The sequence below is a fragment of the Sceloporus occidentalis genome, unplaced genomic scaffold (genome assembly GCF_023333645.1).
Source record: "Sceloporus occidentalis isolate IW3139 unplaced genomic scaffold, rSceOcc1.0.p SCAF_76, whole genome shotgun sequence".
Classification (NCBI taxonomy): domain Eukaryota; kingdom Metazoa; phylum Chordata; class Lepidosauria; order Squamata; family Phrynosomatidae; genus Sceloporus; species Sceloporus occidentalis.
The window spans coordinates 1880472-1938513 of NW_028317056.1; the positions used below are offsets into that span (position 1 = coordinate 1880472).

The 58042-nt window shown below is 42.9% G+C and overlaps 2 protein-coding genes across 2 annotated transcripts; one reads left to right on the forward strand and one right to left on the reverse strand.

Moving 5' to 3' along the window:
• Positions 1-1525: 1525 nt before the first annotated feature.
• Positions 1526-11373, forward strand: LOC149285742 (post-GPI attachment to proteins factor 6-like). The gene is made up of 13 exons (XM_089494828.1): positions 1526-1601; positions 5418-5595; positions 5847-6054; positions 6391-6524; positions 6876-7144; positions 7311-7645; positions 7743-7836; positions 8451-8574; positions 8802-8938; positions 9640-9818; positions 10025-10171; positions 10438-10554; positions 11077-11373. The coding sequence occupies exons 1-13, from the start codon at positions 1526-1528 to the stop codon at positions 11371-11373; spliced, it is 2295 nt and encodes a 764-aa protein (XP_089350954.1).
• Positions 11374-15241: 3868 nt separating this feature from the next.
• On the reverse strand, positions 15242-53485 carry LOC149285743 (regulator of G protein signaling 11-like). Its single transcript, XM_089494830.1, has 20 exons — positions 53423-53485; positions 49938-50034; positions 46669-46719; positions 42326-42432; positions 39453-39504; positions 38748-38806; positions 36860-36936; positions 33960-34041; positions 32256-32324; positions 31972-32001; positions 31668-31729; positions 30961-31074; positions 30725-30840; positions 30505-30592; positions 29922-30060; positions 29698-29780; positions 29020-29146; positions 19009-19070; positions 18300-18680; positions 15242-15293 (listed from the first exon to the last, which is right to left on the reverse strand). Exons 1-20 carry the CDS (start codon positions 53483-53485, stop codon positions 15242-15244), a joined length of 1911 nt encoding a protein of 636 aa, XP_089350956.1.
• Positions 53486-58042: the final 4557 nt, after the last annotated feature.

Here is a 58042-nt window from a genome sequence, read left to right on the forward strand (position 1 = left end):
TGCGGCGTCACATCAGGTTAACGCGGTAACAGAACTTCTCCGGCGGTACCTGATCCATGAAAATACATAATAACCCCTCTTCTCGTGATTGAAGGCGGCACCAAACCCTGACTTAGCGGGTCACGTCTCTCTATAGCCCAAGATCCAATATGTCAGGGAAAGAGGGCTTGGTTCACAAGCTTACAATCTAGAGGAGGGCCGGGCCGGGCCGTCTGCGATTCTGTGGCCTGGGATGCCAAGGCTCAAGTACAATGCGGTCCACACTCCGGAGAGAGACGGGACCCCAGGTTTTAGGATAAGCAGAAGGGGGGGGGCCCTTCTGCTTATAAAGCAGCCTGTGAGACCCTCGTACCCAGCAAACATTCCAAGTTTGACCACAAACAGAGACTGTCCAAGTGTATGATAATCTCACCTTTGGCCCGTAATTAATTGCAGGTAATTAGCAGGCAGGATTATCACTCAGTAAAGTCTCGTTTGTAGTAATCGCCTGTTGTAAAGTTCCTGCTTTTCAGGAAATGCTGCCCCATCATGTCCCAACAGGCGGCCTGCAGGCCCCGTGGGTAAAAAAAGCAGGGCGGGAGGAGGGGGGCTCACAGCCCTGGCAGACCTTGGCGGCCAGAGCCCCCTCAGGGTGGGTGTGCGGTTGGTCCGATTAAGGGAAGTGAGTGAGGGGGGGGGGGCATAAGAGGGGCAGAATGTGTTTTTGTTGGGGGTTCAGTGAGTGAGAGAGAGGGGCAGAATGTGTTTCTGTGAGGAGTGTTAAAGCTGGGGGGGCGGGACAGAATGTGTGTTTGGGGGCGGGACTGTGTACCTGCGTGGGGATCAGGCTGATGGTGGGCGGGGCCGGGATGCTGGTTGTGGCCTGTGGTTTGAGTCCGTTTCCCGGTTTCTTGCCTGGGCCGACCGGAGAGAGGAGGTCTCCAGCTGCCCCTGACAGAGGCCTGAGCCCGGCGGGGGACAGCGGCAAGGGCCGTGTGACAGAGCGTGTGCTTTGTGGCTCTATAACTGCACTAGTGGAGTGACACAGCTGGTGAGTTATGTGACCGCTCTAAGGGAAAGAGGTCTGTGTGCTTATGCATTGGGGGTTACTGTGACGTCTGTCTGTCTGTCTGTCTGTCTGTCTGTCACTGCTGCTGGGGATTGTTGTCTCTGCTGTCTGTCAATCACTGCTGCTGGGGATTGTTGTCTCTGCTGTCTGTCTGTCTTGGACCTGCTGGGGATTGTTGTCTCTGCTGTCTGTCAATCACTGCTGCTGGGGATTGTTGTCTCTGCTGTCTGTCTGTCTTGGTGCTGCTGGGGATTATTGTCCCTTTTGTCTGTGTGTTGCCGTGCCCCTGGGTGGAGTGTTGTGACGGTGTAGGTGTCACCGTGTACGTACAGGTGTTGTGTGTCACTCTTTACCTGCCCAGTGACGGCGCATGCTGTGTTCTGTTCTGTGCCAGGCGGCCCGTGACATGCCAGGTGTGGCACCGAAGTGTGACCCCAGCCCCAGCTTTTCCTGACCCCCTCCTCAGGTCTACGCGACATGGATCACCCGGCTGTCCTGCTCGTCTTCCTGGGACTCCTCCGCGCCTCCCCGCCGGCTGCCGGCTCCTCTAAGGGTAAGCACACGGGGGAAGCAAGGGGTTAAACCGTTCCCACACTGGCTGCCTGGGTAATAATGTATTTAATGCCCCAAAATAGGGCTCCATTTAACCTGTTGATGACCACTCTCCAGGCAGTAACATTCCTCTCCGCCGGGTATTCTGGCTTTGGGGGGATTTCTGTGACCGGCTCGGTTTTTACATATTTTTATGTAACTTCCGCGTTCGCAGAAATAATGATTAGAATTTATAGATTATCGGACGTCTCGAGTCTCGTCGAGCTGGTGGTCTCGCAGCGATGTAAACGGGTGCATCAGCGTGACCTCCAAGGTTTTGTACCCCTCTGTGCTGTCTTTTTTTGGGCAAAGAATCCAAAAATTTGGATAAAATCAAAATTTTAATACTCCGAGAGACCACATTTTGATTTCACCACAATTTTTGGATCCTGCTCCCCACACACAAAAAAAACCCAGCAAATTCAAACCGCCAAAAACCTAAATACGGAACCTGCCGGCAGATCTGCCCTCACTGTATTACCCTCTACCACTTCTGCTGGGAGGCTGTTCCGCTTATCTACCACCCTCTCAGTAAAGTAAAACTTCCTTTATGTTTACTAATCATATGACGAATGGCAGCAATCGTGACGTAATCTTTATGGTCTTGCATCTGTTCAGTGAACCCAGACATTGTATCCCCCCTTAGAATGTTGCTGACCAACCACATCGCTGTTTTATCTCTCTGGCGATGAAACTGTTAAACGCAGGAGCTTGGTTGTTTATCAGTAAACAGGGTGATAAGAAGCGGGGAGATCGAGATCTGAGGGGATCAGCATTCCAGAAGTTTGTTTGTTCTAAGAATCTGATGAATGTGATACATTAAAAAAAAAATATGACCCCCCCCCCCACGCAAATAATAAAAAAAATAAAAAAACAGTAGGGGGAGGGTGAATTCCAAGGGGGTAATTGCTTCTGATGATGTCCTTTTAACCCCTTATTTGGTTTGTATTGCCCCCCTTCCCCGTGGTCACATTCTGGCTGGATGAGGATGCCGCTTTGTTAATGATTTGCATCACAAATAAATAGTTTACTCCGATACAGTTACACAACCGCTTCGTTATCATGGTGTGATGTCTTTGGTTTTGAAAGAAAAGCACATTTTGTCCTTTAAAATAACATGAAATGGATCAGAAATCCAGCGCAGACGGGGTTAATGCTGTAAATGACTATTGTAGCTGGAATCTCTTCATAGGCGTACAGAGGCCCTTTATCACTCCCATCACTCCTGTGTTCCAATGGCCCTTTATCACTCCCATCACTCCTGTGTTCCAATGGCCCTTTATCACTCCCATCACTCCTGTGTTCCAATGGCCCTTTATCACTCCCATCACTCCTGTGCTCCAATGGCCCTTTATCACTCCCATCACTCCTGTGCTCCAATGGCCCTTTATCACTCCCATCACTCCTGGGTTCCAATGGCCCTTTATCACTCCCATCACTCCTGTGTTCCAATGGCCCTTTATCACTCCCATCACTCCTGTGCTCCAATGGCCCTTTATCACTCCCATCACTCCTGGGTTCCAATGGCCCTTTATCGCTCCCATCACTCCTGTGCTCCAATGGCCCTTTATCGCTCCCATCACTCCTGTGTTCCAATGGCCCTTTATCACTCCCATCACTCCTGTGCTCCAATGGCACGTTGTGTTCGCTGATCCACGTTTAAGTTTAAAAGGATAATTGATGGTTAGAAACCCTTTTGCAAATTATGTTACAGCCGGAAATTTGCACGAAAACAGCTCAGTGACCCCAAACTTTTGAACAGTTGTGTATATTATTCCTGCTGTTGTGTTATTGTGCGTTGATATTGTTTCTTGTTGTGTTTGTCGTATATTTTCGTTGTCTGCATTGTGTGTGAAGTAAGTTTCTGTTCCTTGAGGCAGAAGAGCAGGAAACCCCCGTAAAGGTTTGCCGGGGTCTCCGTTTTCCGGTTACTTTTCCCTGCAGCTGATCGCGTTTCCCAGCCGGACGTCCGACTCGCGCCGTGTCGCCGATAAAGACCCGTTTTGCCGTTTTTGCACCGATGCGCGGCTTCCGTGTGGACGTTATGTGGCTATACACTGCACAGGGCTGTATTTATACACACGTGACGCAATCTGTGCCTCTTACCGACCCCCAAGAGCCTTCCAGATCCCAAATACTAGCCCCTCGCGCAGCAGGTACTTGGCTACTTGGTCAAACTCGGCCCTCATTCATAAATTCAGCTGGAGGCTCTTAACTGTCATGTGATGCCAAAGCAAGCAGCGATTGGTTGTTTCCTTCCAAAGATAATTATTTTAAAGTTTGTTTCTATGCTGTAACATTCAGAAAAAAAAGAATAAAGTGACAGATCCGCTAAACCAGAGGGTGAAAGCCGAGCGGCCCTTAATGGTGCCAGGAGATTGCTCCTTGAATACAGGTGTTTTTCCGTGCTGGCACATTCCATGAAGGTTGTTATTGAAGCTTCTTTATACAGGGTATAGGTGAAGGGTAGCCAGCGGCAGCGCATCCCGTGACGCTCGTCTTAATACAGGATTACAGCCTTTGGGTGGCCAACCCGTCCACCTGAAACAATGCAGGTAAGAATGTGAAGCAGGCGGGTTTGGCAGCGAGCCTCGGGCTTTTGACGTGCCTTTCAGCAAATCACGGGATCTACACGCATGTAATGTGTATATATATATATATAATATACCTTCACTGCAAGAATAATTACTGGGGCTGTCCCGGGGAAGATCGTCGACAAACAATGCCTGTTATGGTAACCGCGATGACCTACCTTTGGGAGAAGCTGCAGCTCCAGAGCTGCAGTGCACAGCCTCCTCCGCCGTCCGACATTTCAATCGGCAGCAGTGTTTTTCTCCTCGTGCTGAGTGATGGGAGTGATAAAGGGTCATTGGAACACAGGAGTGATGGGAGTGATAAAGGGCCGTTGGAACACAGGAGTGATGGGAGTGATAAAGGGCCGTTGGAACACAGGAGTGATGGGAGTGATAAAGGGCCGTTGGAACACAGGAGTGATGGGAGTGATAAAGGGCCGTTGGAACACAGGAGTGATTGCTTCTGTTGCTCAGGGAGCTGTTGTTGTCACCGCTTGGCGAAGCGAGCCGGCGGCACATAGTTGTGTGTTGTGATCTGTAGCGCGGCGCCAGCGGCTATAAAATACCGGCAAGTGTGATGACAAAACTGTATTTATATTAATTACCGTCTCTGACATCATCTGCAATTACACGGCTCAGAAATTCATCAGCTGGTTTCAGGAAACGGATGGAATCTTCTCCGGCGCAACCATCATTTATCTAGAACTAGAGGGTCAGAGCTTTAGATGGAATACAAGGAAGTTTTACATTACTGAGAGGTTGGTGGATAAGTGGAACAGCCTCCCAGCAGAGGTGGTAGAGGGTAATACAGTGAGGGGATTAAACATGCATGGGATAGGCATACGGCTCCTGAATCTAAGACGAGACCAACGACTGATTAAGGTTTGAGTCTTTACAGCAGGAGAGACGGGGGCCGGATGGGGCCGATCTGCCAGCAGGTTCTATGAACAACAGTTATACTCGTGGTGCGTTTAACCCCGAGGGAGCCGAGATCTGCAGCCAGGCTGGTATAACCAATAACTTTGATCCCTAAGTAACTAAAGCAACCAGAACCGTCTGTTTCTACCAAAAAGGGCCAGTAACATAATAGATGAGAGGTAATTTAATGGGGAGGAATAATCCTGTAGAACCTTTGCTTTGAGGACGTGTCAGGTTTTTTATTTTCTACAAATTAGTAATATTTGGCGTTTTTCCTCTTTTTACAGATCCGGTGACCGTGTCGGAGTTTTACTCGCAGATACCGCAGCGTCTTTCTTTCTATAACTGGTACGGGAACGCCCGCTTGTTCCGTTTCCGAGTCCCGTCGGACGCCGTCCTCCTCCGCTGGATCCTGCAGGCGTCCCGGGAGAATCGGCCCGAGTGCCAGCATGCCGAGATCACTGTGTAAGCCGAGCGACCCGGGGCGGGAACCTGCGCGGATCAGACAGTCCGCTAAAGTTAAAGGGAGCAGTCACCATGGAAACAGAATGTATTAAATGCACATTTTGACCCAAAACCCCAAGCTAGCATTTTTAATAAACGCTTCTGGTCTCCCTATTTCTTTATACATTTAAGATTCTAATTTGGTAAAAATGTATCAGGAAAGGGGAACAAACGACTCATTTTAATTTGATTTTTTTTTGTCGTTTTTTCAGGCACTTTCGGTATGGAGCACCGCCGGTGATTAACCCTTTGGGGTACAATTTTGCCCCAAATACAAGTGTCCCCTATTCCTTTAATAGGACGATGGTTTTTACAAAATCCTTGCAAAACAACACTTTCCTGAATATTTCTAATCCTGCTGCGGGGGATTGGTTTATCGCGGCCCACCTGCCCAAGGACCCGGAAAAGATCGAAATCCAGGTATTAAATGAAATAGGCATTTGTCAACCTCTGAGTCTTACCCAAACCGGTACATTATTAATAAAAATACTAATTTATTATTATTATTATTTTTACAAGTATTTTTATTATTATTTATTATTATTGTTATTATTATTTTTATTCTAAGTATTATTAGTATTTTTATTAGTATTTATTATTGTTATTATTATTTTTATTCTAAGTATTATTATTTTTAAAAGTATTTTTATTATTATTATTTATTATTATTATTGTTGTTATTATTATTGTTATTATTTATATTTTATTTGTTAATAATCATGAATGCTTAACATTTCTCTGTCCTCTTTACTGTAGGGTTTCACCAAGTCTTGTGCCTATATATTCCAACCGGAGCTGTTCGTACTTCGAGAGGTCAATATACCGATCTTACAGATGGACTCGCCCCTGCGGTACTCGCTAACACCCCCGAGGAACCTCGCACGATTCAAGTAATTCCGTCTATATATATATATCATGTGATCCGCGCTTTTCCAAACCAAAACATTTGGAGCAAAATAATTCTTGGCTTAAATCCATCCGGATATTATTCACGATAATTAAAAGTCCGTTAGAATTGAAGAAAACCTAAAAACGCATAAATATATATTACCCACCAGGCAGCTCTGTATCTGCTGGCTTGCATTAATAGGAGTAGGAGTCGATCTGGCTTTTCCGTAGTGACGATCGGTCTGCTCGCTGCGATGCGATACTCGTAGGTTTGCCGAGGATGCTTTTTAACTCTTTCATGCTTTGATCTTTTTCTTTCATCATTTCCTTCTTGTTTTTCCGCCCCGTTTTAGGATCTTCATCCCCGAGTATACCCAGGAGCTGGTGCTCCGCCTGGAGACGTGTACCTCGGACGAGTCCCCGACCTTGTGTCCCCTGAAGGTCGCCGTGGGCTCGGCCGAGCACCCGCAGTCGTTCCCGCGGACAGCGAACTGCTCTGGAAGCACAAACTGCAGCTTCTCGTTGCGCTCCCCGCCGTGGGAGAAGTGGCTGAGCGTCCTGGTGGAATCCCCGCCGTGGCTGAACTCCAGCGTGTCTTTCCAACTCAGCTACAGCGTCCCAGGTTAACCCCGTAAAGGCATCTCTCTGTCGCGTTTCTGATTGGTTCAGGGAGCCCTTTTGTGAGATTTGGGGTAAAGGGAAGCGAATAAATTGAGTAGACAATGCTGGCCCTGCCACGGGCTGCCTCCATTCCTTGCTTTTCTAAGCAGCGTCGGTGTGTTTTGCAGTCTGTACCCCGGGAACGATCGCGTCCAGATCCATCTTTACGTTCCTGAACGCGCTGAACATAACGGGCAACTCCACCCTGTCCAGGAACGGCCCGTTCGCCGCCGGGAACGTTTCCGCCGCGTGGGGAGCGCGCTCGGCCAACCTGAGCAGCGGCTCCTGCCTCCGCAGTTACCCCGTCATCCGAGAGGAGCTGGACCTGGTCTCGGTGCGCTTTCAGTCCGTCAACGGCCCGTTTGTCCCGGTGGTGGCGCCTTCGCCCACCGTGATGCTGCTGAGTCTGGATTCTGACATGGACAGCGGGGGGACCCTGGTGGTGAACCTGCGGCTGAATAAGGTACAGGCGGCTGTTACTATGTTACTGTGTAGAGAACGCTAGGTCGGTTGGTAAAACATTTATTTTTATTTATTTTTTTCTCCTCTCTCTCATTCAGACGACGCTGAACAATGTATCCGCGGCGGTAATGGCGTGTCTGAGCGCGGCCGCTCCCGTGCTGACGTTGAACTCCTCGCAGAATTGCACAACAGGTATTTCGCGCCTGGCGAGTCAATCATCTCGTCACTGGGGGCTATCTGATGTAACTCACATCACTCCAAGCCCGGCAACCCAAAGGAAGTGACGCTGCGTGTTCATGGGCGTGAAGAAATGGGTTGTGTTACCGGATTCTTTTCACTTCTTTTCCTCCTCTATTAATAAACTTGGAATCCTTTTAAAAACTTTTTTCCTCCACCCTAATTGATATCTTTGCCCCCCCCCATAGGGACTGCCACTTTAAAATAATTATTATTAATAGTATGATTATTGATTATTATTGTGATCATTAATATGATTATTATTAACATGAATAATATGCTTATTATTAACATTATTATTATGAATTAGTCTCGTACAGATTCACCCCTTCAGCGCTGCGGCAATATGCTTATCAGATAACACTACATGTCGCTTTAAAATGATTTGATAGTTATTAAAGCTCCGTGATTTTATAGAGCCTCTCTAGATGGTTTCCCGTTCTCTTTTCCTGGTTCAATTAATTAATCAATGAATCGATCAATAATTTATTATATATCAGAAAATACACTTTTTGCGCTGCGGGGCATATAATGATTTTTAAGCTGACTTCGTGTTTCTTTCCATGCAGCTTTTTTCGATGGCTACGCTTTCAAAATGAACGGCAGCCTAACCAGCGGCACGCGTTACGTCCCGTACCCCGAGGCCGACAAGTGGTATCTGTCCCTGCAGCTCCTGTGTCCGCGGGGCGACAGGTAGGGCCGCAGGGTCTCGTTCCTTGGGGGGGGGGGGGGGGGACTGAGCCTTTCGGAGTAACCAAAATCAAGCCTTAGGGGATTTCGGTCTGGGGCGAGGTGTCTGGGAGGGAAGGGCCGGGCCGGTTAGTTTCCCCAGGCTGTGACCGGTCTTGGGGCGTTGGAAATAACGGCAGACAATACATGTCCCGTGTCGTGTTGCTAACCGGCTCCGTTTCCCGCGGTAGTGAGTGCCAGCAGCTGACCGCCAGAGTGATGGTTTCGGCGTACCTGAGCCCCTGTCTGGACGACTGCGGGACCTACGGGGAGTGCCGGTTACTGCGGAGAAACGGCTACCTGTACACGGCCTGCAGCTGCAAAGCCGGTGAGACCCACGGGGCGATCTGCGTCATGCGGGCTTCGGACGGATATTTAGTTACTGATTTGCATTCAGAAATGGAGTTTAATTCATCGCTCTGGCGCTCGAAGGATAAGACGCCGTTAGACAGATGTTTATCTTGGTGAATACGATCTGCCCAGCGGAAAGCAGCCAGACTCCTCTTCATCGCGTCCCTTTTCACCCGCAGAAAACCTGATATTTAAATTCCCTGCTTTTAGTGTCATTGTAACATTCTATTTCCTGATGGGGTAAGAGCTCTGAGGGGCAATATACTTGCTGTGAACTGGAGATAGAAGACAGAAGAAAAAAAAAAAGTAGATATAAAAAAAAATCTATAAAATTATAAATATTAATTAATAAATATATATAAAAAAATCTATAAAATTTTATATCAAAAATATAAATTAATTAATAAATAAATATAAAAAAATCTATAAAATATATTTATATCAAAAATATAAATATATATATTAAAATCTATAAAATATATTTATATCAAAAATATAATTATTACAAGTATAAAATATATTTAAATACAAAATATAAATATTAAAAAAATCATATATATAAAATATAAAAAAAATATATAACTTGCTTATGTAATTTTTTTTGGGGGGAGGGGGTGAGATGAATTTTAAGCATAGCGTGTATTGTATAGACTGACCTCTCCCCTGTCCTCCCCGCAGGTTGGGCCGGATGGAGCTGCACGGATGATCGGAACGCAATCTCCACCGGGCAGCAGCTGCTGGCCACCCTCCTGCTCACCCTCAGTAACCTGATGTTTGTCCCCACCATCGCCGTCGCGCTCTCGCATTCGTTTTTCGTGGAGGCGGCGGTGTACGTTTACACCATGTTTTTCTCCACCGTACGTAAACCCGTTTTTGTTATTCCTCCCCCCAAAAAAAAGAGCAGAGTATCTGTAAAATAATAAAAAAATATATATTTTAATTATATCTTAAATTTAAGAGATTTCCCCCAGTGCTGCAGCCACCATATTTATTAACTGGTAGCTTTTTCGGTCCTGAACGGCTGTGATAACCATTTCTCTCCTCCCCCCCCCCCCCCCCCCAGTTCTATCACGCCTGCGATCAGCCTGGCGTGGCCGTCATGTGCATCATGGAATACGACACGCTCCAGTACTGCGACTTCTTCGGCTCCGTCGTCGCCATTTGGGTGACCATCCTATGCATGGCCAGGTTAAAAACCGTTCCGAAATACGTGAGTATCCAATCAGACGGGGGTTCGGCTCGATCTAGAGCTGGGCGAGATAGTCTGCGAAATCATTTATTTGAGAAATCAGCCTATATTCCATATCTGTGCGAATGACAGCGACCCGTCTAAAGGGAACATGGATAATTTAGAATTCTAATTGCCTGTAAGCCATTTTTTTTTAAGCTGCGTACGTTAAGATTTGGATTTTACAGCAAGCGCAGGTTGAGTATTTACGTTAAACCCCCCCCCCCCCCCCCCCGCGTGCGTTTCAGGTCCTGTTTATGTCGGGGACGCTGTTTATCGCAATGTCCATGCAGCTGGACCGAAGAGGCATTTGGAATATGATGGGACCCTGTCTTTTCGCAATAATTGTCCTGGTGATCGCGTGGGTAAGAAGAACCCTCTGTCTATGCGCAATAGTAACCACTGTCCGCTCTATTCACGTATATAGTAGTCTAATGCAAGGGTGTCCAACCCGCGGCCCTCCAGCTGCTGCAGGACTACATCTCCCATAATGCTCTTCCAGATAAGGGGCTGGCAGGGGAAGATGGGAGATGTAGTCCTGCAGCAGCTGGAGGGCTGCAGGTTGGACACCCTTGGTCTAGTCATTATTAATAAACATATCTTATATTTTTCTTCTCCACTGCATTTGATAGTCGCTTTTTTTTTTGAGGTAAATTGACTATTTTATTGAAATGCATGCTGATATTTTATTTTTATAAATATTTTTTCGAATTTTTTTACATTTTGTAGCATACATGCTTTATTTTTGGGGTGTTTTTTAGTATTTTTTATTTTTTGAGTTAGAATGCATGATTGACATTTCTATCTGTTTTTTTTATAATTTTTTTTTTTTTTTTTTTTTGAAAGTTGTATTAATTGCGACGTTCTTTTAATCCTCCTACTTTCAGACTTACCGCGGGGTCCGTCGCCGTCACTGCTACCCGCCAAGCTGGCAACGCTGGGTTTTCTTCCTCGTCCCCGGCGTGTCCCTGGCCGTGATCGCCATCGCCATCTACGTCTTTGCCGAGACGCAGAGTAACTACTATTACACGCACAGCCTCTGGCATATCTTGGTAGCGGGGAGCGTGGCCTTTCTGCTTCCCCCCCGGGAGAAAAAACAAAAATCCTGGGACTGGAGAAGCATGTTGGACTGCGGATATAAGATGTGCAAGGACGACCGGGAGGAATTGTACGTGGTCACGTGACCCCCGACTTACCGGTCACGGCTGCTGATGGAATCCATGGAGAGCCGCGGAGTTTATGGGCTATAATCACTATATCTCCGAGTAAATCGATAGATTCTGGTGCCGAGGAACTGCAGCAAGCTGAATATTCAGATCCCGAATCCAGGATCGGAAATATTATTATTTTTTTTTTTTGGTGACCTCCATGAGGGATAGAAGCCGCAAACTCAACCGGTGCTCTGGCGACTTTTCCGTGGTGCGTGCGGAGATGCTGCCATCTCGCGCTCAAAACTGCGCCGACGCAAACTATCGCAAAACTCTTTCCAGAACCATAAATTCCCGATTATTTTAAAGACGCTGCAGGTATCCGGGCCTTAAGAGGTGGATGAGTGGAAAGAAGCTCGACGTGAACGTCCGCGACGCTCTCCTGTTGAGCGGAGGGCGAATTACCACCAATGTAGAAATAGGGCATTGTATGAAAAACACGTGATTTATGTCCGAATTGGGTTTCCAAGGCAGGCTGCGCATTGGTGCTCATTTTCTGGGGTAAAAGCCTTTCAAAAAAAAAAAAGTTGAATTGAATGGGTAGGGCTTTAGGGATGAAGCGAAGAGATTTTCAGGTTAGATACATAGAAACTTTAGTATTAACCCTTTATGGACAATGGCCGGTTCCTAAACCCATTGAAAACAATGTATTTTACGGGCTTTGTCATTAAGGGGTTAATAAGATCCTGGGGGGTTTTTTGGCCATAATGGTGGAACGAGAGGTTTTTGTTTTTTAGATCGCTGCACTCACGCCAAGCCCTTAGTATGAGACCCCCCGGTAATGAGGGTCTAAGCGCATGTTATAATGTTCGTCCTGGCTGGTCTTCCTATATCTTCAAAGGATTCGTCAGAGTTATACCTAATAACTATAATATATAATCCTATAAAATCTTTAATCGCATTAAACACATTTCTCTGTCTTTCAGATTCTATGATCTCCTGATCGTTAATTTGCATTTTTAGGACTTTTTTTTTTTTTTTTTTTTTTTTTTATCGGTTAAAAACTGAAAAAACTAGAGTTCTATTGTTCATATTTAGTCCTTTTTTATGAATGATACTTAATAGCAATAATCAAATTTTTGAAAGCCTCAGAAGTCTTATGTTATATCAAAGATGTCATCGGTTCTAAGCGTTTACCTTACACCGAGCTTGTTTTTAGGCAATTAACACATTCCTTCAAATTTTTTATGAGCCCAGTGCTAAAGCGACAAGCGGCTTTTTTTAAAAATTCGTGTATTCATTTGCAGTGCCTGCGGGGCTGGCTCGCCAATTTGTGTATTTAAAAAAGATCATCGGGCCCCCGGGTCCTGTTTGTGTTCTACGCACAGTGCACTTCCCATTACTTTTGTCAAGTTATGTGCCGATAACGTTCAGCAGCAGGCGAAATGAAAATGTAATTTATAAATATGCAGATTCCTGGGTTCCGACCTCTCGCCAATAGTCAGGACTGTATTTAGACCATTACTCAATGTAGGCAAAATGGAATCCCACTAGATTGTTTTAATCCTAACGTTTGTCTGCTTTTTATACTCTACGTCGGATAACTTTTGTCCGCGTATTTTTCTTGTGGCTTTGGGGAACCCACAAATATGAAGTTTGGGATCAAAACCTCCAAAAGAACTTGTGGGTTTCCTGTTAAGACCGCAAAGACTTCTCACTTTCTTGAAATGTTGGGGTTTTTTTTGTTCACGTCCAAAGTTCCCCCCCCCCCAGAATTTAATTTTACCAAAGACGCTGGCAGTAGGAAGTGTTACATGTGTATCTACTCGTATTTATTTTGCAGGCTTTGTCCTTGTTGCCAAAAGCGTGTGTAGCTGCAGGTAGTTCATCTCATAGAGCTCTTCCTGGGTTTGTGAGCCAATCACAGGCTGCAAAAGGAACATCCCCCAACTCGCTTTCCTCCGTCCCTCCCACGCGGAACTTTGGCATGTTCCAGGTTCTACTGAGTACTGTACACGTATGGCGCATAAATTGAAACAATGTAACAAAACCTCGTCTGACTTCTTTTCAGCTTTACCTTGGATACAAGGGGCTTATGTTGAATCTATGCATTGTTTGAGATTTCCTCAGGGGCTGAGCAGTTTATTTTTTTTTTCATTATTATTATTATTTTTTATAGGCTGACATTTTTGGAAATTAAATTTCTTAATTAAGGCGACTTTTCTCTGGTTCTGTCATGGATATATCATGGAATATTCATGATGTGGGGTAATTTTAACACTCTTGCCTTGGAGACCTATGCCATGGGGTATTACTCTCTAAGGGTTAGTGGGATCCTCCGGCACTTTCCACCAAGTACTGTACTGGCCGTTTGGAAAAAGGACCATAGAGCCCAACAAAATATCCAAGGCTTAAACCTGTCTGATCTCATGGGATCCACTCAGCCAGTCAGCAGGGATCGACATTTCTCATAAGACATCTGGGGGTATTTTCCCTTTTTTTGATACCCGCCTACGCGCTGTGTTTTCACGCCGAAAGCACTTAGTCGGCTGCTGAGTCTTGGCTCGATCTCGGCTTTGTTTCTATACGTTGGCTCAGGTTCTTCTTAGAATATCTAATAATTGATTGCGTTTTGTATTATATGATCACCGTGCGGAGGTGACGTCCCACGCGTGTCTTTTCAGCACAACCTGGTGTGGATTCTGAGATTACCCTGTTATTTTTTTAAGTGCAAATTCATTTAAAAACCTCCAAATCAGCTGAAACCAAACTTTGCAAGTGACTTGATTATGTCCAAAAATGTTTTAAAAATCTATCCACTGTAGAGTTGTGAAAGAGAAAACAAATATATATTTCTTTACTTTATTTTGTTTGTTTTTGAATGAAGCCGTAGTTTTTAAGGGTATGTTTGCGATGAAATGGGGACTTTGAGTTAATAAAATCTGTATGGAATTAGTTCATTAATAAAGTTTGCGATTTGGTTTAATTGTGCTAGACTCTGTTTTTTTTTTTATATTTTATTGTTTTAATGTAGCAGGGGGTATTTTGTAGGTCACAGACTGAGTCATTGAACTTCCATGTCCTCTCCTGTAACTCACAACGTCCCTTAACTTGCATGCCCTCGCAAACAACTCTCATATTAGCCAATCTGTCAGTTGTTTTGCAAGTGTTAGAATGCGAGGGCGAGTTGAGTTTTGTCAACGGGTTAAGGGTTCGACTTCTTAGTGAATAGACCCAAAAGTTGAATAAAAACTCCAGGTAAAACCCAGCTAAGCCTCTCGCCACACCCCATAAAACAAAAGTTCCCCCGTTTATTTGAAGTGTTGGAACATATGATTATTAGTAAAATGATAAAGCAGCCTGTGTGTATCAAAGAATAAACGTTTAATAATACATTATCTGTTACAATGTATTTTACACATTTTTGCCCCAGGAATTTCTACGTTGGCTATCACAAGAGGTCATTTTACTGTATAAAGAAAGAAAAAAACAGACAAATTTAGTACGTGGGAGCTTCATTGCGAGAGACCACACGTTTCCGAAACATATCCATATATCACGTATTCCAGTTAATTATTGCGAGGAACAGATAAGAATTTTAACCTAAAAGCTAAATGTAAAGTAGAATAAAGGGAGTCGACGCTCGTGGTGTAGATTCTTGGCCGAGGTTGACCGGTGGGCCGCACTGATCTGGAACGAATGACTATAAATGGTCTTCAGGTTATCTAGAACCAACCCCTTGGTACCGTATACAATGTCTAGCTCTGTTCTTCAGGGTTAATGAGGGTTATTATTACTGCTGTGGCTTTAGAATATAGAACGTACAGAAGATGTCACTGTGTTCCCACGAGTGATTTTATACGAGGGCCTTCTGTGTCTTCAGATGATTCCAAACTGAGCTAATTCATGCAGCTCCAAGTGACTGAATGCCTCCCAAGGACAAATCACGGTTATATCTGGGGGGAAAAAAAGGAAAAAAAAAAGTTAAAAGCCGCTCGTTAAAGCAGATTGTCGTCTGTATCGAGTCCACACTGGGTGGCAGCAGAAGATCGCGTTCCTCGGGATGTACGACCTACACGATGGAAATGACCCAGCGGTAGAAACGCTGCGGATTGGGCGGCCATGGATTTTTCATAGAATCTCATCTTTTTTTTCCCTGATACTGTGAAAATAACAAAAAAAAGATGTTTCTGATATCATCTACAGCTGGAGAACTGGGCAGACTAGACGGGCCGACCCTCCTTTGGTCTTCCCTAAAAACCTTGAAGAAGACGCATCCGCGTGACCTTAAATGATGGTGGAACGGAGGCGAGTCTGCAATCTGGGCCGGGCGGGGTTAATACGCTTTTAATTTTATTAGGGAAGTAAATCGGGATTATATTTTCCTCGGCGTTGCGTTGTGATGTCCCTAATCCTCGCTTCCCTGTCAACACGCGGCCTATAGAAGGGATAAGAAGATTATTTTACAAAAACTAAAATAAATCCGCTTATGTTTTGTGCGTTTTGTCAGCGTGCAGAAGAAATAAGGGAAGAAAGTCTACAATTTGTTTTCTTCGAAGGTCAAACTCCCGTTAGAACGTCACCAAAGACCACGTTCCACGCATTTTTGTGGAACCCAAATTCTGAGTTGCGAAAACTTTAGTTTTGGAGCGATGTCGCGGAACAAAAACCTACAGAAAGGCTACGCGTGCTGCCAAATTATCAAAAAATACACATTGTTCTGAAATTAGGGAATCAATCTATAATATATTGAAAGAGAAGCTCAAACTCTTACGACTCTGACGATATTAATAATAATAATAAATATCTCATTGCGCAGATTTGTTACATATTTCCAAAGTTTGAAGCGTTCCGTGGAATGAAATCATCTGGTTTTGTTGCCAGTGTTTGGATCCAATCCGATAAATAATGTATGAGCACAATTTTTTTTAGCACCAAGTCTTCGTGTTTTGGAGGAACTCTTTACTAGTCAAAAAACAAGTTTTTAAAACTTATTGTTTAAAATATTTCTAGTTTTTGCCCGATAATATAATTTTAGGCAGCTGTAAAATAGCCATTTGTATGAGGTTCTCGCTCTGTTATCCGAGCCCCGATCTACTAAACACCCCGACTCCTTATCATACTGCCTGTGGGGAACAATAGAATGGCTTGGTCTTAATCACCCAGCTGGACTCCCTGACTAATGAAAGCCTATGGAGGAATGGACTTCATTAACATTAGCATCGCCATAAAGCATCAGCTCAGTGCGGTGTTTGAGCCGGGAAAGTCACCCAAAATATCACATGACTGACAGCAACGGCGGCTCCAGGACTGCAGATAAAGGGAGTTTATTGGGAAAAAATGAGATAAAATTACTGTATACAGCGATGGGGGTTATATTACTGTATACAGCGTTGGGGGTTATAATACTGTATACAGCGCTGGGGGGGTTTTATTACTGTATACAGCGCTGGGGGTTATATTACTGTATACAGCGCTGGGGGTTATATTACTGTATACAGCGCTGGGGGGTTATATTACTGTATACAGCGCTGGGGGGTTATATTACTGTATACAGCGCTGGGGGTTATATTACTGTATACAGCGCTGGGGGTTATATTACTGTATTCAGTGCTGGGGGTTATATTACTGTATACAGCGCTGGGGGTTATATTACTGTATACAGTGCTGGGGGGGTTATATTACTGTATGCAGCGCTGGGGGTTATATTACTGTATACAGCGCTGGGGGTTATATTACTGTATACAGCGCTGGGGGTTATATTACTGTATTCAGTGCTGGGGGTTATATTACTGTATACAGCGCTGGGGGTTATATTACTGTATACAGTGCTGGGGGGGTTATATTACTGTATGCAGCGCTGGGGGTTATATTACTGTATACAGCGCTGGGGGTTATATTACTGTATACAGCGCTGGGGGTTATATTACTGTATACAGTGCTGGGGGTTATTACTGTATACAGCGCTGGGGGTTATATTACTGTATACAGCGCTGGGGGGTATAGTATTTTTTTTAATGTACCATGTAAACTGAGGTAGAGCAGATTTTATATCTCACCACCTGATGAGAAGGATGAAATCTAAATTTTATCGGTCTCTGCCGTCCATATTTTATAATTGTTTACCCCACACAAACCCTATATTATTAAGTTACGTTAGAATTTATATTTTATTAGAGATATTATTATTTATTTCCATCATTCTAGAAAAAAATCAATCCAAACAAATAAAGAGATCACTCACCGGTGCCGAGTCCTTCCATCCCAGGAATGTCATCTCCAAACCTGAGAGAGAGAGAAATTGTAAAAAAAATACACAAATAATACATATTATTACCGTACTTCTGAGCTATGTTAGAAGGCATATGACCAAAATTTTAACAGACACAGTAAAAAGGGATGATGACGTAAGGTGGAGGATGGTAAGAACCATGACGTTAGGAGAGAAGAGTAGAAACACGTGTGGAGCAAAAATGGTATAACATTATAACTAATAGCTGATGCCATTGATGTATTTATAGGGGTCACGTGACCAAGAGCAGCACCCTCACCCCCTGTTAATGTCATACAGAGGGGTCTTCTTTGTGTGGACCATGGAGGTATGATGTCATATCACAGAGCTCCTCATTGGTTTTGCAGAAAAAGTTTTGCCCCAAGCTCCACAGAATAACTGGGCCAGTGTTGAGGGAGAGCTCTGGTTTCCTCGACTGGCCCATTGAGAGTTGTGGTGCATTAAGGAGGCCTATGGTCCAACATGGCTATGGTCCCTCTAGTAAAGTGGCCCAGGTGGACCCTGCCACCGTAGACCTAGTCATTCCAGGCCAGTGTATACCACTGTCTGGTGTGGCAACATTGTTGCCATCAAAGATTATTTTAAGGTCTACAGAACCTCCACCAGTGTTTTCTGTCCAACATTTCAAAACCGGGTTGATGTCATCAAGACGGGAAACTCATCTACTTACCCTAATACTCCTCTCTTGGGTGGTTTGCTTTTGAATTGTTTTGATTGTCTCTGTTTGAATTTGGGGGCTTTCTTTGGGGTAGCTTCGGACTTGGCAGGCGGCAGTTGGATCCCTTCATTGTTTTCCTCTAAAACCTTTGTGTCTTTTACGTCATTGATTTCCGTATCAACCTTCTGAGCTTCATCTTCCTTTTCTTTTTGTGCTTCTCCTCCTTCCTCTACGTTGTCTTCCTTCTGGGCTTCCACCACCACTACCACCACCACCTCCTCCTCCTCCGCTCTCTCTTGGGGTATCTCGGCATCTGTATCGGTCACCGTTATGGTTGTTGGGACTATGGGTGCGACCGGTTCTGTATTTTCTGTAGACGTGGATGTTTTAATCCTGTAAAGGGAAGGAAAAACCTCCATAAATATCATATCTGAGGTGGCTTCCATCCCAAGTGATGCAGGACAGGGAAGGCTTGGAGGCCTCATCATGCCCTACTTGGCCCAAAGATTACCATTATTTGGACAATAATTTTAAAAAAAGGTTTTCTGGGTGCTGGATATAAATGTGTAAACTGGGGGGCTGTTTTCGTAAGATCGATCTAATATTGATACATTTTTCACGTTTATTGTCACACGAAGTTCCATAAAACTGGCCAGAAAACGAATTATTTGTGTGGTAAAAGGACGAGTTGGTGGATACTTATCGATGTTTTCTCTTATACGGCTCCCGTTTCTTGAGTCGCTTTTCAGCGGCCGGGCTGTCTGAATCTAAATCGATGTTCATCTGCAATGGAAGAGAAACAACTGTCAACCGATGACGTCATAAAGAGACGCGACCATAAAATTAGGAATTAAGAAAAAAGTATCCTTGGATTCATATTTTATGGTCTAGAATAGATTTGTGCATTCAGATTCCTACAAATTCCTACAAATTCTGGTTAATTTGGCGTTTCCTACGAAGCCACGGAAATGAGGCCAGACCCCGTGGGCCCACATTCACTCACACTCTTTCACACCCTCACTCAGACTCTCATTCTCGTTGACTCTTTCTCTTTCAATTTTTCCCTATATTCTCTGCTGACCACTTCTACGTCCTCCTCTTCTTCATCTCTATCTTCTATCTCTTCTATCTTCTCTCTTCTCTTCTATCTTCTCTCTTCTCTTCTCTCTTCTCTTCTATCTTCTCCTCTCTTCTCTTCAATCTTCATCCACATTTCTGCGGACGCGACCCGGCGGGAACTTCTGCCAAAATGGCGGTGCTTCCGGTGACGTCCTTTCCCCGATCCTCCATTCGGATGTTTAAAGGGATAAAGGAAGGGGTCACATATAATTGGCGCCCCCACCATTTCCAGCGTGCTTCACCTTGTATTCATCTCTAGATCAATAAAGTTAGATCAGTTTGCATATGGATAATGCGGTCGCGTCTCAGGCGGGAAGGACCCTTCAAGCGGTTCACCTTATTTCCCACCAAAGACGATCGGCTTTCAACGGTTGGGTAAAAAAACCAAAGAATGCAAAACTATAAGAAAGACCACAATTTTCTACCCCAACGAGTTTGCAATGAATTTCTTGTAGCATTTGGATCGTACAGAAAAAGTTTGTTCCATGAGGCTTAAAGACTGTTGGTGGCCCTACGGAGGGTATAGAGGCCCATACTGCCTGTGCCGGCGTGTATAATATGAGCCTCTCTTCCTTCCTGAGGTCATGAGTGTGACCTTCAGGACGTATCATTATTTCTAGTGAGTGACAGACCTCCTTTAGCATTCATATATACGATATATATTTATAATTATATATATATTTTATCTGAAGCGATCTGACGCTGGGAACTGTCAGCCAGTGAGTCTAGCACTTAAAATGAGAAAACAGCATGAAGATAACATTTTCACAAAAGTCCTCTTTTCAAATCAAATCAAAGACGTTTGGACGGAATCTTATTGGATACAAAGAGAATGATTTGCAGGATTAATGTTTTAGGGCAGAGCGGCAGGAATAACGGACGCCATGTTTCACGCTCGCTGATTGAACAATGAAATGATGGATGTTTCCACCACAAAGCCTTCGTCAGGAACATGTAAAGAGCGGCCAATCAAAGAGCTCAGACCACGGGCGATAAATGATTCATACAGATCTCCGCTCGGTAATTCACAAAGGTCTCTTACGTTTAATGCATTTATTCAGAAACCTTTCGCTGTAATCATCTCCTCCACTGGACGGAACGTCTATGTTTCCGGATTAAACGGGAGCTCCCTGTTCCAGGGCATTATTAGCCTTCCAGCATTCAGCTGGTTAAAAAGAGACTATTATAGGGGTGGTACGTAATACTTAGAGTGTGAAAGATAAATGGAACAGCCTCCCAGCAGAGGTGGTAGAGGGTAACACAGTGAGGGTATTAAACACGCATGGGATAGACATACGGGTCCTGAAGACGAGACCAACGACTGATTAAGGTTTGAGTCTTTACAGCAGGAGAAACGGGCGACTAGACGGGGGGCCGGATGGGGGCCGATCTGCCGGCAGGTTCTGGGTTTCTATGAAAGACACACTTTTGCTCTGGGCATCCAACACAGTAAAGAAAGCTGTTTTTTTTTTTAAACCAATGTTTTAAGTATTGCCATGGAAACAGCAACAAGGATCATGATGACCTGTAAAATATATGAATATACCAGAGATGTTACTTACTTTGGTAGAAGTTGCAGCCCGGAGGAGAGAGATCTTTGTTCTGCGTTACATCCGACACTTATTAATCCGTCTGCGGGGTGGAAGAACATACTAATAGCGTCTCATGCGGCTGATGACATCATCAAGTAATAACGGCTAAGGCTGCAGGTCACACGCGCGGAAGATTAGCAGCAACTGACCAGATGAGACGTTCATACTGCAAACGCAGCCGAGGCTGACCATCAGAACACCGGCACCGCCAGCCCTCTCTGCGCATAATAAATGTAGAAACCCAGAATCCGCCGGCCCCATTCGGCCCCCGTCTAGTCTCCCCGTTTCCCCTTAATCAGTCGTTGGTCTCGTCTTAGATTCAGTTGCCGTATGTCTATCCCATGCATGTTTAATCCCCTCACTGTACTACCCTCTGCCACCTCTGCTGGAAGGCCGTTCCATATAAAGTTTTACAAGAACATCATTGCTGGCTTTTATTTTGTGACAATTACGTGTTCCTGGGACCACTTATAAACGGAACAAACTTTTCATTGATTAAAGGAGTATTTGTGGGAATTTCTGAGCATGAAATTCTTTTGATACATTTAATAAAAGTGTTCTATTCATCAGATACAAATTATTTGTTGATAAAAAATACCCTCTTTTTGGTGAAACTTAATCCAAAGTATTTTTGCCGCCTCCGCCGCCTTGTGTGTTCCGAGGTCATCTTTCTACCAGGTTGTTCTGATCCGAGCGGAAAGTACACTTAAAGATAAGTGCGTTAAAAAAGTGATATTTCAGGTGAAAATGACATTTAAAGCGTCTCCGTCCGGGGAGGAAGAAGAATGATGAGCACGTCTGTGATTTCTAATGTCAGAAGCACCCGGCCCGGACCCTCTCAGGTCTAGATTGCAAGCTCTTTTGGATCCTCCTTACCTGTTGTATCTGTAGGTCGAATTCTTATGTTATACATCACTTGTCGTGTCCCGTTTACCCACTGTACAGCGCAACGGAATATGATGGCGCTTTATAAAACAATACATCATAAAAATAAAGATACCGAGCTCTGGTAGAGGAGACCCCCCCCATCCGATGAATTTGCCCCGTCCGATGCCCCTCCGCTATTTGGATGAAAAGATCTCCTGACGCGTGATATTCTTACCGACAGTCTGTGATGGTTCAGGGATCGATGACCCCAAAGGGGCTTGGAAAGCCTGCGCGTCATCGGGGGGGGGGATTAGCGGCCAGAATCATTGGATCATGGAGAAGGAAGGAAGGGAGCTGCAGCTTCTCCCTAAGGCCAGTATTTTTGTAACCTTTCAAAGAATGCACGATGCAGAATTTTGCGGGAGGAAGGTTCCAGGCCGTCGTCGTCACGGCGTGAAGGGAGGACAGCGCTGGCCGCTCTCTGCTGTCCTCGGCAAAGTCATGTGATGTCACAAGCGGGAAATGAGCAACTTCTGCAAATGGATCAAAAACAAGTTTTTTGTTTCCGTTCCATTCGGGAATAAAATTCTTCGTCACCCTCATTCACCCTCTTATGCTGTCACACTCTAACACTCTCTCTCATGCTCTCTCTCAAAGTCTCCCCACCGTCTTTGCCGACCACTTCCCAGTCGTTGTCTTCTCTCTGCATTATTCTGTCCTCTTGGTGGACTTCCAATGGGGGACAGCCTTTCCCCCCTTCCCCCCAAATGGGGGTGGGGGGGGTGTCAGGAAGCTCCACTCTTTTGGGGAAGTTCACCTGGAAGCCAGGTACTCAGCTAAAGGGACGAAGAAAGAAGACAGAAGAACAAGAAGAGTCGGGGTCCCTCCTCCTTTTCAGACATTCGTACAAATACAAATGGACAAGTCTAACGAGCTAATGGGGCGTTTGTTTCCATATATACAGCTCTCCGGTGGTCCCTAATGACATAATTATGATGTCATACCTCACTGCTCTCACTGTTGCAGACAAAGCTCAGTCACAAAGCTCTGGGATATGATACAATGTTACCAAAAAGGAACTGACCCTCAGGAACTGAACGCTAACCCATAATACCATTCGTGTGTGTAGTTAACCTCTTCAATGCTGGAGTGCAAAACGTCTGTGTGTATATTTAACCCCTTCAACACTATAGTGCAAACCCCTGTAAATTTGATGGTATGATGTAAGCAACGTGATGGGCGCGTAGCTGTTTTTTCTGGTTTCATCTTTTTGGATTTGGCCGCCCTCTGCTCGGTTCTCCGCCAGACACCGGGAGCGAGGGTCCTGCACCCCTCCAGGGAACAGAATGCCAGCGGAAAAGGGGGCCCCGTGGATCGAACTAGAAGAAGACAATCAGAATGTTACGTTCTACGGCCCCTGATATCATATAAGAGACGCTGCACATCCACCCAGCGGCATTAACGCCGTAAGCACAGAGATTAGGCGATTGTCTCGGACGTACATCTGAGTAAGCAAATCGCTAATTCCTCAGAGAACAGGTGACAGCGACGCATGCGACAGCCGCCGACAGAGAAATATATATATATTTTACAATGTAACACATTACTGAACCTAGATTGTAAGCTTATGAACCGAGCCCTCTTTTCCTAAGATATCAAATCTTATTTATATCTTATATTATTATTATTATTGTTATTATTATTATGTTTCATTTAAAACATAATAATAATAATAAATTATTATTATCCTACAAAAAAAGGGCATTTTCATGTATTTTATTCATTGGCATTGAGGTTAATTTAACTCCTCGAGTGCTGTAGGCGTGAGGAAAGGGTACATTTCTGTTTAGTAGGAATAATATGTTCTGATTCCGCCAGGATCCGTGCCGGGGTTGTGACGCACGGCAGATTTTAGTTGATAATTCAGCTGCGAGGATTTGAAGGACTCGTGCCAGGAAATTTAACCATCTGCGGGTCGACGCACGCAGAGCAAACAGTGCCCAGGACTCACACAGCGCCGCGGCGGACTTTCAATATTTTAAGTGCTAAATCTTTTTTTTTTTTTTTTTACCAAAAAGAAAAAAATTTATTTTTTTATTTTTTGTCTTTGTATTTTTTATTTGATGTATTGTATATTTATTTCTCTTTGTATTAAACATATTGTTTTACATTTATCCAAGCGCTGTCTCTTCAGTTTATAGATAAACCCGTCTTGAATTGTTTGAATATTAAAATAAACGTATAGCCCACCTTATTATTATTATTTTTATTATTAAACTCCCTTTATCTGCAGACCTGGAGCCGCCGTCCCTGTCAGTCATGTGATATTTTGGGTGATTTTCCCGACTCAAACACCACACTGAGCTGATGCTTTATGGCGATGCTAATGAAGTCCGTTCCTCCATAGACTTTCATTAGTCAGAGAGTCCTGCTGGGTGATTAAGACCGAGCCATTCTACTGTCCCCCACAGGCAGTATGATAAGGAGTCGGGGTGTTTAGTAGATCGGGGATCAGATAACAGAGCGAGAATCATACAAACGGCTGATATGCAGGTGCCTGAAAATCCCTATTTTGACCCAAAATACATTTCAATCCCCCACGAAATTCTCTTGGTTAATTAGAAACTCGTTGCCCAATTCCCGTGTTACTTTTTTTATTATAATTTAATATATTCTGCCATTTACAGCAGCGATACTCAGATAAACATTGAAAATGAGACAATTCATGGTGCTTTCGAGGCATGCGGAACCAAACAACAAACTTTCACCTCAAAAAGCTCCTACAGGTCACAAGAACAACGAGAGAGACAATTTCACCCGAAAAATGGAAAATTAAGGAAATAAAATTCGCTAGTTTTCAAGATATTGAAAGTTCAATTCCCCGTTGGGCACAGTGGGCACTCCTTGAAAACTTTTTGTTTTTATTATTTTTTTTTCCAAAATAAAAACGTTATAAAGATTATTTAAAAAAAAAGTAAAATTGTTAAATAAAACAGTCAATGGGGAGGGGGCAAGAGGCATGCTGGGATACAGCATCGTCTTCAGAAGTAATAAATTAATATGTTAATAAATTGCTATTTTCTAATGCTATAATAATATATATTGCTATTATTGTCTAGTAGGTATAAATTTGCATGCGCGGTCACAAAGCGTAAAACAGATAATTTCTATAACATTTAAAGGCCCGCTTAGATAAAACATTACTTTTATTAATTCAATTTAATTTATGCTAATCAACATACATAACTTAGAAGATCTGTCCCTGTATTCTTTCCCTCGGAGATTAAATAAGAAAAACAATAGAGAAGCTTTTAAAAAGTTTTTTGTTTTTTTTGCTGTTTTTATGGCATCAGCCAATCAGTGCCTGCTTCTGCGTCCACATGATAATTAAGTGTTCCCTGCAAAATTATGAGTGGGGCAAAACTTGATTAGAGAATTATTTCTCTAGCGGTGAATGCAGTTCTATAATCATTAAATTCAGCAGAGTAGGCGGAACAGCAGCTTTAATGTATGAACTGTTTAACCTCAGGAATAGCAGTGACACGTATGTTCACAGGGGTCCCGTACCACGTATATTAAGGGGGTCCCGTGACACGTATATTCAGGGGGTCCTGTGACACATATGTTTGCGGGGTTCCGTGACACGTATGCTCGTGGCGTTCCGTGACACGTGTATTCAGGGGGTCCCGTGACACGTATGTTCGGCAGGTCCCGTGACACGCATGTTCGGCAGGTCCCGTGACATGTTTTTTTTGTCCATGAAGGCACCTTCGTATAATCCGATCATTTTCAGAGATTGATGAGGTTTCTGGATTTTTCTCAGAGTGCCGTGGAAGCTTCCACACTTTCCGCGTCTTGTTCTGATGATTTTTTCCGGGGGTCTTGCTGCGGCGCGGAGGACGGCTCCGCCGCGTATATTTGGCAACCAAACGGCAAATCATTCCTGCGGCAGAGAAAAAAAAGGAAGTCACCCAAAGTTATACTTTTTATTTTATTAAAAAAAAACTACAATTATGATATTTTTTCTGGTTTGAGAAACAAAATCCAAAAAAAAATCCCCCCCCCCCAAAAAATCCAAAAGTTTTTTTCCTCTCATTTCGCTGCCGTTTCACCCGTTTATTTCCTTTCTAATTTCTTCTCTGGTTTAATCCCCCAATTTCTTATGGGGCAAATAAAGTTACCCCTCCAGTCTCTGCCTTCTGCAATAAATACTCGGGGATGTAATGGGGCGGAGCTAGTTTTTAGCCACACCCACTCCATTTATACCCCCCCAAAACCGCTGTTTTGCATAACCTACCAGAAATCTGGCTAAATTAACCCATTTTACAAACCCCAATCCTGCTACATTTCAGCAAGTTATAAAAGTATTATTTTTTTTCGGGTCTATTTCAGGAGAAATGTAGCTTCTGCATTAACTACGGCAAAATTCAAAATAAAAAGTTAATGCCGGTTGCTATGGTGATAACTTCAGATTTAGCTCCTTTTTTCCTCTCATCGCTCTTGTTGATAGGGGGGGGGGCGACGTCTCCCTCCGTGCCGAGCACAAATGATGTCATTTTTAAGAAGGATCACAGATGGTCATTTAAATAATCTAAAGCCGCCCCGGGATTTATTGCGGGCGCCAAAGAGCTCTTTGGTGGAAGACATTTTTTTATATAACGAGATAAGTGGAGAAGAGCGGTCTGGAGATTCCCCCTCCGCAGGACTCAAAGGGTTAATGGACCAAATCCAGAATGCGTGCAAAAATCACCAGCAGGCGATTGACAATATTTACCCAGAAATATGGTTTTTATTCTCCATAAAAGCAAAAAAAGTGATAAAAATACATTTTTTTAAGGAATTTTAGGGGGGGGGGCAGGATCTGGAAGAAAAAGGTGTCTGAGAGTCTTAGGAGTTGTAGTTCATTTTATCAATTTGGTTAATTGTTGTAGATTCTGAGATTTTAACTATGATTAAAAAAATGGCGGCCAGCACTGGGCTACCCAATCTGGCTGGCTGAGAGTCATAGGACAGGAGCTCTACAATGTAGACTCTCAATTTCCAGTAAATCCTAGATATTTTGGTGGGAATATTTTAATTTTACAAAAAAATCTAAAAAAATATAAATAAAAATATACTTTTTTCCTGCATATGGTTAAAAATAAACAAATAAATAAAGCATCCAACCCTTAAAATCACAAAATTAATTATTTTGCTAAACGATTATTTTTATTCATTTTTTTAGATTTTTAGAAAAATGCATTAAATAATTAGGCTTTTTTTTGCCCCCTGAGAACGGGAAACTAAAGCTGCATTTCTGTAACTTTCTCATTAAACATAAATTAATTGAACGCGAACATTTATACCGAAGAACAAACGAACAAAACATGAATGAATAAACCTCTCGGAGCCGTGTGTGTCGGAATGCGGGAAGGCTGAGGTAGGAGGGGCATCCAGGCAAAAGAAGGAGGGGCCAGGCAGGGAACAGGACTGGCGTTCTTCAGGCAACATGACCAAAGGATTGTTTGAGAGGCAAAGCTGTGCAAACAAAACACACACAAGGGGCAAAAGATTATGAGCATCGGGGGAACTTCTTTTAAAAAATAATTTATTGCTGCAAGAAAAAAACTGAATAAAACATTAACATTTCTCATAGATTCTGAATATTAAAAAAGCTCTTTAATTGGCTTAATCGGTCGTCGGTCTCGTCTTAGATTCAGGAGCCGTATGTCTATCCCATGCATGTTTAATACCCTCACTGCATTACCCTCTACCACTTCTGCTGGGAGGCTGATCTACCTACCTACCACCATAACAGTCTTCTATGGAGCTACTTATCTCCCGCTTCATCCTGCAGATCCTTCGCTACATTTGGGAACATGACGCAGTAGTAGATACAGGTCTGCAGGACCCGTTGTAATTTAGGACCTGCTCTCAACAGCGCCCCCTCTTGGCCTCTCATGAAAGACTTGGATGAGCTGGAAAAAAATGCAGCTTTTTCCACTGACATTTTATAAAATCATCTTTTTTAAAATATTTAAATCTCGTGCCTTTATAATAAAAAAAAATAATTTTTTTTATAATTAATATTTTTAAATTAAATGCCGACTTGTCCTTTTTTCCCCTTTTTTTAGGGATTAGCGCTTCTATAAAACAGATATTTAGTTCCTTAACGACCTTGAGAAACATTCAGTTTTATCTGGGCACAGATAAGAAGTCAGCCAATTAACGGACTGACGCAGTCAGTTTACGCGTTATTTTCCAAAATACTGGGGAGGAAAAACATTTGTTGGGATCGCGGACGTGGCTTTTCTGCCAAAAATACATTCTCTGGAGAGTTAATTAGATGATAATCTAAATAAAAAACCTGGAAATTGAACAGTCTGGGAACAGTTTAATTTGGAGACGCGGAGAAGGATTTCTGTTTCCAATCTACAAACAAATCATTTATTCTTGTAAATAATCCGCAGATTTCCAGATATTTGGAACAAATTCTGCTGTTAAAGATAATTTGTGGCTCCCAACATTCATCGTCTAAACAGACGGCGCTGGATGTTATCAAACGAATACAAAAAAAAAATAGGCATTGGTGCCTATTCTAGCTGAACACAACTCTCATCACTCTCAGCTTTATGAGATTGGGAAACCCAGAAATAGACAATGGCCTTTATGTATTTTTATATGTATGAAAAAGAGAATTAGGGAAATTCTTTTATACTTTACTGAGAGGGTGGTCGATAAGTAGAACAGTCTCCCAGCAGAGGTGGTAGAGGGTAATACAGTGAGGGAATTAAACATGCATGGGATAGACATACGGCTCCTGAATCTAAGACGAGACCAACGACGCACACAATAAGGAGGACAAGGTCAGGGCAGGGTGCAGTACTAAGGACAAAGTTAGTTTTGAAGAAAACAGAAAGAATGAGGTCAGAAGACAAGAAAAGGGGGTTGGAGAAACGATATTTCACAGCGAGGCCGTATAAAGTAAAATATAAACCCCTAAAAAGGAAGCTAAAATCACTCAACGAGATTACACTCGATAAAGGAATACGAAGCCGCACTCCATTCATTCTCCAGAAATAGCACTTTTTTTTTTCTGCTTCTTTCCTATTTATCTCCAGAATTGGTAAATCCAAAGAGCGGAAGCAGGAAGGCGGCATCGCGGCGGGAGCTACCTGGGAAGCAGGCGCAGGCGACGTGGATCTGTGGTCTCCGTCCGCCTTGGTTTCTTGTTCTCCGGCGGGCAGAAGAAAAGCCGGGCTGGGACTCGAGTGCCTCTGCCGTCTCATGAACGGGAAGACTCTGTTCCGGGCAACAAAACGAGACACTTCAGAAACTTCTGCGTAACAACGAAATAATAAACGCTCTGAGCTCTACTGATTCCTACGGAAGAGAGGAGAACGTTATAGAATCCTTACATTAAGAAACATTCTCAAGGAGGTCAGGGGGTTAGAAGGTCCCGATTGACGCCAAACCCACCCAACTAAAGAGCCTTCTGAATTCTCCCGGGAGGCTAGAACTTTAATTATTGGTTTTTTTTCTGGAAAATTCGGGATTCCAAGGTCACTCCCGACGACTCGAAGACAAGACGATGGCAAACGGACTGTGATGTCAAAATATGTCTGCGATTTCATTTAATGAAACTAAACCCCCTTGGAAAAGCACCAAGGATCTAACTTTGAAGCCACAATGTATCCACACATCTCCAGCCATCGAGAGCCGCGCGGCCTTTAGTGAAGACCAAGAAATGTCCTTAAATGGATTAAAAAATCCGCAGGATAATTCATTTCATATTGACGTCAATTTGAATTTTCTTCCATTGATGGAAAGATTTCGAGCAGGACGTTACAAACCCTTTCTTGGTCTCCGGGGGGATGAAGGCTTGGCCCAGGAGACTCTTGTACATGTCGGACTTCAAGTATCTCGGATACGAATCCTGGAATATAAAAACATTAAAAAAAAAAACCCATCAAAGTGTTAAAGATCCCATGCCCAAATTTCATGCCCCTCCCAATTCTATCCAATCCCCGCCCACAGTCATTTTATGCCACGCCCCATTCCTTCTTCACCGACTGACCTTCTTCATCAGCATGTAGATGTGCATCTGGGCGTCTTCTAACACGAAGCGATGAGGGGTTTTAATATTCTCTAAGGTCTTTTCCATGGTCTTGCTGTCGATGTTTACCCAGCGGACGGCCCCCGGAGCCAAAAACTGCCTGTTTTTAGGGTAATGGCCCAAAAAAAAAAAAAGGTGAAACATAGTACCTGCCGGCAGATCGGCCCCATCCGGCCCCCGTCTAGTCGCCCGTTTCTCGGGCTGTAACGACTCAAACCTTAATCAGTCGTTGATTAAAACACCCCCCCCACCACCACAGCCATCGCGATCACAAAGATTAGACATCAAATCCTTGAGAATTTTAGCCTAAAAATACACGCAAAGTGGAAGAAATGGCATATGGAGGTTTTTGACGCCGTCTATCAATCATTCCCACCGGCCGTCTGTTTTTACGCCCTAACGTTCTCGTTCCCAATCTTCACCGTAGCAGACGTTAACTCGTGGGTTAAATCTCTGTATCCCGATTCTATCTCTCGCTGCGTTATTTATGTTTTTTGACCCCAAAATTTTATTATATATATAAAAAAAAAAAAGAATCACTCACTCGTACACGGACTGAACCGTGGAGGCCACCTTAGAAAGTTCTCCATAACGCAATTCTTCGCAGGCTTCCCAAAAGAGAAGATTCTCGGCTGGAACGGAGAGAAACGAGGTGAAGAAATAAGGGTTAAATCATGAGGTTAAATAACCACCCAAAAACACGGGGGCAGAAGTGAGTTCCACCCTCCGGAGGAAGCTCTCCAAGCGTTATTATGAAAACCTACCACTAAACTCCTTCTCCAGGAACTGCAGGAACTCCTTCCGTCCGCGGGGGTCGTTGAGTAACTCCATGAAATTGAAGGTCCAGCGGTCTACCCGGAGTTTGGTTGGCATGGGTACCCTGGAGATTATGGGAAAGGGCATTATATTAATATATTATTGAGCTCCGCTTGCGGTGTAGGAACGATGGGAAGCTCATATAACATTCCCTGTGTATATGATCAGTTCTAATGCTACTCACATGGATGCAGTCATAGACCAGTACATGACATCATCCGTGATCCAGGGGTTACTGGGGAGACAGCCGGACATGATGGGATCATGGGGTAGGTACTGCTCGCTAAATTTCAGGAACCTGCAATGAGTGTATGATTAGACCAGACGCAGAGGGGCAGCTGCCAAGCCTGGCGTTAGCTAAAGCCAAATACCTCAAGACAATGTACCCCCCCCCCCCTCCCCAAGTGGCAACAGATAACTGAATTCTGATGAGACTTTCTCACCATGACACAAAGAACTCCATAGAAAGATCGACGAATACTCATGGAGATTCTGCATGAACACATGAATGCACTTCACGAAAACATTCACGCCACGGAGAGGTAAACAAATGGTAAATAATTTAATCAATTACTTAGAGGGTGGTAGATAAGTGGAACAGCCTCCCGGCAGAAGTGGTAGAGGGTAATACAGTGAGGGGATTAAACACGCATGGTATAGACATACTGCTCCTGAATCTAAGACGAGACCAACGACTGATTAAGGTTTGAGTCGTTACAGCAGGAGAAACGGGCGACTAGACGGGGGCCGCCGGGGGCCGATCTTCCGGCAGGTTCTATTTAAGACGTGTATGAGATCGTGATGAACAGCTCCCAGGTGATGCCATTTAAATTCCGCAGAGACATGATACTGTATCCTAATAATATAAGTATACGGCTTCCAATCACTCACCCCTCCAGGCAGATGGAGGATTTCACCCGCGTCCTCGTCATGGCTTTCTTCAAATATTCCGCCTTGGCAAAAAAAAAGATGGAAATCCAGGAATTAGATCACCTCCCGTCCTGGTCTGTTTTGCAATTTGTTTTATTTAATTTATACCGCAGATGATTCCGCCTTCATATCTTTACTGCTAAATGATTGCTTATTATGAAAAAAAAAAAATTCCTTTCCAAATGCATTTATTTCTAACGTATTTATTGAGAGACTTCAGGTGCCGTTTTATAATCCGCAAATTATTTGACAATTACATCCTTACCTCCTTTCTGTAATAATCCGCATTCTTTCCCTACAAAAAAAAAAAATGAAAAAGGTTTCCGTGAGGAGCTCGGCGCAGAACAGATAAATGTCCCATTTCTGCGGATTCTGGGTTTAGAATTTGGAATATTATGTACAACGGCCACTGGATTTGGCTTAAAACTCTTGTTTCTTTTGATTTGAAGATAGGGGGGGACCAAAAGGTTATCTAAATTATCATTCATAACTCTCAGCTTAGTTATTGTTTCCTATAAGGTAACAGAATAATGTAACAGTAGTACTTACAAGCTGCATCTGACCCGCGTAACAGCTCCCTCGGTCAGGCCCCCGGTCCATCACGTTTAAACATCCAGGCTGCAGAAATGTTTTAAAAAGCAACAAAGTTATTTTTGGCTCAGACAAGCTGTTTGGGGGTAATGATGGCTCAGACAAGCTGTTTGGGGGTAATGATGGCTCAGACAAGCTGTTTGGGGGTAATGATGGCTCAGACAAGCTATTAGTGGGCAAAGATGGCACAGGCAGAGTGTTTGGGGATTAGGTAGCGATGAGCTTCTTGGGGGACAAAGGTGGCACCTACAAGTTGCTTGAGGGCAAAAGTGGCACTGTGGGTCATGTTCCTTGGTGAAGTTGGTAGCCCCGGGACAATTTTCACACCAGTGCATTGGGGTTTTTTGGTTTTTTTTTCCATGGGACTCCCCCTTTAACATTCTGTACAGTAGGGGTCTGGAGCTGAGAATCTATTAGAAGACTCAGGAATCTGAATAGTTGGAATCTTTTGATTCTTTGTATCTTTTAGTGTGTAGAGGATACAATGTTATTCGCGCTATATATAGATATAAGATAAATACATATGAAAATAATAACACAGCGCCATGGAATCTGGTGGCGCTATATGAAATTAATGAAAATAATAATAATAATAATAATAATAATAATAATAATTATTATTATTATTATTATTCTCATGTCCCATGATGATAAATTAGATATTTTTTTAATATGTAAAAAATTGGGGGTTTTTTGGCCGTGATCTCTTATTCTGAAGACGACCCGGATCAGAGGCGTTTCTTCTGCGTCTCCCAAATCCTTTCTTATTAAGTCGGCGGTTAAAATGCATTTTCTTTTGGTTTTTTTCCAAGCAAAGTCGGCTAAATTTAGTCCGATAAAGAATAGATCCCACCAGCACGCTTTCTAATTATACATTTCTTGCAAGAACTCGTGAACGGCTTCAACAAATTTCTCTCCGAGCATCGAGCGCTCGGCGAAAGTCTCTTCAATGATATAAAAAAAAAAAGAAAAAATCTAAAGATGCTTTAAAGGAACATGAATCGGGAGTTAAAAGCAACAGAAAGGTCGTCGGCTGCCCTTGATTTCCCAGTGACCCTTCCCTGCTGCTGGGATCATAAATGTAGCTTATAAAGACAGTCCCTGCATGAAAGGCAAGCGTGGGAGAAACAAGGGCTGATGCTCCCTGGGGAGAGACAGTGTGTGCGTGTATGTGTGCGTGTGTGTGATGCAACCATTGACAGTATGCTTTATATGAATAGCAGTAAGGGTTAAAAAGAAATTGCCCAGGCATCAACTACCCTTGGCACTTTGTAACATATGCCACGTGTAAATTACATTTATTCTTCGGGGATTAATAAAAAATAAAAATAAATAAATAATAAAATTATATATATATATATATATATATATATATATATATATAAAAAAGGCTAAGTTTGTGTCAGGCACACTTTTAACACTAGGGGGCAGCACTGTAGTTCATATTAGACATATGTGAATGGGCCAAAAAACGATTCTTTGTGCAAACTTTGTGCAGCCAATGGGAGATGGAATCCTGCCCATGCTTGACTCTCATTGGCTGCTCTAGTTTGGAACGCTGATATGTAAATCCGATAAGTAGATATAAAAGAACAAAATTCTAAAGTGGAATTATGAGAACGCGAGGATTTCCGCGCCGTTCCTGGTCATTTCCTAACTCACCGACGGCCTGCTGACGAGCCAATACGCCTGCTCCTGGCATTCGATCACGATGCGGTCGCCTTTCCGTCTTTGCTTGGCTGCCCTGTCGAGAAGACAAAATCCGAGAAAAAAAAATAAATAGAAAAAATTACAAATATTAAACGAGATCCTGAAAACCTACAATTTTAGAGGATTTCATTCCCTCTGTATATTAGCCTCTACCACTTCTGCTGGGAGGCTGTTCCACGTATCTACCACCTTCTAAGTCAAAGGACGTAATTTTTTTATAAAACACATATTTTAAACTTTAAAACACCTTTAAGCTAACGGACACAACACCTCACAATGCATTATTAAAAACTCTATTTTTTTAAAAAAATATATTTTTTAATTTAAATTTTTGTAAATAATTATTTTCCATTTTTAAGGGAATGCGAAGATTTAGTGCTTCTAGCTCTGAGGATTTTAATAATTTTATACAGCGTCGTTTTGCACGCGCTCGGTAAAATCCATGGGAATATTTTAAGACATCTTTGAATTTTTTATGACGCATGCAGATAAATAGTTAATGTGTGCTTTCCGGATTAAGCAAAGTGGGTGACCGCTTTATTTATTTATAGAAATGTAAAATATTTTTTAAAAATTAAGGTTAGGACCTAGAAGCTTCTAATGTGGATACCGTATATGTATTTTTTACTTAGTGAGCATTTTGGATAATTAATATTAAATTATAAACGCAGACGATGACATAATAACCGGTTATACCAGAATACTGGTTTCTGTTCCGCCAACTGGAAGAAACAACATACTGGTATTACCCCCCCCCCCCCATAGCCTTATAAAAAAAATATTATGAAATGATAGAAAATAGTACATTTTAGTCTTTAACAGACTTTCCTTAGTCAGAGAGTCCGATTGGGTGATCAAGACTGAGCCGTTCTATTGTTCCCCACAAGGCAGTATGATAAGGAGTCGGGGGGTTTAGTAGATCGGGGATCAGATAACAGAGCGAGAATCATACAAACGGCTGATATGCAGCTGCCTGAAAAGATTTATATTATTGATATTTATAAAAACATATTTTTGATTTGATAAAAAAGATTGTAAAAATATATATATTATTTTTATATCCAGATCACCCTAACACACATATACACAATCACACATAAACACGTACACACACACACACACACATACACACACACACACATACACAATCACACATAAACTCGTACACACACACATACACACACATACACATATACATACACACACACACACATACACACACACACATACACACTTACACAATCACACATAAACACGTACACACACACATACACATATACATACACACACACAGACACACACACACACACACACACACACATACACATATACATACACATACACAATCACACACACACACACTTACACAATTACACATAAACACGTACACACACACATATACATACATACACACACACATAGACAATCACACATACACATATACATACACATACACAATCACACACACACACACATACATACACAATCACATACACAATCACACACACATATACATACACACACACATAGACAATCACACATACACATACACAATCACACACACACACACACAAACACAATCACACATAAACACGTACACACACACATACACAATCACACATAAACACGTACACACACACACATACACAATCACACATAAACACGTACACACACACACATATACACACCCACACACAATCACACATACACACATATACATTCACACACACATAGTTTCATGTATATTTTATTAATACAGTCTCGTGTCAGTAATTCTTGCGTATTTAATATTTTAAATCCGATATTTTTATCCATTTATTTTAATCAGCTATTTGATTTTTAAGAGAAGCGCTGAAGTGGCAGCTTCCTGATTCCGCCGAGTATCAAATTCCCCGGGAAACTTTCAGCAACTCAGCAAAGTCTTTGAGAAACTTTCTGTGATACCCACCGGGACCAAAGCAGCCGGGACCCCGGCGGGGGGGGTGTAATATATTTAAAGCCTGAATTTCGGGTCTACCCCTAGGCAGCACACGGGGTCCCATAGAGTTTCGGCATCAGGTGTCGACTAAACTGAATGACACCAAAAAAACATGGATGGATATTGAATATAAATTAACTGTAATAATGCAGACGGATCCGCAGAGGAAGAGAGGAGGAGAAACGTTTCCCTCTCCATGAATCGCTCTTCGTTATTCTGGCCTCCCCGAGTGTTTCCGCAAAAGGAAGGAGCAAAAGAGACAGACACTCCCCAGAGTCGCCCTTTTGGAGAAAAGCTCCGGGAGGCCTGGTTAACGGAGCGGAGAGTGAGGAGAAGCGGAAGAAGAAAGAAGACAGAAGAACAAGACGAAGCAAGAAGACGAGCAGCAAGAAAGGAGGCAAGGAGGCAGAAGCAGTCGGCGGAAAAGGTAGGGAGACATTGAGAGAGAATGAGTGAGAGAGCACTAAAGAGTGTGAGTGAGAGAGCACTAGATAGTGTGAGTGAGGTGAGTGACAACAAATTTAGTTTCCCAATATAAATAGCTCTCTGAATTTTATCTGAGCCATGGACCAAAAAACCCCCCAAAAATTTGTCGGAATCGTTTTTAATGGCAAATAACACATTTTTTTACTCAAGAAAACAACTGAGAAAAACTTTATTTATACCCCAACGCAAACGAACGACTCTTCTGTTACCTAAACGGATTCTCTTCCACAATTAAGGAAATCGATTAAAATAGCAGATAATTAAAGGAAGAAAACAACATTAGCGCTCGGATTCCTTGGAGACGCACGGCACGGATTGCTTATAGAATGATTAACGACGGGGCTCACACTCTGCTTAGAGAACGCGATAAATTACAATAAAGCCTCACCGTAGCTGCTCTCGCGCCTGCATGACCACGAAGTCCCACGTGTGGTTTATTCTTTTATGTAACTGGTTATAATTATCCTGGAAAATTAAAAATAGAAAAAGGATAAATTCCTTGCAGAGCTGCTTCGTTCTCTCAGTAACATTCTCAAACATTCTCGGTAACATTCTCAAACATTCTCGGTAACATTCTCAAACATTCTCGGTAACATTCTCAAACATTCTCCGACATTCTCAAACATTCTCCGACATTCTCAAACATTCTCATACATTCTCAAACATTCTCAGTAACATTCTCGGTAATATTCTCGGACATTCTCAAACATTCTCGGTAACATTCTCGAACATTCTCATACATTCTCAAACATTCACGGACATTCTCAAACATTCTCCGACATTCTCGGTAACATTCTCAAACATTCTCGGTAACATTCTCGAACATTCTCATACATTCTCAAACATTCACGGACATTCTCGATAACATTCTCTGACATTTTTTCTAATGACCCCAATTTGCCTGAGAAATCCATGCGTCTCATTGTTTAAGATGGTTTCACAGGGTTTGGCCCGGGGGGCCAAAGTGATTTATCTGTACAATATGTAGAATAACAATATATGGTGGTGTCTTGCGTAATGTTAGCATGTGACCTAGAACAAGACGTGGCTCACATGACCCTTTAATAGCGCGTGCAAACGTATCCGTCATATACAATGTAACAAGACTCCAGCGTTATGTGACCGGTGCAGTCCAGGGTCGGACTGGGGATGTCTTTATTACCCAAAGGTGCCATAAGTGACATATCTTAGGCCCTCCTAGGCGATCAGGCTCCTTGGTGTGCCGCTGTGGAGATCTTTGATCCCCATTGTACAGGGCTATGGAATGCGATGGCGCTATAAAGAGGGGAATCAGGGCAGGAGAGAGGGGATCAGGGGAGGAAAAAAGGGATAACCTTCTTTACCGGACCTAACCAGGATACAGCTAATAAGCAGACCTTACAAAGAGTCTGGTGGGTGGCTAAGATCCAGGCCCCCTACGTAGTTATGTCTAGAAGAAATATTTTAACAAACGAACCACATGGTGGTTATGAAACCCGGTCATGGGAACGTTCTACGGAGCCGACACGCTGGGAGGTTTTCCTTTCCCATTTTTTGGGCTCTTTATCTCTGTCGTGTTTTGAAGAGACAGACTGTTTTTAGAGCGACACATTTACATGTCTTTGTTGGGCTCGGGAACATCTGGCTGCGGAGGAAAACAAACTTTGGAGACAGCTTTTCCTTGCGTCTGCAGGAAGCCCGTTTTATAACCTACTTAAAAAGGGAAATGAGGTGAAAAAGAGGGGGTTTATATATATTTTTTTGCATGGGTTTATTGCAGTGTTTTGGTTACAAGGTTTTTGGGTAATCGTTATAACGGGAAAGGGGCCAATGTCGGCAACCAATCAGAACGGATGCAGCTATGACATTGGGTGATGACATCATAACTCATCACTAGCAGCAAATAGCCATAGACGTAACAAATTGTGTGTTTTTTTTTGAAAATGCATTAATTTACCGTAGATAGGGGTAAGAACAGTTTACATATCGGGGTCCCCCATTATCAAATCAGAGTCTAGGGGCGCTGGCCAGTGGGACCCAATACTATTGTGCACTTCAGAAATAAATGCACGACTATTTATTGAAACATAGAACCTGCCGGCAGATCGGCCCCATTCGGCCCCCGTCTAGTCGCCCGTTTCTCCTGCTGTAACGTCTTAGATTCAGGAGCCGTATGTCTATCCCATGCATGTTTAATACCCTCACTGTATTACCCTCTACCACCACTGCTGGGAGGTGGTTCCATTCATCCACCCCCTCTCAGTCAAGTAAAACTTCCTTATATCACATGACATTACCTTTTCATGCTCCACCAGATCTCCTTGTTTTCGGATATTTTTCTTTGCAAGATAAATTGCTAAAAAAAAAAATGCAATTACTACGTGGTTAGACTGTGATAATATAATACAAATATATGAATAAATATTTTCACGGAGGCGTTAAGCGGTGGGATATTGGATGTTGCTGCGATCACAGAAGATGTAATTAGAATGTTTTAGTATTTGCATAATCATGGAAAAATAAACTATATAATCTGTAGAAGCAAAATAAAAGATAAAATAAAATCATGGAATATTTGAATAAAATACCCCCCCCACAAAACAAATCCTGATTCTAAAAGAGAAACTAACAAAATTTTTTTTAGAGCTGTATATGATTGATTTTGCTAAAAAAAGTTAATTGACCTTAAAGTGCGAAAGTCCGACCTTCATCCTACCTACCCTTACTATATAAAACATCATTTTCAGCAAATTTATCTAAATAAAGTTATCTGAAGTTAAAGGGGCCATATAAAAAGTACAGATCAAGCGTCCCTAATCCAGGCCAGTTTTTTTTGTAACCCCCCCCCTAATTCTAGGTTTCTGTTTTTAATGTAAAATTCCAAATAATCCTGCGGGGGGGGGTGTTAGTAATAATATATGTTATTGTATGAAAAATGGCAGAGATTATCCTGTAATCCCAGCCATTTGGAGACAGTAAGAGATCAAAGTCCTCGCGCTCACCATAATCGAGTTCCGTGGCCGGCCATTTATTCGTCGTCCAAAAATATGGAGTCTAGGGGGAGAAAAAAAATAATGTATTTTAATTTACGAGAAATTTAGCCAGATTAAAACTCACATGAGACGGGAAATCGGAAAAAGATTGCATCGACGGAGATCCCATTTCCAGGGACAAAACCGGCCAAAGACGTTTCCAGACCTTGCAGGTATCAGGTTAGCTTTTTCTATGTTACAAAATCCATTTAATCGGTTCCAAAACCCTTTTCCAAGGTCGAAATTATACACCATGTGACCTGCGGTGTCTAAATGGAGGGCCCTGATTTACCAGACATTTTTTTGCTAACTGTAGCCTCCTAAATCCACAATTTTTGTTGAGTCCCTCAAAAGGAGGATCTCTCGGTGGTTCTCACGTTCCCTTGATTCTAAATTTGCTTCTGCCTTTGGTCTCCGTGTTAAGGAAGTCCCTGTAGTTACCGTGAAGCATTTCTAACAACACTGCCATAAAGCAGTCTGCGCCGTAAGATTTAGCAGCAGTGGGCGGTTCCCAAATATCACATGATCACCAACAATGGAGACCTCCGGGTCTAGCAGATACAGTAACCATAATCTAATAACAGGGCATAAAGACGGACGAGGAGCCTGAGGAGCCTGAGTCAGCTGTAGGCACTCAAATATGGAAGACGTCTTAGCAAAGGAGTCTAAATAATTACCCCCCAACTAGGGGGTATCTGTAAATCTTCCACCTGCATGTGGATTATACACAAAATTCCACTTCCAATCCTTATCATTCTTAATGCCGTTCCAATGCTCTTTATCACAGATCACGAACCTCTAGAGATTCCTCCACAATGCTTTTTTACGAGAATCTTTCTTGGATCGCAATGCGTCGGGGAAGCAGAGCGGGGGAGGGGGGGGAGGCGAGGTTAATTTTTTATTACAAGGATATTATGCGACACAAATTGGGCAGACTGTGTATTTAAATCAATGTCTGGATGAGGTACGTTGATCTTGCTGTTTATGCCCCAAGAGAAGCAGCCATCCGCTCGGCGAGTTTATAGAATCCTTGACAGATTACAGTAATTAGAAAAGATAGAGATATTTATAGCCATATTGCTTCTAAAAAAAAACATATTTTTAATATATTTTTAATTTTTAAACATATTTTTTAATTAAAAAAAAGTCTGTTTACAACCAAAAATATTTTCACTAATATACATTTGCATTCCTGTTCACACTGCCCTGAAATGCAAATTAATTCCTTAAAAGGTAATAAAAGAACAGAGAGTGAGAGAGAGAGAGACAGAAGGAGTGACATTTCAGATCTATCCGGAAGCATTACACCTGTCTAGAGGTATTAATACTCAGACACGAATGCCCCCATACTGTCTCAATCCATTAAAATAAACAATAGTTATTTAGGATTGTTTCTTTATTCGGGAGGTCTTGGGCAGAGATCACAAATATTGTCATGAAGAAGTCTTTTTGGATTTGTGATAGCTTAAGAATGAAATGAACTATTGAGATCTGAGAGGTCCATCTAAGCGTTGTTGCCCTTAAAATCCCCCCCGCCCAGCTACGTGAACGGAAAGTGGGCTGTTGATGTGGACAGAGCCAGATGTGGCATCAGGAAAACCAAGACAAAGCTAGACAGGTTGTAGACACGGTGACATTATGTGGCGGGGCAGCACAATCTCGTGGAAGATGGTCCATGAAGTTGTGTTGCCCACCACTCTTAAAGTGTAACGTCAACATTTCTCCAATGATCGGTTTAGCTGTGTCTTGGCTTGGCCAAGAGTTGGGTCACGAGTCTCCAACGTTCTGTCTAGCTGTGTCTTGGTTAGGCTTTGGCCAAGAGTTGGGTCACGAGTCTCCAACGTTCTGTCTAGCTGTGTCTTGGTTGGGCTTTGGCCAAGAGTTGGGTCACGAGTCTGCAACGTTCTGTCTAGCTGTGTCTTGGTTAGGCTTTGGCCAAGAGTTGGGTCACGAGTCTGCAACGTTCTGTCTAGCTGTGTCTTGGTTAGGCTTTGGCCAAGAGTTGGGTCACGAGTCTCCAACGTTCTGTCTAGCTGTGTCTTGGTTAGGCTTTGGCCAAGAGTTGGGTCACGAGTCTGCAACGTTCTGTCTAGCTGTGTCTTGGTTAGGCTTTGGCCAAGAGTTGGGTCACGAGTCTCCAACGTTCTGTCTAGCTGTGTCTTGGTTAGGCTTTGGCCAAGAGTTGGGTCACGAGTCTGCAACGTTCTGTCTAGCTGTGTCTTGGTTAGGCTTTGGCCAAGAGTTGGGTCACGAGTCTCCAACGTTCTGTCTAGCTGTGTCTTGGTTAGGCTTTGGCCAAGAGTTGGGTCACGAGTCTGCAACGTTCTGTCTAGCTGTGTCTTGGTTAGGCTTTGGCCAAGAGTTGGGTCACGAGTCTGCAACGTTCTGTCTAGCTGTGTCTTGGTTAGGCTTTGGCCAAGAGTTGGGTCACGAGTCTGCAACGTTCTGTCTAGCTGTGTCTTGGTTAGGATTTGGCCAAGAGTTGGGTCACGAGTCTGCAACGTTCTGTCTAGCTGTGTCTTGGTTAGGCTTTGGCCAAGAGTTGGGTCACGAGTCTGCAACATTCCATCAGCTATGTCTTGGCTTGGTCAAGAGTTGGGTCATGAATGTGTTACTTAACACAATACTGCTACTTTTAATATTAGCTAGAGTGAAAACATATGGCTGGAGCACCTAGTGAAGCAAAAGCCTTCGGCTTCCTTCAGCTATTGCCACAGTTGGTAAAATATCTCTTGCACCTGCAGAACCTTGGAGACTCTCTTTGCCTCTCCCTCTCTCTCTCTTTCTCAGGTAGACATTTCCCGAGGGAATCTAACTCCATACTCCCCAGGGCCCGGCATTACCTGAAATCTGTAAGGGGAATCATCTGCTTTAAGAACGAGATTCCGTGGATCCTTCAGGGGGTAGATATAACCGTACTTAACAAGCAAATTCCCGAGGTGCAAGGACTCTAGGAGTGGAAACAGAATTAACTATAAATATACGAAAGCTGAGAACGAAATAAGACAACAGACTGGGATTATCCGCCTCGGTCCAAGGTGGATTCCAGCCACACAAAATATTTAACCATCAAAAAATTCTATACGTGATGTCAACATTTATTTAAAAGGTTCGACGCTTATCTATAATAATTAATATTATGATGTTTAGGGTTATAATGCGTTGTTAAAGGGCATTGTGCATTTCTATGGATTATTAGCTAAACATTGTAACACCATAAAAGAACGTGGAACTTTATGCTTTTAAATGTTTCCATCTCATCCCCTCTCTCCTCTCTCTTTTCTCCCCATCCAGACTATATTCTTATAGCATAAGCGCATATTTTCTAAACCATTTTACTAAATCGTATAAATCCTCCCATTCTCTCCCTTTTTTAGTGATTACGAGTTATTTCAAGTATTTTATTTCATATATTTTTTTTTTAAAACTCTTTCATGTCATTCTTTGACTTCTGTATTTTACTTTATCGCCTCCGTAAAACAGAACTCGATTCCCACTCGTTTCATGCATAATTAAAGGCCGCTGATGAAGTAACGATCCCTAATCTGCCGTAGCGCTCCATTAGATGCACTGTTTGCCGAGGGAAGCATTTCAGCCTCCAAAAAACAAATGTTTTTTTTTGTTGTTTTTTTTTCCTAATGTATAAATGCATTTATTCTGTCACGGCGGTCCTCAGTATTCACGCTGATTGAGGCATCAGAATTTTACATGATTTAGACTGATTTAGAAGACTTTGAGGAGGGGACGGATCCTCGTCACGGTGATGAGCAGCTCAGTGATTTCTTGGTATAAAGGCCCCATGATTTTTGTACTTGAGACATTTGGGTAACACATTTTGGCGAGTCGCTTCATAGAATCTTCACGATGGGCTATTAAAGGGTTAATAAATGAGTCTCAGAGTCATCTCAATAAGAAACCATTGGTACCAATGATGTCATAGCGCAAAGATTGTGGAATTAAGCGTTACCTGAGAACCTCCCGGGGGAAGCGGCCCCTTCAGAGGAAGTGACTTCATATAGGGGCGGTACGGGGCCGCCCCAACCAGGACACGAACCAATAACCCTTTCTGTTATAGGTTATCTCACTAACAATGATGTCAACAGGAAGAAGAGGCCCACAGACAAGGCTCCTACCGAGTGATTACTATGCAGAGAAATGACATCATATTAGAACATACTAATTCATGCCTGTAACAAAGATCCGTCATCCGATACAGCAGGAAATAAATGTATCGGAACTCGTTAAATCTCTTAAATTACAGCAGAACTGATAACGCTGCTAAAAAGTAGCAAAAAAATTTCAAGAAATAACCTTTCTGCTTGGTTTGATATACAGTAATATACCCCCTGACAATGTATACAGTAATATACCCCCTGACAATGTATACAGTAATATACCCCCTGACAATGTATACAATAATATACCCCCTGACAATGTATACAGTAATATACCCCATGACAATGTATACAATAATATACCCCTGACAATGTATACAGTAATATAACCCCCAGCCCTGTATACAGTAATATAACCCCCAGCGCTGTATACAGTAATATAACCCCCAGCGCTGTATACAGTAATATAACCCTCCAGCGCTGTATACAGTAATATAACCCCTAGCGCTGTATACAGTAATATAACCCCCAGCCCTGTATACAGTAATATAACCCCCCCAGCGCTGTATACAGTAATATAACCACCCCAGTGCTGTATACAGTAATATAACCCCCAGCGCTGTATACAGTAATATAACCCCCAGCACTGTATACAGTAATAACCCCCAGCGCTGTATACAGTAATATAACCCCCAGCGCTGTATACAGTAATATAACCCCCAGCGCTGTATACAGTAATATACCCCCCAGCGCTGTATACAGTAATATAACCCCCCAGCGCTGTATACAGTAATATAACCCCCCAGCGCTGTATACAGTAATATAACCCCCAGCGCTGTATACAGTAATATAACCCCCAGCTCTGTATACAGTAATATAACCCCCCAGCACTGTATACAGTAATATAACCCCCAGCGCTGTATACAGTAATATAACCCCCGGCACTGTATACAGTAATATAACCCCCAGGCACTGTATACAGTAATATAACCCCCGGCACTGTATACAGTAATATAACCCCCAGGCACTGTATACAGTAATATAACCTCCCAGTGCTGTATACAGTAATATAACCCCCCAGCGCTGTATACAGTAATAACCCCCAGCGCTGTATACAGTAATAACCCCCAGCGCTGTATACATAAATATAACCCCCAGCGCTGTATACAGTAATATAACCCCCAGCGCTGTATACAGTAATATAACCCCCAGCGCTGTATACAGTAATATAATCCCCAGCACTGTATACAGTAATGTTTTTATCAGATTTTGCTCCAATAAACTCCCTTTATCTGCAGACCTGGAGCCGCCGTCGCTGTCAGTCATGTGATATTTTGGGTGACTTTCCCGGCTCAAACACCACACTGAGCTGATGCTTTATGGCGATGCTAATGAAGTCTGTTCCTCCATAGACGTTCATTAGTCAGAGAGTCTGGCTGGGTGATTAAGACTGAGCCATTCTACCTTTTCAAGCGGGAGATCCGCTTGAAAAGGTAGAACACTGACCTGCAGACGGCCGCTACTATAAGGTGAGCAAGTGAGACGGGTGCAGCCGGTTACCACGACATATCTGTCCCTGTATCCATTCCATGCCCAATATTCTTCCAACCCCTATCTTGGATACACAGTATCACTATGGAATGCTTTCAAAATATACGCCTTCATATAAGATAAAAGGCAAACATTTTCCAAATGAGTTTGCACCTGCTGTGAATTAGCAAATGAAACGCGTCCCTAAAGGGATTAGCTAACCAGAAAAAAAAAAGCTAAGCGATTAATGTAATGGATGGGGGGGAGCGGAGAGGGACGTGAAACAGAAGAGAAGAACTTTCTATAAAGATCCCCACGGGGGAATCCAATTTTCCTGCACAGCAGCGATGCCCTTATTATGGAAACACCTGAACTCGCATCGTGGGTAATAACGCGACACTAAACCCCGCCACGCTATAAAAAAAAAGCTATTTCATTTCTGAATATTAAGTAAAAAAAAACAAAAAAAACAACAGAAATGAATGATTTTCATAAAAAAATAAAAATAAATTTTTTTTTTCAAAAGCACCACCACAAGAATTCACATTCCTGGTAAGATTTAAGGTTTTTAGGGCCAGCAGTGATATAAAAAAAAATCTAATTTTTGTTCAAGCGGAATGTCATGAGTTAAATTTAAAAAAAAAAAAAAAAGATAGAAAATGCAAAGATTACTCCACGGAAATTCATCGGAATAATGAGAGGTTATGTAAGCTTCTTTGGCATTCGGAATACGGATTCACGATGATTGAGCTACTAGCGGAGTCTAGAAGATGCAGCTCTGATCTGATGGGGTCTGACTCGGGAGACCCTTATTGTCCGAAATCGGCGAGACTTTGATGTGGTTTCATCTTAAAATCCTAAAGGATGCATTCGAACCTCCTGAATAATCGATCCCTCAAAAAAAATAAAATATATTGATTCCTGTACGAAAACTCAAAAACATATCTGCTATACATACCAACTGTCCCGAGTTTAGGGAAAAAAATACAGCTAGCTAGGAAACTTCACTAGAGCAGAACCAGCTGGCAGATTGTGTCGATGAGACAGATATATTCTAAAAAGGGTTTTTTGGGGGAAAAAATCTCTAATGTGCTTGTAAAAAAAAATAAAGAGGTTTAGACGGCAGCCTTACGGAAGGAATGATGGAGATTGTAAGGATCTCCGGAAACATTAGTCTTCCCCGCTTATAAAAACGTGTAGGGGGCTACTCGCTAGATTGTGGATTGCGTGAGATAAAACATCTCACGGACTCCGTTATATATCAGGCAGAGGGGATCCTGGTACTAAAAAGGCTGAGCTGGCCCTGCACAATGTATAATTCATACAGGGGGAGTTCAGGAGTGCCATTTGCCCTACACATTACAAAGAGCCGCATCGGGCCATGGCGTTAGAGATGGCCTTCCGTAACTAATAGCAAGGCTGGCGAGTCTTCTTCACCCAACTCACAGTTTAGTAAATAAAGCCCTATCCCCCCCCCCCCCCCAGCTGCTCAGAACCATTACACAGACCCTTGGGGTGGAATAAAGACTGGATCATCTCACCTTCTTCACTGATGGAGAGCTTCTGGATCAACCATTCCACCACATCGTTCCCTGGACCAGAAAGAAGACAAACGCAATGGATAAACACGCTGAAATAACAACAGATTGTAAGCTCTTGGAGCAAGGTTCTCCATATACTCTATCTCCATTTTCACATTCTCACACTCCACTATATAAAATGATTGGGGTATTAGCACAGTCAGGTCGCGGGGTCCCCATATACGCACCCCCTTTTAGATGTACGGCACATGGCTGCGTCTCAGTCGGGATGCTGGGAATTGTAGTCCCCTGCCTGTGATTAATTGTAGGTTTCGTCAGCAGGGCAACAACAGGCTTTAAGAGGATATGAAACACACATTACAGGGTCCCACGAGCCTCCCAGGACCCAGGGGCTTAATTATCTTAATGAAGGAGTTTACTGCAGACATAATGGAAAAGAAAACGATGAAATGTTACATTTATGATTTATTTCCACCTTCAGCTGCGCGCCGGGTGTTAGAGAATAATCCGATCTGGGACCTTACACTGATATTATCAATAAACCCGATAACGGTCATAGTGTATGCTGTACAAACGGAAAACACGGCATAAACCCCCAGCGCTGTATACAGTAATATAACCCCCAGCGCTGTATACAGTAATATAACCCCCCAGTGCTGTATACAGTAATATAACCCCCAGCGCTGTATACAGTAATATAACCCCCAGCGCTGTATACAGTAATAACCCCCAGCGCTGTATACAGTAATATAACCCCCAGCGCTGTATACAGTAATAACCCCCAGTGCTGTATACAGTAATATAACCCCCCAGCGCTGTATACAGTAATATACCCCCCAGCGCTGTATACAGTAATATAACCCCCAGCACTGTATACAGTAATATAACCCCAGCGCTGTATACAGTAATATTACCCCCAGCGCTGTATACAGTAATATAACCCCCAGCGCTGTATACAGTAATATAACCCCCAGCCCTGTATACAGTAATATAACCCCCCAGCGCTGTATACAGTAATATTACCCCCAGCGCTGTATCTGCAGATCTGGAGCCGCCGTTGCTGTCAGTCATGTGATATTTTGGGTGATTTTCCCGGCTCAAACACCACACTGAGCTGATGCTTTATGGCGATGCTAATGAAGTCCGTTCCTCCGTAGACTTTCATTAGTCAGAGTGCCCTGTATGGTGATTAAGACTGAGCCATTCTAATGCCCCCCACAGGCAGTATGATAAGGAGTCGCGGTGTTTAGTAGATCGGGGGTCAGATAACAGAGCGAGAATCATACAAACGGCTGATATGCGGCTGCCTGAAAACATTTATATTATGGGGCAAAAAACAGAACTGGGGTAAAAAGGAAGCCCAATAAGACTAATGACATCATACCCTAGTGCCCAATCAAGAACCAAGCATCATGGCTGCAGCTTCTTCCTGGAGGTCCAGCCTCCTCTCTGTCTCCTGCACCCCATTTATCCCACATAAAGAATAGGGGCCCGAAGCTCTAGATTTCTGGTGGTCTGCTTTATAGGATGGTGACTGACCGAGTCAGAAGATGGAAAACCCTAAATCTAGATATTATTGTGATGATGACCTAATATCTTCCCAACCCAAAGACCGATCTCATTGAACTCCAAATTTTCAGTCATTTCCGTCCTTTTTCACTCATTATTATCTAAATATCTCCATTTTGCCGTCACAAACGCAGCTAAGGGCCATACTTCGCTACAGCTTCGTCGATGTGACCCCCCCCCAAAAAATCCCAAATCACGTCTCGGCAGAACAAAAGCGGTGAAAAGAGGCCGTTTAGCCCCAAAAATGTAACAGAATGCATTGTTATTAAGAACATTCTAAACCAGCGCTCAAATATTCGAAGAAAGTAGAATTAGGACAGGCAAGCATCTGTTGCTAAAGGCAACCGCTATTTATCGCACGGTTAGGCGCCTCTGGCAGCGAACAGATTAAACCGCTCTGAATCCTGAAAATTAAAGTCCATGAATTATTTACTTTGTTTACTTGCATGAAAAGAGTTTAGATTCCCGACAAAGAATCTGCAGAAATAATGAAAAAAATAAAAAAAAACAACAACAAAAAAAAAAGTGCCTTCTAAAATTAGACACTCGTGTTTTCATTATTCTGATCATAAAGCTAAAAAAAAAAATCGTTGGCATTGCTCAGAAACTTCCCATTTCGCTGTTTATTTTTAAATTCAATTTTTCTTTCTAAAAAAATTATACTAATTTACGAAGAAAAAAAATCTTAAATATACTTTTATAAAGTTTCAGTTGTTTTTTTTTTTTTTAGGGGGAAAATGACTCATTATGGAAGCGACAGGTAGAGCACTGAACTCCCACAAATTCCGCTTAAAAATAAATCTGCGGGGGGGGGGGGGGGAATAAATCAAGGTTTTTTATTGTAACAATTAATTTTATTTCTTGGTTATTTTGTCATCAGCTATGCAGTATGAATAAATATTTTATAAATCGCAGATTCATTTTTAAAATGTGTTTTTTTATTATTAATTCATTCATTTATTTTCTTGAAGAACCAAAAAAATCTAAACTAAAATATTTTTTTAATAAAATAGAAATTATTACTTAAAGAGACGGTGGCCACTAAGTGTTTCTGTAAGCGACCCCCATTTTTTTCGGTTAAGTCACTTAGTACGTATGGCGTACGTCTGGAGCTGGAGGGCCGCAGGTTGGACACCCCCAACCTGCGGCCCTCCAGCTCCAGACACAACTCCATGTCTCTACTCTAGCTGTCCGACCGACAACTGGTTGAGTGCAGACCCTCGCTGATGATGTCAGTCCGCTTCTCGGCCAATCAGCTGAGACCAGGGGCTGAAGCTCCCTTGATTGGACACTTCACTCGATCCCCTTATAGGTGAAAATGACCTCACTCACTGCAGCGGCGAGTGACTGCCGGAGAGGACATCGCCGGGGCAGGCGCTGCCGGCCGCTCTGAGCGAGGAGGTTGTTGCCTTCTCAAAAATTAGAAAAATCAGTTTGTGTTCTTTTGAAGATCAGGGATCTCCATTGGCTGGTGGCCCAATGGGGCGACCAGGTTCTCCGTCATGCGGCCGAGGGGTTTCTGCCCCCTAGTCCAGAATACGCCACAGTCGGCACCAACAAGGTTTACAACCAATGAGTTCAACCCCCTGGGCCATTACAGACCAGGTCTCCGTGGAGCTGTAACCCAGTCTTCCCATTTCCCGGCCGGCGTCAGTAATGAACACGGGAAATGCCGGTAAGGTGATAAGGGTGCGACTTACCGGTCATCGCGTGGGGAATAACGGTAATCAGGAGCCTCTGGTTTCTCATTTTGATGCCGACGTCCGGATCCTGCATGGCGACGATCAGACGCTCCATCTGTTTGAGAAACAAGAACAGAGAGGGTGGTAGATAAGTGGAACAGCCTCCCAGCAGAAGTGGTAGAGGGTAATACAGTAAGGGGTTTTAAACATGCATGGGATAGGCATACGGCTCCTGAACGACTGATTAAGGTTTGAGTCTTTACAGACGGGACGCCATCATTATTTAGGAAGGGGAATGCGTTTTGCTCACATAGAGGTTGGTTCTATAGCTGAAATATCTCCCCGTATCGCAGGGCATCCTCTGCCTGGGACGCAGCCCTGTAAATACAACTCAGACGTCCAGTTAACTGGAGGCTTCCGTGGTGTCTTGTATCGTTGCATGGCTCTGAGGATCGGATCCACCTAATCACAGACCTCGCGCTTCAATCTGAAACATGAGCTGCGTCTCTGCCGGCCGGGAAGCCATCGCTCTAATGGGCTTCTCCATTTACTGGAAAGGAGTCTCCCGAGTGGAGGGCAAAGAAGCCGTATCATCAAATATTTGTTATTGCAATTCTTGTTAAGCCTTTAAGCTCAAGTAGGAGTGACCACCTGAACCATCAGCCACTCCAAAGAGGGGGCAGTAGATACGTGGAACAGCCTCCCAGCAGAAGTGGTAGAGGGTAATACAGTGAGGGTATTAAACATGCGCAGGATAGACATACGGCTCCTGAATCTAAGACGAGACCAACGACTGATTAAGCTTTGAGTCGTTACAGCAGGAGAAACACATCAGAGACAACGAATCGGCTTGTGCGTTAGAGCGTCAGCTCCATAGAACAGAGCTCTCAGAATATTCAACAGATTTTTTGTGTTTTTTTTATAATTATTGCACAAAAGAACATATGTTGTGGGTAACCCGTGTCTGAGATATAACGCGAAGCATCAGCTTCCTGTTCCGGTCGTAGCGACCCTCCGTGAAATCTCTTACTGATCTTAAGACAGACGGAGGATTTTACGAGTCGCTCTGCGGTGTCAGATTTCACTCGACATAAAAATGATAATTGAGAAGAAAATGAAGAAATCGAGATAAAAAGGAAATGAAGACATAAAAGCCAAATGAGGAATTATTATTCTTAACATAAAATTGAATGTTCTAAGAGCGAGGGTTCCGCGCGTAATAAATTATAATGGAATTGATCGGATCTTCGCGCCAATAGGGACTCGGCAAAGAAACCTTTTGTGACTTTTTGTGACCATTTACCCAACGCGTTTTACAGACATTCTCGACAAGGAAACTGCTTAATAGTAACCCTCATGGAAGGGCTACAATGACCTGAGTTCTGAGTGGAGGATCCAATCGCCCGCAGAGGTCACGGCTAATGGGCATCAGACCTAGACTGGCACGCCCGGTGGCCGTCAGCGACTCATACTCACCCCCATCTGCTGCATTAAAGCATAGCATGTGGGCCACACTTATTTAGCCACAGGCGGCCGACGGCCTTAAAATGCCAGTGCCGCCTCGTCATCGGCAGTCTGATAGAGCCAACGCGCAGCGCCAGTCTGCCGCCGACGGCTTCCCCCGGAGCGCATGCCGGCCCTTCACATTATATAGAATGGAAAGTAACCAGGAATAAGGAACCCGGGGAAAGACTTTGGAGGGAAAGGTTCTAAAAACACGACGAGTAATCAGATTCAAAAATATATGTTTCAATAGCAACTTTAACCCATTGCGTGCCAGCACTCGATGACGTGACGTGACCTGTACCTTACGCTCCTGTTGGTTAAAGGGCATCAACCAGAGGTTTTCCAAAATTTATTTGCAATGACCTCTTCACCCCTGCTTTCCATGCACTTCCCACTGTGGTTGTATGTGTGTGAGTATGTGTGTGTATGTGTGTATATGTGTATGTGTGTGAGTGTGTGTATGTGTGTGTAAGTGTGTATGTGTGTATATGTGTATGTGTGTGTATATGTGTGTGTAAGTGTGTATGTGTGTATATGTGTATGTGTGTGTATATGTGTGTGTAAATGTGTATGTGTGTGTATATGTGTGTATGTGTGTGAGTGTATATGTGTGTATGTGTGTATATGTGTGTATATGGGTATATGTGTGTATCTGTGTGTATATGTGTAAGTGTATATGTGTGTATGTGTATGTGTGTATATGTGTATGTGTGTGTATGTGTGTGTAAATGTGTATGTGTGTATATGTGTGTGAGTGTATGTGTGTATGTGTGTGTATATGTGTGTGTATGTGTATGTGTGTATATGTGTATGTGTGTGAGTGTGTGTATGTGTGTGTATATGTGTGTATGTGTGTGAGTGTATATGTGTGTATGTGTGTGTATATGTGTGTATATGGGTATATGTGAGTATGTGTATCTGTGTGTATCTGTGTGTATCTGTGTGTATATGTGTGTATGTGTATATGTGTGTATGTGTGTGTATATGTGTGTATATGTGTGTATATGTGTATATGTGTATCTGTGTGTATATGTGTGTATGTGTGTGAGTGTATATGTGTGTATGTGTGTATATGTGTGTATATGTGTATGTGTGTGTATGTGTGTGTATGTTACATTGTTACAGGTTAAACTGACATTCTTTATGCTTTGTTTTTGCTATAAATAAAGGCAGGAAATACATTATTCGGGATCGATACACTTATAGGAAGGAAGAACAGGTTGACTCAATTAACCCTTTAAGCCCTAGACTGCTTTGTTTTGGGCTTTTTTTTTAAAAATATAAAATTAAATTAAATGAACCTGCTATTCTCCATTAACACTTTGCATTCATGCATCATTTCCAAAATACCCGGAGAAATGTGAGTTTGTTAAATTACATTTAACATTTCCAGTCCCGGAATGATTTAACACCATTACATTTCAGGATTTTTTTTTCCAAAGTACATTAAGAGGTTAAATGGAACTTAAAGACATGCATTTCCCCCATCCTAGTCTCCTCTCTCCTTCATTCCTGGATTCTATTTCCTGTAAATATTTTGTGATTTATTTGGGGATTTCTCTGGGAAAAATATTTAAACCAGACCAGTGTCCTGATGTAACACTAACTGGGTAAGTTGCAAAATGTTCTACATATATATATATATATATATATATATATATCACCCTTTTACAAATATATATATACATATATATATATATACATATAGGCGTGTATGTGTATACATCACACACACACATATATATATATATAGGAATATGATAATAATAATAATATTAATAATAATTAGAAACATAATAAATATATATGAAAAATATTAGTGCATGCCATTGAAGGGGTTAAACCACAGCCTAATGCTGGACAGTTCCCTGTATATCTCCCCTAGTGTGCAATATATTAACAGCCCCAGACACCCATAACTTGCATTCTCTGTGCAAGTTGTGGGTGTCTGGGGCTGTTAATATGTTGCAGGTGGGGAGAGGGGCAGACGGACTCACCTTGAGCAGGCAGGACATCTGGACTTTGCAGTTGTTGCCCTGCTGGAGGCTGCTGATGGTCATTGTGAGTGTGGAGGGGAGGCAGCTCTCTGCAGCTGGGGCTCTCTGAGTTCCTAAGGACTAATGATGCTGAGCTTTCTGTCTGCACCGTTTTAATCCGTGCTGCCTCCTAGTGGCAAACCTGTGCAACTGCAACATGGAATAAAAAAACTGGCCAGGGATGGGGCAGACAAAATGTATTTTTTTTAATCAATAAATTATGTAATTTTAGAATGACCTTGGTCACGAAGTGTATCTTAAATAGGCAAATGCTTTTTTTAATAAAAAGTGAATTATTGAATTTTGAATGTATCCTATACTGTACATTTGGATATCTATATTTCTATATTTTCTTCCTTCTACAGAATCCAGAAAATGTAACTCATCATCAGTCGGAAGTCCTCCAGGGGCAAAAGCCACGGCCACCCCATATAATTTGAGTCTTCGGTTACCCAGATCAACTGCAGCATTTCTATTAAAAACAAAACTGTTATACTAATCAAAAATCAATAACAGGCATGCACAAAAACAACAAAAATGTGACCGTACCCAGCACCGGCCTATAATGTAACATTTCTGCACCTTTTTTTTCACCCCAAGGGTCTGATATCTGTAAGGGACTGAGAGTTCCAAAGTAGGAAGACGATTAATATTCTGACCCCATATAAAGTATTTTCCAAAAGTTAATAATATTAGGAACAAATGCAAACGTCTTCTCTGAAAATTAAAACCAGAGCAATGCAACAAAAATAACATTTTCCGATGAATAAAACCTTAATGAAAACAAGCGGCTTAATCCAGGAGAAAACTGATATTTCAATATTAGTAACAAAAAAATAACCCCCTACAGACAGTCTGTCTAAACACCCTCTTCACCCTTCAATGATGACATCGTAAGCAAGGCAGGGGTTAAATAAATATCACATGCACATATGACTTTGTTTTAGACACATTTGAATGATATCAATGAGATGCAGTTTAAGGAAAATTCTGGGATGGGAGGAGTTTGGACAAAGTGGGCAGGGTTTATGTGGAGCTTTCATGATTCCCCACCCATGAGGATCATGTAATTGATAGCAATCACAACTTGGGCCGGCCCTGATGATGACGATCTGCTACAAATGTTATAATATTTTGTTTGTAACTCTGTTAAGCTCCAAGTCCAGGACAGGTAGTACTCAGATATTTGAGAGTGGCTTTAGGGGCACATAGAATATAGTGAATCAAAAATTACATGGCGTATCAAAATCATAAAAATGTGACTTTGTTTTAGGTAGAAATTGGTTAATTAGCCAAAATAAAAAAATCTTAATGTTTATTTAATGCATAGATTTGAACAATTAACGCCTTTATTATTACACTTATCAGTACTGACACCTAGTGGCCAGATCTCACTATGACAGATTTATTGTTGAGCTACACATATATTTCTAATGTAAGTTTGGAAAATATCAAAGCTGTCCCATTTTCCTCTCCTGATCCCCTCTTTCTTCCACTGTTGCCCCTCTCCCCTCCCCCGATGCCCCTCTTTTCTAGGAGGTCAGAATGTTTGCTGGGTATGAGAGGATCGCAGGGTTCTACAGCCCTAAAAGCCCCGATAATGTGTATAGAAACAGCAGGGAACGGCTTTATACATTAAATACATTATTCTTGTTCTAAATGCCCCACTCAGTTACACAAATACCCGGCAATAGGGCACAAAGCTCTGCTCTCAACCACACCCCCTAAAATAAAAGTGCCCCTCCCTGGCCATTTAAATACCGGGAGGTATCGATTGCCTCTTTAGATTCCATCGTGATGAAGAAACATTTACATATGTTTAGCGAGTACATTTTAATATAGCGCCAGACTTGCTTCTATTTCCTCCCCAGCAGCCACTCACTTTTAGGCGAAATGAGGACTCTGGGGAATTATATAACGTTTTTTCCGTGTAATTGTTAATAATGGCAACTTCCAGCTCTGGTTTACAATGTGAGGAATAAAAGTTTGGGGATGTAACACGGAGTCCCCGCCACTAATTGTTACTCGCCGTGTGTAATTATGCGCTGTTTCCTGTTTTACGGGCAGCGCGGATCAGCGGTAATTACAGCTCAGGGTTACGTTCACTCGCATTAAAAGCCACCAAGTAGCCGACCGGCACTTCGTCTCGTCTCTGAGCCAGGGGGCTGCTGTTAACCTGTGAAACGCGTGCGTCTCGTGGGTTTTTTTTCTACCCGTATCACAGGAGATCGCTTGGAATTATGAAAAAAGCGCTGCTTATAATCACAGAAACCCAGAGCTTGCCGGCAGATCGGCCCCATCCGGCCCATCTAGTTTTTCCTGCTGAAGAACCTTAAAATTTTATATTATCAGTCGTCGGTCTCGTCTTAGATTCAGGAGCCGTATGTCTATCCCATGCATGTTTAATACCCCTCACTGTATTACCCCCTACCACTTCTGCTGGGAGGCTGTTCCGCTTATCTACCACTCTCTCGATAGTGTCAGTACAGAACTCATCAATAAACATCAATAAAGAAGAAGTAGATTATGAAACAACCGAAATGCACAAAGCAGTGTGGGTAACAGTCACTGTGAGCCTTAACCACCGTTTTCTATATTTTCCTTCAAACAAACAACCAAAAAATAAACAGAACACAATAAACAAAATAAAAGCAAACATGATTTCATCACCAGGTGTGTTATGAATTATCGAGACGTGTTCCGTAGGGAGAAGGGGCACAGGGGGAGCACTAAAGTTAGAGTGGGCACTCATGTGCAAGGGCTCGCTCACAGAACCAACCCCTCTGCTGGAAAGTGGCGAGGATGGCCAATTGAGGATACCCTTGACCCTATAGTTCAGGGGCGTCCAACCTGCGGCCCGCCAGCTGCTGCAGGACTACATCTCCCATACTCCTCAGCCAGCCCCTTAGCTGAAAGAGCATTATGGGAGATGTAGTCCTGCAGCAGCTGGAGGGCCGCAGAAAAAAAAAAAAACGTTCTCCTAGGTAACGGCCCCTCACATTTTGCGTTGAGGCGGATCTCGTCTCTACAGAGCGCAAAGTCCGTTAAAGAATTATGAACCCTGCTGTAGACTCTTTTCCCCCAGTTCCAGCTTTTACATATAATTTTCCCAAAATGATTTATATCTCGTAATTAACTCATCGACCCCCCCCCCCTTGGCACAAACAGGATCTCCTCACAGGAAAGAGGAAGAGGAAAGTTTTCTATGAGCTGTCAGAGCACTAAACACAGAGATTTATAGTTCACACGTTAGTGAATAAACTCATAAACTCCATAGGACTTAAATGTACCCCTTCCCCCCCCCCAACATTTCCGGGGGCCCAAATAGGGTGTGACAAGAGGCGCAGAGGAGTGAAACCAGCCCCATAACCGGAGCGGGACCGCTCTGGCAGCGGTCAGTGAAGGAGGCGTGGCCACCGGCCCGCATTACCCAATCACTAGCTAGCATCGCGAGAAAGCCCCCTGCGCACCTGGGAACTTTCCAGGTTTTTGCCCGGAGACTCCGGGTGAATCTGGGCTTCTCGGGGTCTCCACAGAGAAACTCTGGGATGTGGGAGCGGTGTTCCGGCACGCCCACTCCCCGCCCACTTCCCCTCCAAAAAAAACCCGGCAGCTTTCTGGGACCGCCCACTGGCATCAGGAGGGCTCTGAGTAGGCGGAGTCTGGATGTTCTTAGGTGTGGCCAGTGAGTACTATACTTAAATACCTCGTTATCTCTTATCTGTTCGGTGAAGATGATGCATTTATTAACTGAAGTATAACAGATTGCAAGCTTTGGAGACCATCTAGGTCTCTTCTTCAGGCGTATTACACAAGGGTCATATTAAATAAAATAAGATTTTTTTGCCCCAGAAAATCGGTTCATCTGGGCCCCTTTCCCAGAAGTGGTACAACCCCCGGCGCCGTTCAACCCTGGAATGGCTCACTTTCCCCGTCACTCGAGAGTTAAACCCGCAGACCGACCCAACAGCTGCCGATAACGATAAGCGGAACCGAAACTTCACACTTTTTAAGAAGTTGCAAATCAACTCAATTATAAAAAATCTTCCAAAACCATAAAAAATAAAATCTGAGACTGGAAATAAAACTTCACATTTATTGCTTTATTAGTTTCATGTAAATGCAAAATAAATAAATAAAATAAATAAATAAATAAAATAAATGTTGCTTTTGAAATATTTACAAAAATAAACAACAAGCCGACATTCTAAATAAAATCAATCGGGGAAAAAGCTGATAAAATCGGTGGAAAGCGGGAATCATAGCTCTCAAATGTCACGGCACATTGGGACTGGGGGGGGGGAGTGTCATTATTTACTTAACCCCCTTAACTCTTTAGTAGCCGGCGTGAGCACTCAATGCTAGCTTTGTTTTATAGAAACCCCGTCTAGTCCCCCGTTTCTCCTGCTGTAACGACTCAAACCTTAATCAGTCGTTGGTCTCGTCTTAGATTCAGGAGCCGTATGTCTATCCCATGCATGTTTAATACCCTCACTGTATTACCCTCTACCGCTTCTGCTGGGAGGCCGTTCCGCTTATCTACCACCCTCTCAGTAAAGTAAAACGCTGTTCCGTTCCATC

What these genes read in the sequence shown, in the direction of transcription:
- LOC149285742 (XM_089494828.1), top strand. Translation starts at nt 1,526, where the DNA reads ATGGATCACCCGGCTGTCCTGCTCGTCTTCCTGGGACTCCTCCGCGCC. An exon ending in CGGAAAAGATCGAAATCCAG is followed by an intron (nt 6,055 to 6,390) that starts GTATTAAATGAA and finishes TCTTTACTGTAG; the next exon opens with GGTTTCACCAAGTCTTGTGC. An exon ending in ACTCAGCTACAGCGTCCCAG is followed by an intron (nt 7,145 to 7,310) that starts GTTAACCCCGTA and finishes TGTGTTTTGCAG; the next exon opens with TCTGTACCCCGGGAACGATC.
- LOC149285743 (XM_089494830.1), bottom strand. Translation starts at nt 53,485, where the DNA reads ATGACCATCAGCAGCCTCCAGCAGGGCAACAACTGCAAAGTCCAGATG. An exon ending in CCTGGAGAAGGAGTTTAGTG is followed by an intron (nt 30,593 to 30,724) that starts GTAGGTTTTCAT and finishes TCTCCGTTCCAG; the next exon opens with CCGAGAATCTTCTCTTTTGG. An exon ending in CCCAAGAGAGGAGTATTAGG is followed by an intron (nt 15,294 to 18,299) that starts GTAAGTAGATGA and finishes TTTTCCCCCCAG; the next exon opens with ATATAACCGTGATTTGTCCT.